General features: G+C 32.9%; 2 protein-coding genes across 2 annotated transcripts; one reads left to right on the top strand and one right to left on the bottom strand.

The window, feature by feature from the left end:
* Nucleotides 1–42207: 42207 nt before the first annotated feature.
* LOC127733764 (protein starmaker-like) lies at nucleotides 42208–55312 on the bottom strand (the record flags this gene model as incomplete). Its single annotated transcript, XM_052243077.1, has 7 exons — nucleotides 42208–42527; nucleotides 43376–43419; nucleotides 44510–46068; nucleotides 49687–49758; nucleotides 50187–50259; nucleotides 50794–50882; nucleotides 55091–55312. Coding segments are annotated over 7 exons (2175 nt in total), but the record flags the coding sequence as incomplete, so codon positions are not given.
* A 93-nt stretch (nucleotides 55313–55405) lies between these two features.
* Nucleotides 55406–68486, top strand: LOC127736182 (RNA-binding protein 8A-like). Its single transcript, XM_052246759.1, has 6 exons — nucleotides 55406–55572; nucleotides 56975–57034; nucleotides 57924–58004; nucleotides 58246–58382; nucleotides 58999–59129; nucleotides 68142–68486. The coding sequence occupies exons 1-6, from the start codon at nucleotides 55506–55508 to the stop codon at nucleotides 68173–68175; spliced, it is 510 nt and encodes a 169-aa protein (XP_052102719.1). The 5' UTR covers nucleotides 55406–55505; the 3' UTR covers nucleotides 68176–68486.
* The last annotated feature ends 3603 nt before the right edge of the window (nucleotides 68487–72089 follow it).

Here is a 72089-nt window from a genome sequence, read left to right as displayed (position 1 = left end):
TCTACATCAGCTGAAGGACTACGAGAAAAGCTGGGAATGCTTGATAAATTTTGCAAATATTGGTGTCTCAATGTTAATACTAATAAGACAAAGGTTCTGATTTTCAAACAAAGCAGGCAGACATGTAAAACAGATATTCACATTTCAGAATATAAATCTGGAATGTGTTTCAAAATACAAATACCTAGGTTTATATTTAAGCTCATCTGTAATCCTGACGTAAAAACAAGTATTCATGTTTTTGACCACACTGTAAAGCCTATTTTATTATATGGTAGCGAAATATAGGGGGTGTTTAATTCTCTTTCCTCTAAATGCAAGAAGGAAGATATATCTTTTGAAAAATTATATTCAGGTTTACCCTGTGAGAAACTTCATATAAAATTTTGTAAATTTATACTTGGGGTACACACGAAAACAACAAATGCTGCAGTGTTATATGAACTTGGAAGATTTCCAATATATTTTAATATAATAAAAGGAATGTTATTGTACTGGTATAGATTAGAGAATTTAGGTAATAATTTTTTTCTATTAAAAGAGGCATATACACAATCAAAGACACTATATCACATGAATATAACATCATGGTATGGTTCAATAAATGTTTTTTTAAAAATACTTGGTATTGACTATACAAATGCCATAAACGCTCCATTTTGTGAGTCCTTATACAAATTTAAGAAGTATATATATACAAACCAAGCTATCAATATTGTTTATTAGCTGTTGGAAAAACAAATAGATAAATTTTCAGACAGTAAACAGAAAAACTACCTTTGATATAAAACAAATTTTGGTTTTGAAAAATATCTAACATTGATCACGAATTTTGAACTTAGAAGAAGTTTTACTCAATTACGTGTATCTTTTCATAGATTACAAATAGAATTAGGTAGATATCAGGGTATTCCCCGAATTAACAGAATATGCAATAAATGTTCTTCCAATACTGTCGAAGATGAGGCTCATTTTCTATTTGATTGTAAAAAATTTGAGGATGATAGAAATTGTATGTTAGCTAGTATTGCAAAATATAATTCTTATTTTAATCATATGGGCAGTCAAAACAAAATTATCTGGTTATTTAGTGTAGAAAATGTTGATTTACTTAAAATAATATGTAATTGTATATACAAACATCTTCCTTTAAAATAGTGAAGATTAGTTAAAGGAAATCTATGTGTGTATATACATTTGATTGGACATAGAAAAATATATTCATCTGAATATCACAAACATACCAGCCGATTAAAAAAAAGAATTAACTGTTAAGATATATTATTTATTCAAATGTTCTCTTATATCCTTGAGGCATCGTCCACTGGTATCAACTGCATTCAAGTTACCTATGATGCTTCCTTGTTTGCTTTTGATACAGGTAGGAAAGAGACATTTACACACATTTTACATGCCTATGGCCCATAACGTATCGCCCCCTGGTGTCAGCTGCCTTTAGGATACCATAATACTTTCCTATTTGCTGCTGACACAGGATGAGTCATGGACATGCTTAATTTCTACGTTCTTTTTGGCTAATTATTATATGTTTAATTGATCCAACTTATTGTGTACTATACATATATGGATATCTATTTTTCTTTTTTTCTTTTTGGGCTGCTTGTTTGTTATTTATATCAACCACACTTGCATTAAAATGCATCAGTATTAAAAAAAACATACTATAATAGATTCTTTATCTACGTATTCTTTAAGAACTTAAATATTTCTCATTTATCTTTTTTTTATCTCATTGTTTGTATTGTATGAAAAATTATTGATGTTGTAATGTTTATGCCCTTTGGGGCCCATAATTGGAAATAAAAATATCTTATCTTATCTTATCTTATAGGGAAGATAACTCGGTTAACATTACTTTTTGTCGTTTTTTAATTTTTTTTAATTTTTTGCCATGTCATTGTCAGTCTGTTTTCGACTTATGAGTTTGAAATCCCTTTGGCATATTTCGTCTCTAATGATGGAGTGTGTATGGACTTTATTTATTTTGTTTTGTAGACAGAAAACGAGTCTCGTGATGCCAATTTTTATTTTTATTTTTTAACATTGAGTTTTCCATGTATAGTTTATACAAAATCTGACAATACTGCATAACCTGTAGCTTGCAAAATGCTCTGCGGCCCAAACTTTTTATTATGTTTTTCAAAAAAGAATAAACTACATTTTGGCAAATAATTAAAAAAAATCTACCGATTTTAATTTAGACCACACTCATGAAAACTATAAGAGAGAGAGAGAGAAAGAGAAACTGTTGACATAAAAAAAACATATCTATAAATTAATCAAAGCAATACCAAAATAATTCATGGACTTTAACAATTTTTACAGATTTTTTCTTTTTTTCTTTTTTCTTTGAAAACACATATAGATAGAGAGAAGCGGCAAAGAACCAAGAAAATCACTATGGACAAGAAAATAAGTGACGGAAATCATTAATTGGCTTCTTGTTATAAGTTATAGGGGTCATTGTCCATTAATGACTTTACCAATTTAAAAGAATAAAATATTCTCCGAGTGGATATATACATAAACCTGGGCATTATCTTACTTGGTGCTGGAAAAATGGTTGGCACTGCTGTAAATTATGTTTTTTTTTTAAAGTTGACGATTTAGACTGAAGGCTCTATGTCAAATTTCATTAGGCTTCACAGACTTCATGTATGAGCGAAAAGTATACAACATAATCTACCATACTTTATGTTTGGGTTGGCCCCATGCAGTAGGATTCTTCCACCTATCAATCTTTTTTTTTTATTTCGTGGAAAAGAAAATTCAAATTTTAAGATACCTCTAACAAGGCCGGGGGAGGGGGTCACATTCTCATATAGCTCTGACCCTCTCAGTCCTACGCTTTAGCGTATTATTTGTCATATCAGTTGATCTTTGTTTTTTAAGATTAAGACTTCAGATTCTTATGTTCTATTTCGTGGAAAACGGGAGTGGTAAATACAAATTCTCTGCTTACTCTTACATAGATGTGATTTTATTTGAGTAAAATTTGACCCTCACAGTCATAAGTCTTATAAGCACAATATTATGTTGTATATATTAACACACAACATAGATAAATATTTTCTTAAATATTGTTCATAAAAAAAGTCTGGTTTTTTATCATAAAAAATAATCCAAACAAAACATGTAAAATATACGGCAATTAAAACTGTATTCAAGTGTAATATATAGCGATGGGTAATTCTTTTGCTTTATGAATTTATGGAAAACTTTCTTTGTATATCATTTTGCCTCCGGAGTTAAATTTCATTAATATTCATCAACTTGCAAATGAAGAAGAAAAATCCTAGGGATTTGTCCCTCATTCTTTTCCGTAGAATTGCCGTTTCAATTCACTTAATTCTGTAATGTTTTACGCATCGTTATTGTCTTTCAATTTAACATAAAACGATCTAATATTTGTACTATATGCGAAGTCAACACCAAAAATCTTCAACTCTGCACAAGTATATGTCATCCTATCATTGTTTTATTTTGACTTTACGTTCTGTTTTTATAACTTAACATTTTACTGTTTCAAGTCAAGACCAAACTACTTCAAATTTACATCGTGTAGTTTCAAGTCAACACATTGTATGATAAGCCTCTCGTGACGTCATAATGATATAACATCGTGCTATCTTAGCTCAACAACACGTACTTTCAACTGTACGTCGTGTAGTTTTGAATGAGCATATTGTATGGCAAGCCTATCGTGATATTATTATGATATAACATCGTGCTATCATAGCTCAACATCACATACTTTCAACTGTACGTTGTGTAGTTTTAAATGAGCATATATTATGGTAAGCCTATCGTGACATTCAAATGATATAACAACATGCTATCTCAGCTTAACATCACCTAGTTTCAACTGAAAGTCATGTTGTTTTAAATGAGCATATCGTGTGGTAAGCCTATCGTGACATTCTAATGATATAACAACGTGCTATCTTAGCTTAACATCACGTACTTTCATCTGTACGTGGTGTAATTTTAAATGAGCAAATTGTATAATAAGCCTATCGTGACATTATAATGATATAACCGTGCTATCTTAGCTGAACAACACGTACTTTCAACTGTACGTCGTGTAGTTTTAAATTTGCATATTGTATGGCAAGCCTATCGTGATATTATTATGATATAAGATATTGCTATCATAGCTCAACATCACGTACTTTCATCTGTACGTCGTGTAGTTTGAAACGAGCATATCGTGTGGTAAGCCTATCGTGACATTCTAATGATAAAACAACGTGCTATCTTAGCTAAACATCACGTACTTTCAACTGTACGTTGTCTAGTTTTAAATGAGTAAATTGTATAATAAGCATATTATGACATTATAATGATATAACATCGTGCTATCGTAGCTTAGCATTACAAAATTTCAACTGTACGTCGTGTAGGTTCAAGTGAGCATCTTAGCTTAACACGTTGCATCGTGTTGTTTTAAGTCAACCAATTATATGGTAAGCCTTTCGTTTCAATATAGTGGTGTAGCATCGTGTTATCTTAACTTAACATCATGTACTTTCAACTGTGCATCATGGTGTTTTAAATCAACAGATTGTATGATAGACCTATCGTTATATCACAATGATATAACATCGTACTATCTCAGCTCAACATTTATTAATAACAAGTCAGCACCATATATTTTAGCTATTCAATTTATTTGTTATCATAGCTATCGAAGTGGATGACTGAGCAGTATCCATCTGCAAGCTAACATCATGCAACGCCAACTTCACATCATGTACTTTAAACCCAACGTTACGTGTGTTTGGCATATCATCACAACATCGTGACTTATCATTATACTATCACGACTAAAGCACTTGTCATTGCAAGTCAACATTGCGCAGATTCAACTTAGCATATTGTAATTTAGAGTTAGCATTTTGATGACTCAATTCAACATCACGCTGTCTTAACTTTACATTTTAAGCTTCAGCATAACGTTTTGAAAATCTCTAATATATGACAGCTGAGGCTTTCCATAATTATTTGCAATACTTATTATGTATGATCAACTATGTAATTAATATACCATGAGCCTTAACCATTTATTGTTGATGAGTTTGTGCTAATAAATATTTGTATTTGTATTTGTATTTGTGAAGTCTTGGGAAGGCTATTTTAATTTTTGATTCCTGTGTCGACTCGTAGCAATACATCAAAAAGTATCCCGTTGCATTATAAGTATTTGGATTATATTGGACAACACCGAAATTGAGGACATTGATCATATTTTATCTTTTAATGACATAATTAAGATCAATTAAGGAATTTCGTCAGTGATTTTCTGATGTTTTAACTGTTTCCAACAATTTGACGTTGATGGTAGATTTTGATGGTATCATCTGTCTTATATTAGATATAATAGCATGGCTAATAATAATAATAAAAAACATTTATTTAACGAAGGTAACTCATTTAACAATGACATGTTAATCTTCCCTGAGGCCTTCAAAAACTATTAATACAAATGGGAAAAAAAACAACAAAACAAAATAAAATACATAATACAGTTATATAAAGCAGCTTAAATATTGAATAAGCACATATGCATTCAATAGAAGAAGAAAAAATGCATTAGATTCAGCAGAGACATATAATACAAACTGTATTATATGTCTCTGGATTCAGGTATCTTCATTCTGTACAGTTAAAAAATAGTTTGAACATTTGATCTTAAATGTATCTATATTATTTATTTATTTAATATTATTTGGCAAATTATTCCAGGTAATAAGACCCTGGGACTATTATACTAACATTATTAACTGTTAGTATAATAGTCCCAGTGAGACCAGAATATTTAAATGTTCTTTTAAAAAATCAGAATTAGGTCTTGGTACATGAAGAAGTCCTGATGTTGTCGACCTGTATAATTATATGGTCTTGTACAAATATATATATATCATCAACTTTTTCAGACTCTGGTAATTGCCATCCGATACCAGTTAATTTCTAAAACATAATTTTTTTTTGAAGACCTGTGCTGTTCATTCTGGGAAGAGTTGTGTTGTTTGATCCTCTATGTTTGTTTTTTTATTTCTCGAATCACATCAATATGTTTTGCGCTCAAGTTTTAAGTCACGGAGGAGTCCAACAGAACTCTATCTGAAAATAATGTTCTCCAGCAAGAAATTAAAATTTTGATGTATGTAAAAATCTTTGCAAAACTAAAAGAGAAAATAATTTGATATAAATAAGGATTTCTTTCTGCGGGTTCTGTATAAGTTAAGTCATATCAACTTAATCAGTCCAGGAAGTGTTGGCAGTGAAAAGTTATTGAGCATCCCCTTTATTTGCGAAAATGTCCTCTCAAGTTGACCTAAAGCAAACGTTGAAGTCACAAAGATTTGTTTTTTTCTCAAAACACCAGCATAATATTTGGGTAGAGTGTCTAGGGTAATAGTTTTATAACAACCTGATTAAAATTCAGATCTATCGCAACTCGCATGCTCATCTATAGAAGAAGAAGAAGAAGAAGAAGAAGATATTTTATTTCCAATTATGGGCCCCAAAGGGCATAAACATTACAACATCAATAATTTTCATAATACAATACAAACAATGACATAAAAAAAAAGATTAATGAGAACTATTTAAGTTCTTAAAGAATATGTAGATAAAGAATCTATAATATTTTTTTAAATACTAATTAAAAAAATGCATTTTAGGGATTAAGAATCAGAGATATATATATTTTAATTAGATTGAGTTTTATCAATCAACAATATAGATAAACTATTTCAAGTTTTATTTTAATAAGCGCTTTAAACTTTTTGATATAGGGATTTTTTTTGCAATTTTCCCATTTTTTGCCGAATTTTTAATTTCAAAGAGTTATGTTCCTTTGATGAAAATAGGATTCAGGATTCAAATTTGCAATATGCAAACACAAATGGCAAGCACGATGGTGCTTTGTGATTCGTGGTTTCTGCTTTGCTTATATTAAGCTATTTTAAAGCAATTTATTATTTTTTTTTGGGGTTTTTTTTTTTTTTTTATAAAGGCCTGATTTTTAAAGATGGAATCTGAACGGCTATGTTAACATTTTTCAATTTATCTGTAATTTTAAAAAACTTATACATGATGCAACTTACTTACCGTTTTGTATGGGTTTTCTTTGAGATCAGCTCATTAGAGTGGAGTCTAAGGCTAGTTGTTGTAAATCAGAGAGTTAGCATCTCTCTTCAAGTCCTGTCACACCGTATTTGTGTTTTATTTATTCAACGTTCACGATATCTCAGCGTATACTTCATAAGATGTCTTCTATTCTTTATAAGACATCTCATATAATTCACAGTTAAATATATGTCTAATACATATTTTAAATATTTTAAATTGTATAAGATATCTTATAAAAAATACCGAACTCCTAGGCAAATTTAAAAAAAGGGAGGTCCATAAAAACTGACAAAATCAATTGCTATCAATCAACGGAACAAATGAAAAACAACTGTCATAAACCAGGCTCACAGTCTGCAAAGCATCTTGCAAACCAATAAACATAATCAGTATGCCAGTATGGAAAGCCTCAGCTGTCATATATTAGAGATTTACAAAACGTTATGCTGAAGCTTAAAATGTAAAGTTAAGACAGCGAGATGTTAAATCGAGTCATCAAAATGCTAACTCTAAATTACAATATGCTAAGTTGAATCTGCGCAATGTTGACTTGCAATGACAAGTGCTTTAGTCGTGATAGTATAATGATAAGTCACGATGTTGTGATGATATGCCAAACACACGTAACGTTGGGTTTAAAGTACATGATGTGAAGTTGACGTTGCATGATGTTAGCTTGCAGATGGATACTGCTCAGTCATCTACATCGACAGCTATGATAACAAATAAAATGAATAGCTAAAATGTATGGTGCTGACTTGTTATTAATTAATGTTGAGCTGAGATAGTACGATGTTATATCATTGTGATATTACGATTGGTCTATCATGCAATCTGTTGATTTAAAACACCATGATGCACAGTTGAAAGTACATGATGTAGAGTTAAGATAACACGATGCTACACCACTATATTAAAACGAAAGGCTTACCATACAATTTGTTGACTTAAAACAACACGATGCAACGTGTTAAGCTAAGATGCTCACTTGAAACTACAGGACGTACAGTTGAAATTTTGTAATGTTAAGCTACGATAGCACGATGTTATATCATTATAATGTCACAGTAGGCTTATTATACAATTTGCTCATTTAAAACTACACACCGTACAGTTGAAAGTACGTGATATTAAGCTAAGATGGCACGTTGTTATATCATTAGAATGTCACGATAGGCTTACCGCACGATATGCTCGTTTAAAACTACACGACGTACAGTTGAAAGTACGTGATGTTGAGCTATGATAGCAATATCTTATATCATAATAATATCACGAGAGGCTTGCCATACAATATGCTCATTTAAAACTACACGACGTACAGTTGAAAGTACGTGTTGTTCAGCTAAGACAGCACGATGTTATATCATTATAATGTCACGATAGGCTTATTACACAATTTTCTCATTTAAAATTACACCACGTACAGCTGAAAGTACGTGATGTTAAGCTAAGATAGCACGTTGTTATATCATTAGAATGTTACGATAGGCTTACCACACGATATGCTCATTTAAAACTACATAATTTTCAGTTGAAACTAGATGATGTTAAGCTAAGATAGCATGTTGTTATATCATTTGAATGTCATGATAGGCTTACCATACAATATGCTCATTTAAAACTACACGACGTACAGTTGAAAGTATGTGATGTTGAGCTATGATAGCACGATGTTATATCATAATAATATCACGATAGGCTTGCCATACAATATGCTCAGTCAAAATTAAACAATGTACAGTTGAAAGTACGTGTTGTTGAGCTCAGATAGCACGATGTTATATCACTATGACGTCACGAGAGGCTTATCATACAATGTGTTGACTTGAAACTACACGATGTAAATTTGAAGAAGTTTGGTCTTGACTTGAAACAGTAAAATGTTAAGTTAAAAAAACAGAACGTAAAGTCAAAATAAAACAATGATAGGATGGCGTGTACTTGTGCAAAATTGAAGATTTTTGGTGTTGACTTCGAATATAGTACAAATATTAAATCGTTTTATGTTAAATTGAAAGACAATAACGATGCGTAAAACATTACAGAATTATGTGAATTGAAACTGCAATTCTATGGAAAAGAATGAGGGACAAATCCCCAGGATTTTTTCTTCTTCATTTGCAAGTTCGGAGGCAAAATGATATACAAAGAAAGTTTTCCATAAATTCATAAAGAAAAAGAATTACCCTTCGCTATATATTTGTACTTGAAAACAGATTTGCCTATATTTCACATGTTTTGTTTGGATTTTTTTTTATGATTAAAAACTAGACTTTTTTTTTATGAACAATATTTAAGAAAATATTTATCTATGTTGTGTGTTAATATATATAACATAATATTGCGCTTATAAGACTTCGGTTATGACTGTGAGGGTCAAATTTTACTCATATAAAATCACATCTATGTAAGAGTTAGCGGAGAATATGTATTTACCACTCCCGTTTTCCACGAAATAAAACATAAGCATCTGGAGTCGTAATCTTAAAAAACAAAGATCAACTGATATGACAAATAATACGGTAAAGCGTTGGACTGAGAGGGTCAAAGCTATATGAGAATGTGACCCCCACCCCCGGCCTTGTTAGAGGTATCTGAAAATTTAACTTTTCTTTTCCACGAAATAAAACAAAAAGAATTGATAGGTGGAAGAATCCTACTGCTAGGGGGGGGGGGGGGGGGGGGGGGGCAACCCAAATATAAAGTATATTAGATTCTGCTGTATACTTTTCGCTTATACATGAAGTCTATATGAAACCTAATGAAATTTGACCTAGAGCCTCCAGTCTAAATCGTCAAATTTCAAAAAAAGAAATACATCATTTACAGCAGTGCCAACCATTTTTTCCAGAACCAAGTAAGATAGTGCACAGGTTTATGTATATATCCACTCGGAGAATATTTTATTTTTTAAATTGGTAAAGTCATTGATGGACAATGACCCCTATAACTTATAATAAGAAGCCAATTAATGAATTCCGTCACTTATTTTCTTGTCCATAGTGATTTTCTTGGTTCTTTGCAGCTTCTCTCTATTTATATGTGTTTTCAAAGAAAAAGAAAAAAAGAAAAAATCTTTAAAAATTGTTAAAGTCCATGAATTATTTTGGTATTGCTTTGATTAATTTGTAGATATGTTTTTTTTATGTCAACAGTTTTTCTCTCTCTCTCTCTCTCTCTCTCTCTCTCTCTCTCATAGTTTTCATGAGTGTGGTCTAAATTAAAATCGATAGATTTTTTTTTAATTATTTGCAAAAATGTAGTTTATTCTTTTTTGAAAAACATAATAAAAAGTTTGGGCCACAGAGCATTTTGCAAGCTACAGGTTATGCAGTATTGTCAGATTTTGTATAAACTATACATGGAAAACTCAATGTTAGAAAATAAAAATAAAAATTGGGATCACGAGACTCGTTTTCTGTCTACAAAACGAAATAGATAAAGTCCCTACACATTCCATCATTAGAGACGAAATATGCCAAAAGGATTTCAAACTCATAAGTCGAAAACAGACTGGGCTAGGACGAAAAATTTTGTCCTGCCTTTTTTTAGTTGTAATCTCTGTCCTGCCCTTTTTAATTTTCACTCTATTGGTCCTGCATTTTTTTTTATTAGTTTATTCTGACTTTTTTTTTACATAAATTGTCATCCTGCCTTTTTTTTTTGCCAAGTTGCTCATCCTGCCTTTTTTTTTAACTCAAAACTCCTGTCCTTCCTTTTTCTCAAATTTCATTATAGCCCCCCAATAAAAATCAAATGGTAGCTCCCTAAGATGGCGGAAGACACCCGATCTACCCTAAGGACAATATATCTAATGAGGAAGAAAATTACAATTTCGGTCAAGTCGAGTTACTTGTAGATCTCCTTTTGTTGAAAAGGGTCATTTATCTATCTATTATACTGTTCAGGGGGAGGGGAGAATCGAAAAAAAAAAATACACAAAAATGGATAAAAGAAGGCGAAAGATACAAAAGGGATAGTAAAAATCTTAACCAAACTGACAATGGCATGACAAAAACTCATCAGCCGAAATAAACGAGAGAAAAAAGATCAAAAGCCAAACAAAACTGAGCAGCACGAAACTCTCAAAAAAAGGGGTGATCTCAGGTGCTCCAGAAGGGTAAGCAGATCCTGTTTCATATGTGGCACCCGTCACTTGGCGATTTTGCAAATAAAGAAGGAATGTGTCATAATTTTCGAGGAACTCCCCCCCCCCCCCCCAAAAAAAAAAACATGAACTACAGGGTGTCAAATCGATGAACATGCTTAAAATAGGCTCCTTTTCATAAAAAAGAATTGATGAAAATGTGTTTGTATTTAGTGTACAGTGGCAAATATTACATGCATATAAGGACGAGAATATGTAAGTGTGATATGAATATGAATAAATCTTTGCTCTGTACAAGACATATTTTGCTTGCTTAGCCGAATTTCTAACAAACTAGTTGACAAACCGTCTCTGACAATCTATGGAAATCCAAATAGCATCGGTTTTGATTAAGTCCAGATTTTTTGGTTTTATTTCGGGGAAAAGGGGTGCGTTTTACGTACAGTGACATATATTACATGCATATCAGGACGAGAACATGTAAGTGTGATATGAATATGAATAAACCCTGCTTTGTTACAAGACATACTTTACTTGCCTAGCCGAATTATCAACGAACTAGTCGACAAACTGTCTCTGACATTCTATGGAAATCGTAATCGCATCGCTTTTGATTAAGTCCAGATTCTTTTGTTTTATTTCGTGGAAAAGAAAATACAAATTTTCAGATACCTCTAACAAAACCGGGGGGAGGGGGTCACATTCTGATATATCTCTCACCATCTCAGTCCAACGCTAATGGTATTATTTGTCATATCAGTTGATCTTTGTTTTTTAAGATTAAGACTCCAGATTCTTATGTTTTATTTCGTGGAAAACGGGAGTGGTAAATACAAATTCTCCGCTAACTCTTACATAGATGTGATTTTATATAAGTAAAATTTGACCCTCACAGTCATAACCGAAGTCTTATAAGCGCAATATTATGTTGTATATATTAACACACCACATAGATAAATATTTTCTTAAATATTGTTCATAAAAAAAGTCTGGTTTTTAATCATAAAAAAAACCCCAAACAAAACATGTAAAATATAGGCAAAACTGTATTCAAGTGTAATATATAGCGAAGGGTAATTCTTTTGCTTTATGAATTTATGGAAAACTTTCTTTGTTTATCATTTTGACTCCGGAGTTAAATTTCATTAATATTCATCAACTTGCAAATAAAGAAGAAAAAATCCTGGGGATTTGTCCCTCATTCTTTTCCATAGAATTGCAGTACTTCTACGCATCGTTATTGTCTTTCAATTTAACATAAAACGATTTAATATTTGTACTATATTCGAAGTCAACACCAAAAATCTTCAATTCTGCACAAGTACATGTCATCCTATCATTGTTTTATTTTGACTTTACGTTCTGTTTTTTTAACTTAACATTTTACTGTTTCAAGTCAAGACCAAACTTCTTCAAATTTACATCGTGTAGTTTCAAGTCAACACATTGTATGATAAGCCTCTCGTGACGTCATAATGATATAACATCGTGCTATCTGAGCTCAACAACACGTACTTTCAACTGTACGTCGTGTAGTTTTGACTGAGCATATTGTATGGCAAGCCTATCGTGACATTCTAATGATATAACAACGTGCTATCTTAGCTTAACATCACGTACTTTCAGCTGTACGTGGTGTAATTTTAAATGAGAAAATTGTGTAATAAGCCTATCGTGACATTATAATGATATAACATCGTGCTGTCTTAGCTGAACAACACGCACTTTCAACTGTACGTCGTATAGTTTTAAATGAGCATATTGTATGGCAAGCCTATCGTGATATCATTATGATATAAGATATTGCTATCATAGCTCAACACCACGTACTTTCAACTGTACGTCGTGTAGTTTTAAACGAGCATTTCGTTTGGTAAGCCTATCGTGACATTCTAATGATATAACAACGTGCCATCTTAACTTAACATCACGTACTTTCAACTGTACGTTGTGTAGTTTTAAATGAGCAAATTGTATAATAAGCCTATTGTGACATTATAATGATACAACATCGTGCTATCGTAGCTTAACATTACAAAATTTCAACTGTACGTCCTGTAGTTTCAGGTGAGCATCTTAGCTTAACACGTTGCATCGTGTTGGTTTAAGTCAACAAATTGTATGGTAAGCCTTTCGTTTCAATATAGTGGTGTAGCATCGTGTAATCTTAACTTAACATCATGTACTTTCAACTGTGCATCATGGTGTTTTAAATCAACAGATTGCACGATAGACCTATCGTAATATCACAATGATATAACATCGTACTATCTCAGCTCAACATTAATTAATATCAAGTCAGCACCATACATTTTAGCTATTCATTTTATTTGTTATCATAGCTGTCGATGTGGATGACTGAGCAGTATCCATCTGCAAGCTAACATCATGCAACGTCAACTTCACATCAAGTACTTTAAACCCAACGTTACGTGTGTTTGGCATATCATCACAACATCGTGGCTTATCATTATACTATCACGACTAAAGCACTTGTCATTGCAAGTCAACATTGCGCAGATTCAACTTAGCATATTGTAATTTAGAGTTAGCATTTTGATGACTCAATTCAACATCACGCTGTCTTAACTTTACATTTTAAGCTTCAGCATAACGTTTTGTAAATCTCTAATATATGACAGCTGAGGCTTTCCATAAAAACCAAACAATTCTACAAAACACATCATAGAAAACTAAACGTCGGGCAACATGATCCACAATAACAGTTTGGGCAATCTCCGGTGCTCTTGGGAAGGGTACGTAGATCGTGCCTTAAATGAAGTTCATGATAGCATAAAATATTCATAGAAGACAGATTAACACAATTAATCAGTAGTCGTTTGTTTCTGAATTCAACGTGTTACCGGGCCAAATTAAAATATGTGTAAAGGAATTCTTGCCAAAGAATTGTAGTAGGTTTATAGTTTATAGTTTTTGGTTTCATTTTGTCATTAAAAATATCATGTCTTCACTGAGTACGATTAGAGTATTATTACCATCGTTTTACTTTAAGTCCTGTAAAAGCCTGGATTCTGCTACAAAAAGGATGCCAACTTACTTGAACAAGTTAACAAAAGATAGCATATAAAACGCAAAACAGACCAGCTGGGTCGGCCAGAATATATTATACTCCCTAATACAGGAAGCTAGCTAAGACAGCAATAGTCTTATTTCAATTCCATCGTTTTATAAAAATGCACTAAACTCTCCATCATAATTAGGGAATGGAATACACACGTACTGGAAGAAATACTGAAAACAATAAAGATAAGAAGATGTGCAATGTTTACCAATGAGAAAACTATCCACCCAAGTTCGAATGACGTGGATGTAAGCAATTTTGATATTAAAGGAGGAGGTATTACTATATAAGGCCAAAATTTGACCCCTTGAATTCCAAACATAAACAAGAGGCCCCAAGGAGCCTGTTTCGCTCACCTTGCATTTTGGCCAAAAATATAAATAGACACAACGTAAAAAGATTATGTCTGTTGAATCTGTCTTGCTGATTATTTTCGCTTAGACAGGTCGTTCACCTGACGTTGACCTCATTTTCATTGTTCATTCGTCAATGTTAAGTTTTTGTGGTTTGGTCTGTGTTTTTCAGATACTATCAATTTGATTGAAACACATATTATGTGTCCACGCTTTGCTAACACGGATCTGACAACACTCCGTTCTACACAGGATTTGTATTTCAGTCAGATTGAGATACTATAATCAATAGGTCAACTACATGTACACCTTATATATTACTCCATACAACTTAAATAGGTCAACTACATGTACACCTTACATTTACTCCATACAACTTAAATAGGTCAACTACATGTACACCTTACATTTACTCCATACAACTTAAATAGGTCAACTACATGTACACCTTACATTTACTCCATACAACTTAAATAGGTCAACTACATGTACACCTTACAATTACTCCATACAACTATATTAGGTGTATGGAATGGCCTCGTTTTCAACGTTCTAACAGGCGCCAACCTTCACCCTAACCTGAAATAATAGTGTAACATCATGTCTGTCTGAAAGGTTCATCTTACCTTGATATAAAATAAGGAGATGTGGTATGACTGCCAATGAGACAACTATTTTAAAAACAGATACCATATGAAGTAGATGTAAGCAGAATACACATCGCGTAGAAAGCTATAAAAGGCCCAGTCGTGACATAATGTAAACAATTCAAATAAAAAATCAACAGTCTGATTTATGTACAAACAACAACAAGAAAACAAATATGATATACTGACCTCATTTTCATGGTATATTGGTCATCATAGAAAACCCAAAGACTAAGCAACACGAACCCCATCAAAAACCGGGGGCGATCTCAGATCGATGCTCCTGAAGGGTTCGCAAATTTTGCACCGCCTGTGACACTCATCGTTACTCCTATAAATTACATTGCTAAGTAATATCAAGTGACAAGGAATCACGCAATAGCGGATTGGTAAATGATTTTTATCTAACCCTAAGACAGCACCAATTTCGGAAACCATCGGTCATGTTCATTTTTTAACCGTGTAATTTGGAATTGAAACATGTTTTTCATAACAAAGGATTCACAAATTAAGTCATAAAACTTGATTCAGTACTCGGAGTACAAAATTTGTGCTCGAAATATTAAATCCAGTATTTAGATTGGTTGAATTCTGAATCTGAGTACAATAATCGTACTCCAAATTTTTAAAAATGAAATTATTGTGGATACTTGATTTCATAGCTTGACAAATTAAATGAATCCACTGTATTACAGGGGATACGTCTCATTCGGTAGGTAACATTCGAGGAAAAGGGGACGGGATTGTGGTAACTGTGAAACAGTTCTGATCAATAGGTCAACTATCTTTGGAGAATGATTTTGAGAGCTATATGTACACGTCTGTCAGGACAGGTTTCATCTGACCTTGACCTTGACCTCATTTTCAAGGTAACTTTGTCCCTGCAAGGTCTGTTTGTTAAATACTATAAACTATAAAACAATATGGTTGTAAGGCGTACCCGGCCTTCTCAAAAGAAATACTCGAAACTATAAAAACTAGAGTTCTCCACTAAGCTGGTATATAATACCCCCTCCCCTCCCCCGCATTGTGCATTGACGATTGAATATTCATGTGACTGAAATACAGCGTATCAACGAAGTTGATAATATAAATTTGGACTTTTTATTTGATGTTGCAATTTCCGGATGGCCTTGGACTATTATACTTATTTATACTTAGTATTATTGTAACAAGGGGTAAAAGAATTTTAACGCACTATTATTGTGATCCTTTGCGCCGCATGGAAATTTCGTTTTTATGGCAATTCTGCATGCATATACATTTGTCTTATTCTCTGGCTTTATAATGGACATTAAGTTTCAGAATATATTTTTTTTCCAACGGTCATACTGCCTCCCCCTTTAGGTTGAGCGGAACATTATGATAACCATCTTGTTGTCCCAGAAAATCACATATCAAATGTGCGTCCTTCAATTTTCAAGGCTGTACACTATTTTAGTTTGAACATTTAAATTTACATAATTAATAAAAAAAAATTTAATTGCGTTTCAAAACCTTCATTTCTTTTTAATTTCTGCGTTAAAGTATTAGTTTTTTTTTTAAAACAAAACAAAATAGAAATTAGCTTTTATCTAATATAGCAGGAATTCAAGTGTTTACGGATTCAAACAGGTTATAAGTTATCCTCTGAAAGAGATTGTTTTCCAACGATCCCTCAAACTCCTGTTGAACGCCAGATTTTAATTTTCGTCATGCGATTATGCATTATTTTCTATGACAAAACCGGGTCTGCTTTGTGAATTTAAGGACAAAACCGGGTCGTACACATTGACAAAACCGGGTGCTTCAATTTTGACATGACCCATTTCTTTCGTTCCATGGACAGACATGCAAATATTGAGATGATCATAGTGACTAGTCTTGATATCTCGGTGTTAATATCTTTCTCTCCGTACCTTTCGTTCCGTACAATGTGCTCGATTTCAAGAGAAATTAAACAAATTTGAGTCAAGGTTAAATCAATTCACCATTTTGCTGTGCCTTTTTACTTATTTCTCCATTAATCTAGAACGGTTGTAGAAAATGGTACATCTCACAATCGAAAATAGTTTCATGTGTATGTATATTCGTCAATATCATTAAACAACAAATAAATAAACAGAAATTCTACCATTTCTCTGTCTATTGATTGCCCGTCACCGTACCGGACATTAGATACTATCGAGTCCAAACATTTTTTGCCGGGGTAGTTTAGACACAGTGTTTGTAAACACTGAGAGGCGAAATATACCAAAGTGACATTCAAACTCATAAGTCAAAAAATACTGACAACGCCATATGGTTAAAAAAGAAAAAGACAAACAGACAAACAATAGCACACAAAACACAACATAGAAAGCTGAGGACTGAGCAACACAAACCCCACCAAAAACTGGGGGTGATCTCAGGTGCTCCAGAAGGGTAAGCAGATCCTGATCCACATGTGGCATCTGTCATGTTGCTCATGTTAGTACAAACCCGGTGATAAGTCTAATTCGGTATATCACATTCGAAGAAAAGGGGACGGGATTGTAGTTTCGACAATTCGAATATATCCGTAAGCGTTGCCATCTGTGAAAAGGATATTCCATAACGGTCAACCAACTCGTGATGGCGTCCGTGAAAATTACGAAAGGACGATTTCAACTTCACCACTTGGAACTCTTGGTTTGATAGCTTCCTTGTGAGCAGCAACCCTCTATCAAGAAAATCATGATAGGAAATACAAGCCCTGGAATATCGTATCAACTGGGAGATATATACTCCGTATGAAGGCGCTGCAGGAATGTTGCTACACAGAAATGGAAAGCTGAAATCATATCTTTTGTCGTAAAAGTTTTGCTTTCGAGCGACCCTCATTGTAAATTTCAAGGTGTACGTCAAGATATGAGGCAGACTTTGTAAGTATTATATAAACCCCAAACAAAATGTAATTTGGCTTTTTTAATTTCAAATATGTTCTACAAGAAAATTATAGGGAAAATTGTATTTCTGTTCTACCAAACACAGTGCACTGGGTATGTCTGCATGATATCCTTAGAAGGTCTGTTACCATAATAAAAGATTTTCTAATAACATTTAGATTTAATGCTATACAGAGGATTCATTTAATTTGTCTCACTATGAAATCAAGTATCCACAATGATTTCATTTTTCCTCAACAAAAATGTGTACCAACAAAATTAATTGAATCCACTGTATAACATTTAAACTGTCATTTGAAAATCTTTTAGTATGGTAACAGACCTTTTAAAGATATGATGCATACATACCCAGTGCACTGTGTTCAATAGAACAGAAATACAATTTTCCCTATAATTTTCTTGTAGAACACATTTGAAACTAAAAAGGCATGACTTTTGTATCAGCAGATAATGTAATCCAGGACTTGTTTTGACACAGTATTATTTGAGAAAATTTGTATTTTTATGTCATCTATAATACAGATAGTACACACTGTAACTTTGGGATGAAGACCGACAATAAAAGCATTGTTCCTTTGCTTTGGACTTGTCAAGTGCGTGTGTTATTTTGTGTCATGAATTAATACATGCATTTCTATTTTCCACTTCATACAGTTCATTGGTTTTTGTAAACTGATTTGTATTCTTATATTTGACTGACTTAGATTAAAAGGGGAAGGTTTGGGTGCTATGAAATTCATATTTAATCCTGTCACATGGATATGTGCCTGTTTTTGAACCGGAATATCACCAGTGGTTGCTTTTGTTTGTAACTTATTGTTTTCACAGTAGGTATAGTGTCCAGCTGGGACGTTGTTTTTTTTTTCGAGTGATTTTATCGGCTTTTTTTTCGAGTGTGACTACGTTTTTTTCGAGTGAATATGATAAAAAATGTAAACAAACAGACATTATTATGGTATGACGTAAAAAAATGTGTTAGAACCTAACATACAAGATCATACAAAGTAAATAAGTATTTGTGATAAAAAGATATGATCAACCCTTCATTATTTTGTTTTAAAACGTTTAATGAGGGTTACAATCCTTTATTCCAAATTATAGACTAATTAGATATAAGAATATGTGGTATAAGTGCCAATGAGACAACTCTCCATCCAAGTCAAAATTTATAAAAGTAAACCATTATGGTCAAAGTACGGTCTTCAACACGGAGCCTTGGCTCTCACCGAACAGCAAGCTATAAAGGGTCCCAAAAATTACTAGTGTAAAACCATTCAAACGGGAAAACAACGGTCTAATCTATATAAAAAACGAGAAACGAGAAACACTTATGAACCACATCAACAAACGACAACTACTGAACATCAGTTTCCTGACTTAGGACAGGTGCAAACAATTGCAGCGGGCCTTTAAACGTTTCAATGGTACCAAACCTTCACCCTTATCTGAAACAATAGTGTAACATCACAACATAGAAAGACACATTATAAAATATCAATTGAAATGGCTTAATTCAATCAAAAGACATATTAACACCAGTGAACATACACTGAACAAATAAATTAGATCTATGATACAATGTAAATACAAAATAAATTAACTAAGGGAAGAATAATTAAAGTAACATGTTATACCACTGTGAAATGTTAAACAAAAATATCAGCCAGTTGCAATTACTTTAAACACAGGTAAATGAAAATAATTTTGTTTTTAGGTATACGTGTACAGTTCAAATGGAGAAAGGAAATATTTTTAAAAAATAAATAATTTTGATGTTCATAGTACGAAGAAGTGGAAATTTATAGTAATACCAAATACTTATCAAAGCTGGTATATAGACCAGATATAACCCTGAATAAGTAAACATTAAATAACAAAAAAGCATTACAATTAGTATCAACAGGTCAAATAAACAAGAAAGTACGATTTGAGAGTACTCGCAGTTACTGACAGCTAGTTAAAAGCCAAAAACAATTAATAATAAAAAATCATGCATCAGAGACTAAAATCAACTAAAAGACATCCCAGGGATTTAGTATTTTAACGTCATGGACAGTCAAAGAAGACATGACTTATGCAATGCCAAAAATAAATGTATCGACAGGAAGTAGGATAGTTAGGAGTTAACCTCTTTATAGATCAAAATGAACGTGGGTGTGTCTTTATACATCCCGTTTGAAAAGAATACAAATTTAGTTATGTTTTAATTTGCTGATGACAAAATCGATATTAGTGCCAATGTAAACTATATTCAAAGATCTAATTACAACATTGATAAGATAACCTTTACTAATAAGTTTGTTTAAAGGTTCGATGAGTTTACACGGATCACATAGTGATTTCCGCGCTTTCAGTACAATATTACCGTAAAATTTAGCCTGTGAAATACCGTTTTTAATCAGTTTTCTACAGGTACAGCCAAATTTACTAATCAAATCTTTGTATCTATGAAAGAACTTAGTAAAAGTTTTACGTAATTTATGGTAACGAAATCCCTGACTTAATAATTTACCAGTGATGCATTGATTACGTTCGTTAAAATATATGACATCACTACACACACGGGCATAACGAACGAGTTCGGATATATAAACACCGTATGATGGAGCCAAAGGAACATCGCCGTCTAAAAAAGGAAAATTAACAATAGGGAATGAAAAGTCGTCTCTTTTGTCGTAAATTTTAGTATGGAGTTTTCCTTTAGAGATTGAAATGTCCAAATCTAGAAAAGGACAACTACTGCTGTTTATGTTAGATTTAGTTAAAGTAAGTTCTTTTGGGTAAATTTCGGTAGTATATTTAGAGAACTCTGGATTATTTAACGAAAAAATATCATCCAGATAACGGAAGGTATTGTTCAATGTATCAACCAAGTGTAACAATGACGTGTCTTTACTGAGTTTGTTCATAAACTGAGATTCATAGCAATACAGGAATAAATCTGCTATTAAAGGGGCGCAGTTAGTGCCCATAGGAATACCTACTACTTGCCGATTCACTTTATCGCCGAAACGTACATATATGTTGTCCAGGAGAAAATTTAAAGCTTCAATCATATCTTCACATAAAGCCATTTTTATTCACTTACCAATGCAAATGTCAAAGGAAATGCATACATGTAACCTATATACACTAAGATATACAGACACGATACAAAAATTCTAGTCATTGCATTCATAAGGACATTTTGGAGAGTAAATTCATTTTTATATGTCCGTGTTTTTTCGAGCGCGTTCGTATTTTATCGAGTGAAAACACAACATTCTAATGGCTTAAAATGTAATATGTAAGTGCGTTTACGTTTAAAAAACAATGAAAAGGTTCAAATAATATGTTTTATCGGTCTAGAAATGGAAAACAACAACAATGTTCAAATGCTCCTACTGTGAAGAGGAGTCTGATCAAACGTATGTTATGCTTGGTCACACAGAAATAACGCACCATTATGGCTTCCTTTCCATCAGATATTAAAAGACAAAAAAATGACAATTTATATTTGTGAGGTGTACGGATATTATATACGCTTTTCGTTTTTTTTTTTTAATTTCAAAAGGATCGTTTGAAAGCTTATATATTATTTATTTCATTGTTTATCAAATACATTGGATTAGTCCCCGAGCTTATTATCAGCTCAGTAGTCAGAACTTTGGTACTGACATAATTTATAACAAACCTTTCTAAAATTGTTAACATGCAAGGGGGCGTGGGATTAGAAATATGGTCACTTAGGTCCTCTTCCGACTGACAATAAAACCCTTGCCAAACAGGGGCATCCGTTTGGCTGTGCGGCACGTACAAGTACACAGCCACGTCCAGCCAGAAGGGGGCGTGTAGAGGAGTGCCACGCTCTTTTCGCGTTAAGAAGCCTTGCAACAACTCTTTCAGGGGTCCGTATGTGGCCTGTTGCAATACGAAATTTGTGTCCCTATTCGATTTATCCTCATTTTCTAGTGGCAGCATAAATTTCCCAACCATCATCCCGATCGGCCTCTATTACAGGACCTACCTATTGTATTTATTGTTCTCGTCGTGAACATGCATGAAATATTTACCACTGAACATTTAACAACCTGCAATTAATCATCTAAAATTTTCCGTTTATGAATTTGAAAATTATAAAAAAGACTATAGTTTAAACTCCCTCAGGCAAAGTTGAAACTGAGATGGATTAGGCTATTTTTTAGGTGACTTTTGGTGATATAGCTCTTCAACTTTTTCTGTTGTTATACATCACTGGCTTTCAGGTATTCGGTTGAAGGAAAATCCCGAAAAGCGTTTCAGACGCAGGAAATTTATAAAGTGTTGTTATCGTTTTTTATTAAATAATCCATTTGATTTAAATGTTATTGTCAATGGAATATAGAACATGGGCGGATTCAGTGTGTGATTTTGTTTTTGTTATTGTATTATTTTTTAAGGGAGGCCTCTTTTAGTAGAATATATGTGTTTATATTGGGTTTTTTTATTCTTTTGCTGCTATTCCTGAGTTTTCTTACCCCTATTGTCAAAACTGCAGGATTTGCAACTGTAATAAATTATCAATCGTAAAATAGTATTGACTGTAAAAACAAAGGTTGCATGACATGAAATTGTAAAGATTACGAGTCCCCTGTACTCCGTTCTAAATGCTGTTTTAAAAAGGACCCAATGATATCTTAAATATATATATATATCTAAATTGAAAACAACGTTCATACCTATGATTGCGTTGGATAAAAACCGCAATTTTTATACGTGTGCATGCAAAACAAATTTCTTGTTAGAGGGGTCTAAATACAGCACAAACAACATTTTCCAAAAGACCAAAAAAGTGAAAAAGTATATTTTAACAAAACGCATTTGACTAACAGGTCGAACATCAAATGTTCTTAAGCCCTGCTGAATGCCATTGGCGATTGCCAAATAAACGGATCACCGATGTAATAAATGGATCTTAATTATACATTTAATACTAAACAGAAAACAATAAACTTGCGGAAAAGATGGTATACCGCAAACAAAAGGTGCAAAGGTTTTTGTACACCATATCCGGATTTCGACAATTAATGTCTCTTCAGTGATGTTAGGAATCGAAACGGTATTTGGAAAGCCATACAATTTACCTCAATTTAGGATAGACTCTTGAATTTTGAGGAGTCAAAATAGGATGAACGGATCATATAAACCCGAAGGCAAATATAATACAAGCCCAAACGAAAAAATATAAACAAATCTAAATTGAAAACAACATTCAAACCTATGATTGCGTTGGATAAAACCCGCAATTTTATACGTGTGCGTGCAAAACAAATTTCTTGTTACAGGGGTCTAAATACAGCACAAACAACATTTTCCAAAAGACCAAAAAAGTGAAAAAGTATATTTTAACAAAACACATTTGACTAACAGGTCGAACAACAAATGTTCTTAAACCCTGCTGACTGCCATTGGCGATTGCCAAATAAACGGATCACCGATTTAATAAATGGATCTTAATTATACATTTAATACTAAATAGAAAACAATAAACTTGCGGAAAAGATGGTATACCGCAAACAAAAGGTGCAAAGGTTTTTGTACACCATATCCGGATTCCGACAATTAATGTCTCTTCAGTGATGTTAGGAATCGAAACGGTACATATATATATAGTAAGACTGCAAGGTTATTGTAAGATGCTTTCAGTACAGAAAATTAGTATTAAATCGAAAATGGTCAATATTGTAATAAGCTTTTGTGATTTATTGGGGAAATATAATATTGTTCTTCGCTAAATTACAGTTATAAACTTTAAAAAAAAGTCAATTCTAAATCCTTTCTTTCTTATTCACATTTTCTTTGAAAACTCCGAACCGTTTGTTAAAAAACCTGGACGTTTTAAATATTGCTCTCGAAAAGAAAACACGGACATTGTGAAACACTGAATTTTAAGTAAAATTCAGGGAAATAATTGTGTGTAGTTTGTGCTCAAAATATGTATTGTATTTAGAACAAGATGAACAGTCATGCATGAAACTAGTACACTAATAGCAGTAAATTGGTCTGATGGCATGTAATATCACTCGTAAACACCTGATCTACACTCGAAAAAAGTGGACCAATTCACTCGAAACAAACACGATGTCAGCCGAACACTATACCTACCGTGCATACCTTATATTGCGTAATGTTTGCGTGCATCTAATTTTCACTATTTTTGTGGTAGACATTTTTCTGCGAAAATTTCCATTTCAGAAATTTCTCTGTTCATTTAAAATCATTGGACAAAGACATGCAACAGGAATAATAATCACAGCGAAGATTTCACGGCTCAATGTAAGGCCCAATTTGCTAACGAAACCAGACGAATAAGACAAGTCATACACGGTCCCTGTTTGGGGGTTAAAGATTGCATTCATGCAATCAAAACCCTTATGTGGCTAGCTTGACAGTTTTCCAGACTTTATGACTACTTTTGAGATAAACAAAACATAGGGCATTGAACACAACATTCTATACATCCAATCCACAAATATTTCATGAAATTTATGAAAGAAATATATACTCAAGTCTCAAGTATTCAAGTTACAAAATGATGTGTATGTGTATAACCATACTTGTCGGGAAAATAACATAAATTCTGCATGATGTTTGAATCTAGTTTTTGTTCTAAAAGTATCAATGATGTCATTGTTAAAGTGATATTTAAAATTGGAGCCATCTTCCTTTGGATTGTAGTTGAACCATTTACCATCAATGGCAAGGGAAGAGTATTGCCTATGGTGATTAATAAAATGCAATGTTTAATTTTTAATTCCCATAGAAAAAAGAAGGCAATAGTTATCCCTCCATTGCACACATGCATTTGATTATTTCAAGGGTTCAAATTAATAGTATGCTTGGAGGGACAAATATAATGTACTATGATTGCTGTTGCTTTACCTGAATACATGTGTTACAATTCATAATGGGATACTGGAGTAATTATCCAAAAACATTGACATAGCAAGGACTATATGATCCAGATACGTATAGAAAGTCGTGCCTCTAGAAACCAACATTAATGATTCCCAATATACATATAAACCCTTTTGGGGCTTACACTCAACGTTTGATATCTCTTAATTCTTAAGCCGTCAGATCTTTGTTTTGCCCAATAAAAATTGCATTATTATTTGTTCTTATACAAGAATAAGGAGATGTGGTATGATTGCCAATGAGACAACTATCCACCAAAGTTCAAATGAAGTGGATGTAAGCTATTTATATACTATAGTCAGCGAGGGTGTCATCAGTGCTATGATACTTATATATTAAAAACAAAGACTTATTTTAAATTCCCCGTTCATAATTCAGAAAAATTACAAAGAAACTAAGGCTCCCACTTCCTTGGGCAATGTTGACCGTAGATGAATTTGTCTATTTTGTTTTGTTTTTTTTTGTTTTTGGTCATATGGCTTTGTGATGTGAAAATTTCATAATGAACGAAAGTTACACAAGAACATTTTGAAGGAAATGAGTACTTACTTTTAAATTCAGTGGGTTTATTCTTTCGTCAGTCTGAGTGGGTTTTTTGTTATCTTTTCATTAATCTAACACTATATTTGGAAACTTGAGTTTTTCTGCCTATATTACAATGATTTCATCTTAAAAGAAGCATTTTCTATGTGAGAGTTGGAAGATCCTGTAGTTTATGTATTAAGATGAAATTTATTAAATGACTGCGGTTGAATAAGAAGGTAAGTAAAGTTAACATGTTCAAATTAAAAACAACAAATGAATTTAGTGCTGCACTGATACTTGAATGTTTTTTTCTTGTATGATACCATAATTTTGATAGTCCTGGGCATTTCAAAACTTCACATTTGTATTTTATTTCCGTATATTGACAAAATCTATAACTGCACATGCTCTGTGACAACTTTAAACAATGAACAATGCAATAAAACAATGCATAGAAAAAAAATGAAAGGCTTGGTCTAAGTCGTAATTTCATGGTTGTAGCATAAATATGCATTATTTAATCATTTATGATATGGAGGCTGGGACAAGCCATGAAGCCAAAAAAAAAATATATGGTGCTCTTGAAAAGATCTTATTGTGGCCTTTGAGAACACATGGTGTTGGGTTGGGATCTGAACAGTTATATATTGAACAATTTTTGATAAGGGATAGGGCAGGACACCCAAAAACAAAACCTATGGTGCACTGCAACGGTCTTGTGGTGACAATTAAGAGTAAAAAATGGTTCAGGGTGAGGATCTGAACATTTTTCAAGATATTTAACAATAATGTTAAAGGGGCGGAGCATGTCCCCTAGGAACAAAACATATGGTTGACTAGAAAGGTCTGATCAAGGTAATCCAGAATATACATGGTTATGAGGTGCTGATTTGAACCATTTAAAGATATTTGGCAATTTATATTTTAGGGAGTGTTTAGCAACACTAGTACTGTAAGCAAAACTATCTAAGGTCCAATCCCCTTGCTTTTCACTACAACAGTGGCAAAAGTTGTAACCCAGTGAACAAGCTATATAATTGTATATTTTGTCGATAAAGTCACATATGTTATGTGATTTTTACAGATTTTAACAAATTGAAATGAGCAGACAGATGGCCAATAAAAGTATTTTAGCAGAAATTTTGCTCAAAGTTACCGAGAATAAAGGTCGTTCATTGTATACATGTTTTAAGAAAGGGTAAACTTTCTAGTATCTCCTGCCGTAAAAAGTCCTGCATACTCTCTGGATTTGCCTCTTCTCTGAATTTACAAATTTTGGTAATTTTTGTTTTTGGAAAAACCTAAGAAAATAAGAAAAAAGTATAACAAAAATACTGAACTCCAAGACAAATTCAATAAGAGGAAGTCCATAAAAACTGACAAAATCAAGCGCTATCAATCAACGGTACAAGCGAAAAACAAGGAGATTTTACCAACTTTGAAATAATAGATTTTTTTAATTAATACTGTGAAGTGAAATATTTAATTTGAAAAGTACATTTAATGCCAGGAATTCTGCAGTGTGTTTGATTGATTGGTTATTGCTTGCTTAATGTCCAGTGGCAATTATTTCATGCATTATTCCGAACGACTAGCATTTTTGAGGTGGAGGGTAAGATATAACGGGGGCTTAAACTTTGGGCCTTATTTTTAAAGCCAATATATGAATATTAATTGAACATCATTATAAATAGAAATTATGAATTAAAAAAATTGGGAAAAAAATATTTTTTTTTACGTTCAGATATTTTTACAAAGTTCAACTAAAACTAGAGAGCCTGTGTTGCTCACTTAGGTCTATGACCATCTTCATCAATGGACACTCTCCAACATTGTAGACTAGAATATTATTAATGACTAAAATTTCGCAATTGTTAAACTTGTATTGCTGATAATTTTTCTGTTTACAGTTTCTCTCTTTCTTTTATAGTTTTTGCCCCCCCCAAAAAAAAAAAAAAAGAGAAAACAAAAATCGTCAATTAAGGGCAATGACTCCTTAAGACAACTGACAAATTCATCCACATGTGTGATGACCTATTTGCATATCATGTCATTTCTGCTTTTTAAAGTTTGTATCTACTATAGTTTCAAGATAACAAGCAAAAACGCAAACAATGGTAAAAATTGTTATTCAAGTGCACTGACTCATATAAAGAGTCGACCAACGATTTCAGGAATATCCGCTTTTTTGTAGATCTTGCAATGTGGATTATTTTTTGCTCTCTTATTTTTATATACATATGCATATTCATGGCTCTACAATCTGTCGATACCTGTATCTTGGCATTGCACAAGGTCGTGTTTTTCTCTGATTGTTTATGACGTCTTTACACTAAAGCCATTCGATGTTGGATGTGTATTGATTGATATTTTAGTCTTAAATGCATGATTTTTTTATTAGTTGTTATTGGCTTTGAACTAGCTGTTGGTAACTGTGAGTACTCTCATGTCTGTACCTAGTGTCTTTTTGTTGTGGGGATGTATAAGTACTCTGCCACGTCCACTCTGTGTTTTGTTACTTGTTTTTGCTTTGTATCTATCTGATGAGTTAAGCCCTTTTCAACTGATTTTTATAGTTTGCTGTACTGTTACACCACTGTTCCAGGCTAGCGGAGGGTTGGGCGCCCGCTAACATATTTAACACCGTCACATTCTGTATGTGCCTGTCCCAAGTCAGGAGCCTGTAATTCAGTGGTTGTCGTTTGTTGCTGTACATCATATTTGTTTTTCGTTCATTATTTTGTACATAAATCAGGCCGTTAGTTTTCCCGTTTGAATAGGTTTACATTTGTCATTTCGGAGCCTTTTATAGCTGATTATGCGGTATGGCATTTGCTCATTGTTGAAGGCCGTACGCGGGTGACCTATATTTGTTAATTTCTGTGTCATTTGGTCACTTGAGGAGAGTTGTCTATTTATCTTATATAGTTTTCAACGTAATAAGCAAAAACTCCAACAACAAAAATGGTTAAAGTGCAATTACTCTAATAAAGAGCCCACCGACGATTTTGATCATGAGACTTATCTGTAGATCTTGTAATGCTGATTTATTTTGCTACATTATTTTTATGTCTATCAAGATAAAAAGCAAAAATGAATGAAAAAAATGGTAAGATTCGTCATTTAAGGGCAATAACTCCTACAAGAATTCGTTTGGCAAATCACGTTTTTCTGAACACTTTTGCCCTGTCAGATTTTCTGTATCTATAGTGCTTTTCAAAACAACTTGCATTTTATCCCTATGTTCTAGTTTTGGCCATGTAGGACATGTTCGTTAGCAGTCGGGGTCATCGGACACATTTTTAAACAATATACCCAAATGAAGATTGTGGCCAAGTTTGGTTAAATTTGGCCAAGTAGTTTCAGAGGAAATAATCTTTGTAAAAGTTAACGGACGACCACAGACGAGGGACGCCAAATGATGGCAAAAAGCTTACACTTGCCCTTACGTCCATATTACACATAATGTTACATAGTATACTGTTTAGCATATATTTATGCGAAGTGATGGCAAAAAGCTCACACTTGCCCTTACGTCCATATTACACATAATATTACATAGTATACTGTCTAGCGTATATTTATGTGAATATTAAATTGTTGACATTAACAAAGTAATTATAAACAATATGAAATTAAATTAACTCTGCCAGTCTGGTGGATATTTTGTCCTATTGGCAAGCTTACCATATTTCCTTATTTCTAAATACTTGTATAAATATTTCATATTTATAATGAACAATTGAATATATTTAAGATGTGTTACTGAAACTATGTTATCTTCCTGTTTCAGTAACGATAAACATTTCCTAGTTCATACTTCTGTAATTGGAAATTTCCTTCCCAAGTTTGAAAAATTCCTGTATTTAAGTAGAACATCCTTCGTCTCACATAAAGTAAAAATTTCTTATAAAAATTAACTCATATCAAATAATTCTAAATATTTTACACTCTGAAAAACAAACCATATACAAAACTTTATCAAATATGTAAAAAAGGGGGGTGTGTATTTTTATAATGTGCCAGGTATATTTGGTATTGGAAGCTACATACAAGGTTCCATTAGATAACTTTATAATGTGCCAGGTATATTAGGTATTGGAAGCTACATACAAGGCTCCATTAGATAACTTTATGATTTACGATTGACAGCTCAAGTTTGGCTACTCCATTACTATTTCTTTTACGTAGACAAATGACTGAATTTCAGACAGCTTTTTGTTTATTTTAAAGGAAAATCAACACTAAACCTTAGAAGGATAAAAGGACATCTATGAGATAATACCGCATTAGCAACCAGAGACTACAAATAGGATAGAAAGAATCTCGACAATTAAACATTACCATTCAGAAACATTTAAAGGATAGAGATTATTTAAACGATTATACAGTATCATCCAGAAACCAGAACAAGGATAGAGAGAACATCTATACAATTAACAGTACCGTCCAGAAACCATAACAAGGCTAGTGAGCATATCTAGACAATTATACAATACCATCCAGAAACCTTTACAAAGATAGAGAGAATATCTAGACAATTAACAGTACCGTCCAGAAAACAGAACAAGGATAGAGAGAATATCTAAACAATTATACAGTACCATCCAGAAATCATTACAAGCATAGAGAGAATATTTAGACAATCATATAGTACCATCCAGAAACCAGAGCAAGGATAGAGAGAATATCTAAACAATTATACAGTATACCGACCTGAAATCATCATAAAGATAAAGATCTCTATAGGTAATAAGCAGTACCACGCTTAGACCATAACAAGGAAAAAAGACTTTTAACAATAACACAAAACCATCCAGAACCACCACACGGAGAAATAAAGAATATCTGTACAGTAAGAAGTAATATTTAGAATCCTTTCTAGGATAGGGAAAGAATATTTGGACAGTAAAAAGCACAATTTTAAATTTCTACAAAACGAAGGACAATGTCTCGCAGTAAAGCAGAATCAATGCATTTTTATAAATATTTGTGTCGGAAGATTGGATCAGGAGAAGTGGTAAAAGCTAGACGACTGAAATTCATAAGTGAAGACTTGAGCTATTCTAACAGCTTAGTTCGTCAAATAAGCAGTGGAAGTAAGGCAGAAGGACTAAATCTTACAGGTAGTGATCTCGATATGATGTTCCTTATTCATTTATATGTAGTATACGAATCAGATAAAGATGCAGTCCGAGGATGGCTGAGGGTAGCGTTAGTCATGGATACTGAGGACACACAGCCATGTTTTACAAATTTACGATTATATACTAATTATGATTATTTACCAAAAGGTATCCAACAATTGCTTCAACTTCACAAAGGAGAGTACCTACTTTCAAATGAGCTTTACAAAACACAGATGTTAAACACGTTCAATCAGCAGATGCGAGTCTATGAAGTTCATGGTCCTTGTTGTTCAGACAAGGAACAAAAGTTGGATCTTGCAGAATGCCTTAAATGTGATCAGTGGGTGTCTCAAGCACAACCATGGATCTCTAGACCACGTTTAGAATGGCCTTCACCTGCACTTATTTCTAAAATAACTTTATGTGGTGTTTTATTTGTTCCTATCGGCTACAAGGGATCTATGAATGAGCATCTTCAGTGGCGAATATCCTTTTCTGTAGCAGAAAAAATACTCATTTATTCTTTCAGTCATACCCAGTTACTATGCTATGCTTTATTGAAAATACTGTTGAAAGAAATAGTAGATAGAAATGAAGATGTAAAAGGTTTGCTGTGTTCATACTTTATGAAGACACTAATGTTTTGGATTTTAGAAGAAACTGAAACATCAGTCTGGAGACCAGACAATATTATACCCTGTTTTATGGCCTGTTTACAAAGGCTTATATACTCTATAGAATATTCAACATTGTTGCATTATTTCATTCCTGATAACAACTTGTTCTATTTAAGGTTTACCAGTAAAAATAGGAACACATTAATTAACACCATTAAGAAATCATATCAAAAAGGAATTCAGATTTTCTCAACATCTCAGACTTTACATGATTACAGAAGATTTCCACTTGTAATTACAAAATCAGTGAATGGAATTTCTACATTAATGAAAACAATAATAGTTCCAAACACTTATCTTTTGCATTATCCTATTATTAATTTCTTATACATACTCAACACTTTGCTACATCATTGTAGAACAGAACTATCTAAATGTATATTAACACAGTCAATCGCATATGCAATTCAAAAAATACCTCTTACACAAACAAATATAAATACCCTAAACAATAAACAACAATACAAAATCTACAAAAAAACTAGAAGTCAGTTGTTGTTTGGTTTAAATTCAGATGCAGTATCAGGGTGGCTGAAATTGGCCTCTTTCTATGTTCACAAAAATCCTTTAACATCAATAGACATTATAAATTACACTTTGTCAAAATATACAGATGAATCGTCATTGCCACATATTACATTGAAACAGACACAGAAACTAAAGCTTTCATCACTGTTAAAGACAATATCATGTCGTGTTACAATACCATTATCATCCATCACAATCGTTCAAAATGTGATTGTCACTAGTTCCGTATCATTTGCACATTTCCTCCGTTTTCTGTGTTGTTACAATCTCCAGGATTTCAAATCATGTGAGTATTGTATAAATCAGCAGTCAAGAACACTTGATAAGCGATATCTATCAGAGAAAAAAGTGTACATGCATGATAGTATGTCACTGGCAATAGCTTGTCAGATGTTAGGTCAGAGAAATAGAGCAAGAAAATATTTTCGTCTTGCTGCACAGAATGATCAGTATAACATAGGCAGTAAAATTGTTCAAGGCCTTCAAAATTACGTTAATTATATTGTAAAATGACCACAGAAAGGTTGTTTGTAATGTCTATATATATATATGATGTCCTAAACATGTCAAAATTGACATAGATGACGGAAAATGGTGATTTTACACACAGTTTTTGGACAAAACTGATGCGAGCCAATGTACTCCTAAGAAACATATTGTACACACATTAACATCTTTGTAGCAAAATCTCATTCTGGTTTACGACTCGACTCAAACGTAAGGGTATGTACTCATTTAAAATGAAAGAAGTTTGGAGCACTAATGTAAATTTGTGAATTAAAATACTGATGTCTGGCATAGACTCGTGTCTTACAAGCGTCTGGTGAATCATTAGGTATGAAGGGGCCAAAAAGTGCCCTTTATATCATACATCCTCCTTTCACAATTTGTTGTTGTATATATATTATTTTGATATAATGAAGTATTCATACAATTTTTGTATACTAAATCATTTCACCTCGTAGCATATAATTATAATTTAATATCCATGTACATAATTTATAAATGTTTTATGCTTTTGAAGTCAATAAATCATTTCACTTCACAGCATTTTCACTTTGCCTATTACTGAAATATTTTAACTATGGAATGAGTAAGTCCTTGTGTGTAAATTTAACAAAAGAGGGGGAAGATACCTGGGACATAATATTGTTAGTATACTATTCCCAAGAAGATACCTGGGACATAATATTGTTAGTATACTATTCCCAAGAAGATACCTGGGACATCATATTGTTAGTATACTATTCACAAGAAGATACCTGGGACATAATATCGGTAGGATACTATTCCCAAGAAGATACCTGGGACATAATATTGTTAGTATACTATTCCCAAGAAGATACCTGGGACATAATATTGTAAGTATACTATTCCCAAGAAGATACCTGGGACATAATATTGTTAGTATACTATTCCCAAGAAGATACCTGGGACATAATATTGTTAGTATACTATTCCCAAGAAGATACCTGGGACATAATATTGTTAGTATACTATTCCCAAGAAGATACCTGGGACATAATATTGTTAGTATACTATTCACAAGAAGATACATGGGACATAATATCGGTAGGATACTATTCCCAAGAAGATACCTGGGGCATAATATTGTTAGTATACTATTCCCAAGAAGATACCTGGGACATAATATTGCTGGTATACTATTCCCAAGAAGATACCTGGGACATAATATTGTAAGTATACTATTCCCAAGAAGATACCTGGGACATAATATTGTTAGTATACTATTCCCAAGAAGATACCTGGGACATAATATTGTTAGTATACTATTCCCAAGAAGATATCTGGGGCATAATATTGTTAGTATACTATTCCGGAAGATACCTGGACATAATATCGTTAGTATACTATTCCCAAGAAGATACCTGGGACATAATATTGTTAGTATACTATTCCCAAGAAGATACCTTGGACATAATATTGTTAGTATACTATTCCCAAGAAGATACCTGGGACATAATATTGTTAGTATACTATTCCCAAGAAGATACGTGGGACATAAGATTGTTAGTATACTATTCCCAAGACGATACCTGGGACATAAGATTGTTAGTATACTATTCCCAAGAAGATACCTGGGACATAAGATTGTTAGTATACTATTCCCAAGAAGATACGTGGGACATAAGATTGTTAGTATACTATTCCCAAGAAGATACCTGGGACATAATATTGTTAGTATACTATTCCCAAGAAGATACCTGGGACATAAGATTGTTAGTATACTATTCCCAAGAAGATACCTGGGACATAATATTGTTAGTATACTATTCCCAAGAAGATACCTGGGACATAATATTGTTAGTATACTATTCCCAAGAAGATACCTGGGACATAATATTGTTAGTATACTATTCCCAAGAAGATACCTGGGACATAATATTGTTAGTATACTATTCCCAAGAAGATACCAAAGTGATATTCAAACTCATACTGTAGAAGACCAACTGCAAAAAACGAAAACCGACTAAAATCAAACAACAGTATACAAAACACACCATAGTCTTTAGAAAACTAAACACTGAGCAACACGATCCCCAATAAAATCTGTGATAATCTCAAGTGCTCCCGGGAAGGGTACGTAGATCTTGCTTTAAGTGAAGTTCATGATAGCATCACATATTCACAGAAGATAGATTAACACAGTCGATCAGTATTCGTTTGTTTCTGAATTCAATGTTTTACCGGGCCAAATCGAAGTATATGTTTAAGGGTTTCTTGCCAAAAACAAAAGAAATACAGTAGGTTTATACTTTATAGTTTTTGGTTTTATTTTGTCATAAGCTAAGCTTAAAAATATTATGTCTTCACGGAGTACGGTAAGAGTATTATTTATATCGTTTTACTTTAAGTCTTGTAAAAACCTGAACTGAAGGATGCCAACTTACTTAAACAAGAAAATAAAGACAGCATATAAAATGGAAAGCAGGTCAGCTGGGCCGGACAGCATATAATAGAAATGAAAGAATATGGGGTATCCATCCATAACACTAAATCAGCACAATATAAAACACAAAAGGCAAAGGAACAGCGCTTTTATTGCTGTTCTCCATCTCAAAGTCACAGTGGTGTCTTCAACACGGACCAAATACTCTCACCTCACTGCAAGTTTAAGACGGCCCCTAGATCTGTTTGAGCGGAATTCTTTGCAAACTGACGATCACGCCACAACTGCATGTGAATTGAAGAACAAAGCCATGGAGTAATATCAATAAAATAAATCTGGCAAAGAAATCAAATATATTCACTACTACAGGAAGCTGGCTAACTTAACAATAGTCTTACTTCAATTCCATCGTTTTTTAAAAATTAACTCACCCTCCATCATGATTAGCAAAAAATACATTGTATATAAAGGAAGAAATACTGGAAGCAATTAAGATAAGAAGGTGTTGAATGTTTACCAATGAGACAACTTTCCAACCAAATTCAAATGACATGGATGTGAGCAACTTTGATATCAAAGGAAGAGGTATTATAAGGCCAAATTTTAACACATTATATAAATAAAGGAATGTGCTATGATTGCCAATGAGACAACTATCCACAAAAAATCAAATGAAATGGATGTAAGCAATTATAGGCAACCGCACGGCTTGCAACATTGAGCAAAACCCATAGCGTATAGTCGGCTATAAAAAGCCCCGACATGAAAAATGTGAAACAACCCATTTAAAAAAAACTAACGGCCTAATTTATAACAAAACAATTTACGAAGATACAAGTTCCTGACTTGGGACACGCACATAAACCATGTCCGTCAGACAGGGTTGACCTGACCGTGACCTCATTTTCATTGTTTAATGTTCAAGGCTTGTTACCGATTCGAGGACACAGGATTTGCATTTTAAATCAGACTGAGATACTATAAGCAATAGGTCAACTATACATCAGGTGTATGGAACGATTGTAAGGTGTAGATGTCTGCCTTATAAAGTTGATCTGACCATGACTTCATGTTCATGATTTATTGTGTTTTATAAAAATAAGATGTGGTATGATTGTCAATGAGACAACTCTCCACAAGAGACCAAATGACATAGTAGTAAGCAACTACAAGTCCGTTTCTCAGATATTATACGCAATAGGTCCAATATATTTGGTGTATCGAATGATTGCAAGATGTACTTGTCTGTTTGAAAGAGTTAAACCGACCTTGACCTCATTTTCATGGTTTGTTGTTCAATGTTAAGTCTTTGTGTTTTAGTCTGTTTCTTAGTGATGTAAGGACTTATTTTTTTCGGGGAAATTTTAATAAATTGTGTTTTAGATATTAGATGACACAACGGTACAACTAAATGGTAGAAAATATTATGTTTAAGTTTCCTAATTTTGAGTATGCATGTAAATCATACAATATTTTTGTGAGGAATTATCTTTTTGTTTATATACAGCTTAATTTAATAAATTCAAAATCTGAGTTTTATTCCAGCTTTTACATCAAATACTACTTAATTAACTGAAATTTTAATGTTCAAATAAAATGCTTTTTATATGGCACTCAAATGTTTTAATTTCCAGTTTAAATTGTATCCGTATATTGTCCAGATATAACTACTAACTGTGGATACAGTAATCTGATTTTTGGTAAGCGTATTCGCTCACGATTTAGTTTATAATTAATTTCAAAAGTTAATTTTTCTTTTTTGTTCTCTTTTGCATTTCTTTGATATTGCTTTTGTTGTTGTTGTAATTTTGAAGTCCTAAATATTAACATAAATATTAAATTATCAATTTTACTGCACTGGTAAACTTGAAACTTTTTTTTAATTTTTTGTTAGTTTTAAAATTCAACTTTCAATCAATAATCCGCACAAGCTGTCTTGATAAATGTGCTTCTGGGCAGTTATAACTCATTTACAGAAATTCTTTGTTTTGAACTGTAAATAGACCTAAACAATAGGATAATCCCTTACAAGGAACATGATTTACATTCATTCTTCACTATTAAGGAACATTAAATCCTATAATTTCATTGGTCGAGAGCACTTTGCTATTTTCTAGATACTATATGAAACAGGTCAACCATATTTTGTGTTTGGAATGATCGTAAGGTGTACATGTCTGTCTGAGAGGTTCATCTGACCTTGACCTCATATTCATGGTTGATTTGTTAATTTCGTGATAAAGTCTGTTTCTCAGATATTGTAATCATTAGGTTAACTTAAGTTTTGTGATAAAGTCTGTTTCTCAGATATTATAATTAATAGGTTAACTATAGAATGAAAGTAATGCGTTCCTGTCATTCTCAAAGGAAATTTTGAAAACTATAAAAATAAGGAGAATGTGATAAAATTGCAAGTGAGACAATTATCCAACCAAGTCCAAATGACGTGGATGGAAGTATCTTTAATATTAAAGGAGGAGGTATTTTAACTTGCGGCCAAATTTCGGCCCCTTGAATTCCAAAAAATAAACAAGAGGCTACAAGGAGCCTGTAACGCTAACCTAGCATTTTGACCAAAAACTAATAGATACAATGCAACAAGATTGTGTGTGTTGATTCTGTCTTGCTGGTCTTTTTGGCTGGACCAAGTTTCTAAGTAGGTATACGTGTCCATCAGACAGGGCTGCCATGACCTTAAGTTGTTGTGGTATGGTCTGTTTTTCAGATACTTGTACTATAAATAAACTCATCATAGATACCAGGATTAAAATTTTGTACGCCAGACGCGCGTTTTGTCTATAAAAGACTCATCAGTGACGCTCGAAACAAAAAAGTAAGCAGTAGGTCAACTATATTCGGCTTAATGAATGGTATACATGTCTGTCTGCCAGGTATGATCTGAACCGGACCTATAGCTTGCTGTTCGGTGTGTGCCAATGCTCCGTGTTGAAGGCCGTACCTTGACCTATAATGGTTTACTTTTATAAGTTGTAACTTGGATGGAGTGTTGTCTCATTGGCACTCATACCACATCTTCCTATATCTACTAATTTGCATGGTTCATTAGTCAATAATAAGACTCTTGTGGTCATTTGACGACTAACACACAAGGATAAACCTGTATAGCATGATTGTACTATATAGGGCAGTTGTTTACAACTAGATCTAGTGCAATAAAGAATTTGTTAATGTTAAAAATAAAAAAAAACATAAAAAAGACTTTCATGGTTTGATCTGGGTTTTTTTTCAGATACTATAGCAATGGGTCAATTATATTTGGTGCAAGCATTGATTGTAAGGTATAAATGTCTTTCAGACCGAGTTCATCTGATATTGACCTCATTTCATCACTTATTGGTCAATGTTAAGTTTTTGTTTTCTTAGTCCGTTTTTCGGATCCTTTATGCAATAAGTCAACTACATTTGGTGTATAGAATGATTGAAAGGTGTTTTTGTCTGTCTGAAAGAGTTCATCTGACCATGACCTCATTTTCATGGTTTGGAAGGATTTTAAGGTGTACATGTATGAGTGACAGGTTTCATCTGACCATGACCTCATTTTCAATGTTCATTTGTTAATCTTTAGTTTTCATGGTAAGGTCTATTTCTCAGATACTATAAGCAACAGGTTTATTATATTTGGTTTATGGAATGGACACAATGCATACCGGTCCTTCTTAATGGAAATTTTTGAAACTATAAAAATAAGGAAATGTGATATGATTGCCAATGAGATAATTATCAACCAAAGTCCAAACTACGTGGACTGTAGCAAAAGAAGGGGTAATATAAGGCCATTTTTTTTTGGTTCCTTGAATTCCAAAAATAAACAAGAGGAGCCTGTATCGCTCATCTGGTATTTTGGCCAAAAATAAAATGATACAATGCTACAAGATTATGGGTGTTGAATTTGTCTTGCTGATCATTTTTGCAGGACCAAGTTTCTGCATAGGTCTACATGTCTATCAGACCAGATTCAACTGACCTTCATCGATCAGTGAGCAAAATTAACTTTTTGCTATGAAGTCCGTATCTCAGATAGGTCAACTGTATTTGGTTTATGGAATGACTAAGGTGGACATGTCTGTCTGGCAGGTTTCATCTGATCTTTATCTCGTTTTCATGGTTTATTGGTCAATGTTAAGTTTTCATGGTGAAGTCCGTTCCTCATTTACTATAAGTAATATGTGTATATAATGGTTGTTGTGCGTACCGGACTGTCCACCTAAAAGGGTTTATCTGACATTGACTTCATTTAAAAAGATCGTTGATATTGTATATTTAATTTAAAGCTTGTAGTATAACCTCTTTCTTTAAGACTTTAAACCCTCTATTCTCTATTATTAATTAGCATCAAATGAGCCTTATCATTCTTCAAATCACATTTGTCAGTTACCATTTGCGTTAGGTGAAGTAAAATGTTATCGTTAATAAGAGCAAATTTTATTGTTAATTTGTAATTGGGTTACCCTGGGAATAGTATGCTGACAATAATAATAGTCAATGTATTATGTCTCTGTTGATATCTTAAAAACTTTAACCACAGACTGTTTCTGAATGTTAACTGTTAAAAAAACTAAGTTCTTTTATCAGTCAAAATTGAGCAAGAAAAGACCTGTCAAATTGACAACAAACTGGGTTTTCTGTATTTTGAAGGCACTGTCAGGCTTGTTTGAACTGCCACATTCTGTGCCTATTTTCAAATTTATCAAGGACCATAACTCCTGAACCGCAAAAGTATCCTCAACTTGAAATTTACCTCCATTTTGTCATCAGTAACAACATATTAAAGTTTGAAAAGCATTTGTTGAACGGTTCATAGATTATTGAAAAGAAACACCATAAAATGCAATTTCATTTCATATCAAAATCTATCAAGGACCATAACTTCTGAACGGTAAAAGTGAAAATGGTCAATATTGAACTTGACCTCCATTGTGCAATTACGAACATATTAAAAATTTGTAATCATTGATAACATGGAAACAACATTAAGTGCTATTTTCCAATCTCTCAAGGACCATAACTCCTGAACAATAAAAGTGAAAATCGTCAATATTGAACTTGACCTCCATTTTGTAATCGCTAACAACATAGTAAACCTTGAAAAGTATTGATTGAACGGTTCATAAGTTATTGCACAGAAATTGTTGGCAGCCGCCCGCCTGCTGTACTTTCAACAAATTAATAACTTCTATGAAAAGCTTCTGTCAAAGTTTCATAAAATTCATTAAAATGGTACGCTTTTCGTACTCGCAACTCCTCCTCAACCTCTTATTACAATCTATTTAAAATTTCTCACATTCTTGTCCATATAATGCTTTTGTGCATCTCTGATTCTATTTATTTTTTACCAGCATCATTTCACAGTTTTCTTCAGCAAAGCATTCAGTGGTTGTAGTTTGTTGCTAAATATCATATTTGATTTTCGTTTATTTTTTCGTACATAAATCAGGCCATTAGTTTTCTCATTTGAATTGATTTACATTTGTCATTTCCAGGCCTTTTAAAGCTTACTACATGTATGCGGTATGTGTTTTGCTCATTGTTGAAGGCCATACGGTGACCTTTAGTTGTTTACTTCCACGCCATTTGGTCTCTGGTTGAAAGTTGACTCATTGGCAATCTTACTACATCTTCTTATTTTTATATAAGCACAGTACACATTTATATCCCCTTCTCCTCCTAAACCTATACAATATATCTTGATCTATTTGTGATTATGTCTTGTTAAAATAATGTCCAGTAGAGGCAGGTATGTTTGATTTTAGACTGGAACCATATGAATCACATAATTATGTTGAGAAGAGTTATCATCTTCTTTGATCTTGGTTTGCTTAAGTCTTTGAAACAGTAAGACAAGAGTGCTGAAATGCCTCACCTGTTTAACTTATCATTGAATTCAAAGTCTGTAATATGAAGGTTTTACTACAAGTATCACATAAACTTAACATTATGAAGGCCATACGGTTGCCTATATTTGCTTACATCCAAGTTTTATTTGAACTTTGGTGGATAGTTGTCTCGTTGGCAATCATACCACATCTCCTTATTTTCATATTATCAATGTTCTATGAAAATGAAGTCACAGTAATATGAACGATACCAGACAGACATGTGGACCTTACAATTATTCCATACACCAAATACAGTGATCTTATCACAAATAGTACCTGAGAAACACAATAAACCACAAAATCTTAACATTGACCAATGAATGAACCATGAAAATGAGATCAAGGTCATATGAACCCTGCCAGACAGACATGTACACCTTACAACCATTCCATACACCAAATATAGTTGACCTACTGCTTATAGTATCTGATAAACTAAAAAAATTATGAAAACTTATCTTTGATGAATGAACCATGAAAATGAGGTCAAGGTCATATGAACCCTGCCCAACAGACATGTAAACCTTACAATCATTCCATACACAAAATATAATTGACCTATTGCTTAAAATATCTGAGAAATGACCAAACCACAAAAACTACAAAAAAAGTTCAATAAACCATGAAAATGAGGTCAAGGTCAGAAGAAACCTGCCAGACAAACATGTACACCTTACAATCATTCCATACACCAAATATAGTGGCCCTATTACTTAGTGTATCTGGGAAATAAACCAAACCACAAAAACAAAACATTGTAAAATGAACCATGAAATTAGGTCAAGGTCAGCTGAAACCTGCCAGTCTGACATGTACACCTTACAATCATTCTTTACACCAAATATAGTTGAACTTATGCTTACAGTATCTGAGATATGGACTAAACCACCAAACTTTGACCTTGATCACTGATCCATGATATGAGATGAAGTCAGGTGAACCCTGTCTGACGGACATGTAGATGCTGCAAGGAACCCATATAACAAATATAGTTATAATATTACTCATAATTAGTGAGAAAATTCAAGCAGTGGCTGAACCATGAAAATGAGGTCAAGGACAATGGACATATGACAGACAGAAACCTAGTCACATAAGGTATCTGCATACAAAGTACAAAGCATCCAGGACTTGTAACCTTCTGAAATATTAAACTTTATACAAATAGTTCATGCCGTCATCGCCGTCAAATTGTAATACTTATGTCTTGCATTCTGCAACTTTCCTCACAGGCGAGACAAAAACTATTTACATGTATTAACACATGGTTTCTAAAGAACTTTGAAAGTAAAAATGCATTATTGGCCCTGGTAGATATAATGAGTCATTGAATTTAAATTCAGAACAAATACTATTAATTTTAGTAATGGCCATCTAAGTAACGATGTTTCTAAGTTTGACTTTTTTCGTTTAGTTGATAAAAAAAATTAAAATGCATTAAAGTTTTTTTTCAATGGAAAACAGGCATACAGGCACAATTTCTCACATTGTCCAAGTGAATCAGATAAGTCAAGAAAGATCACTTAAAAAAAAACTTTAAATTTTTCGAGTTTAATCGTCAAATTTAATTTTCTTTCCTTGGAAAGCTTGGATCGTTGAATGTTCCTTTCTCTTCTTACTAGCCTCCCAGGAAGGATGGATTTTCTCCTCTGTCTTTGTTGATGAACCTTGGAAAAAAAATATTCATTTTCAAGTTTAGCTCTAACATAATATATCGTAAATATTAACTGGTAAATCAATATTACACAATAAAAACAACGGGGATAAGGAAACACTCTAACATAATATAATGTAAATGTTAACTGGTAAATCAATGTTACACAATAAAAACAACAGGGATAAGGAAACCAGTTCATATGACTGATATCTATTTTACCCTGAACTTAAAAGTAGCAACTATTTCTTTTAACTTGTTGGTTCAATATAAATTTTTCCTTTCAAGAGCTATCTAAATAGTTGTAAGATATTGAATTTAAGTATTGTTCTGGTGAAAGCTTGCGTCAGGTGACTTTAGAATTACCTGATTTCCACCTAAGCAACAGAGGCAGATTTAGGTGGGGAGGGGGCAGGATACCCTGCTCCCCTACTCCTTATGGAGCTACATATATGGTTAATGCATAGACTTTTTACATGTCCCACTCCAAAAGTTGCCTAGTTTGGGGGCCCCGGGCCCCCCTTTTTCAAAATCCTTGATCCGCATCGGAGCGATGTTGGACTCAACACTTGACATTTTTAACACAGCATTTAATACAATCAAACAATCAAATAGAATTGTTCAATTGCAATAAATTGGTTAACATTTATATGAATTAAAATCAACTAAAGTATATTAAAGAATGATATCTTATTTATCTTTATTTACGAAATAATAATTTTAACATAATTTGTCAAAAGAACCCTAAAAATTGCAAGGATATGTAATAATTGTAAGCATATGACAACTGACCCAAACCAATACAAAATTACGGTACTTTGATTGTAACGCGAAAATAAAATGACATCATAACATAATTACCTTTATTGTCAGCGTAGGAATTTACATTTCTGTTTATGTTCGACCTGTAAAATATTAATGCAAGATAGATTTTGAAGTTGAAATTAGTTTTCTCTTTTTCTTGATGAACTATATTTGTGTCTTGGGTTTGAGATTGTTTTTGGTGCCAGGCCTATAACCATTGTTACCGTAATTTTCAAACTGTCATTTGTTTAGAAAAAGGAAAAAAAGCTCTTTACAAAAAGTCTCCACATCCAGTTCAGAACTAAAATATACATATTTTCCAATTGTGCATTACAAGTATATTTAATTATATAAACGGTACCAATTTTACTGCACCAGATGCGCATTTCGATACTAAATGTCTCTTCAGTGTTGCTAGAGGCCAAAATATTTAAAAATCCAAAACCAAATACAAACATTGAAGAGCTGATCAACCAAAAGAACCTAAAGTATAGCCAAAATCGGACAAAGAATCAGTGCTTTGCATGAGGGAGATATATTCCTTAATTTGAATTGATTTCTAAAATTTTATAACAGTAAAGTTCAAACAACACAATATCAGTAATTTCATGCCAGTACTGAAGTACTGAATCTACAATGTCATTTTAGTTAAAATTGTTGTAGGAATGTAGGGAAGTAAAACACAAACCACAATAAAATGTTTAAGGCAATTTTTGACTTCCCAAACTGGAGAATTTAATTAAGGGTTGTAAAAAAATATTTCTTGTACACATATTTTTTTGTAGAAGCATGAGGAGAGATTATTCAAACTATGAAAAGAAAATGTAATATATCTGACAATTGTATAAGTATTTACCTTGACCTGGATCTGATGTAAATATACGCTCCCTAACATAGTAATTTTGGTAAAAATGTTTTTAAAAAAATCACTTTTCAACAAGCGTTATGTGTGAAATAAATGATAATTTTACATTGAAATGTTTTATGGCTGCATGACTGTTTGGTTTTAATGTGCGGAAAATAAATAAACCAATTCAAACAATTAAAGTAAATAGATGAGCCTTATATATCAGAGAGACTTTGTTTGCCAATGATGCAGCCTATTTTGTTTTATATAAAGTATAGTTTCAGTGGTTTAACTTACAAAAATTAATTGTAAACATAAAATTGTTATCATGATCATGTACTCACTGGTTTTGTCTGTATGAACTTCCTCTATGGTCTGACCTCTGGAAACCTCTATGGTCTGACCTCTGGAAATCTCTAGGTGCATTCTGATGAACATTACTGAATTTTCCTCGGAAATTACCTCTTCCTTGTCTTTCAAAATGTTCTTGTCCTCCTCTCCCTCTATAATTATCAAATCTATCTGAATTTCCAAATCCTCTGTCCCTACCATATTCTCTGTATTGTCCCCTCCCTCTGCTGTCATCTCGTCTGTCAAAATATCCCCTCCCTCTACTGTTATTTCCTCTGTCAAAACCCCCCCTTCTTCTACTGTCATTTCGTCTGTCAAAACCCCCCCTTCCTCTGCTGTCATTTCGTCTGTCAAAATGTCCCCATCCACCTCCAAATCGTCGTCCATCACTTCCATCAAAAGGTCTATGTTTTAATTTCACTTCATTTAAAGCACCTAAAAAAGAACTACTAATAGCATTTCTACTTGCTTCTCTCTTTTCATCTTCACCCATGTCATTGTCATCTGATTCACTGTCACTATGGGTAGAAGATAGATTACGGTCTGAAACTTCATCATCACTATTATCACTATCTCTTCTTTCAAAGAATGAATCTTTAGATTTTCTCACTTTTGAAATGTTTTCCTCCTTCGAATTGGCTATAAGAAAATCTGGGATATCTTCATCTTTGCTATTAACTAGGTCATCCATGTTCAATTTCTTGACTACCATTTCACCTTTAATTTTAGTGTGGTCTTCATTCTCACTTTCAACCTGTTCATCATCGTCTGAATCTTCCTCACTTATCTCACTTTCAGCATTGTCTGAACCTTCTTCTCTACTTTCATTTTCAGCATTGTCATAATCTTCTTCTCTACTTTCACTTTCAGCATTGTCTTGGCCATCAGAAATTTCATTATTTTCACTTTCTATCAAAGAATCATTATCTCCATTTGAATTACTGTCCTCTTTTTCATTTGTCTGTTTTTCAGTTACCTCACTTGTATCACTTTCTTCATTAACATTTGTTAATTTATGTTTTTCTTCCATTATTTTTGTAAATTTTTTTGGACTTTTATCTCTAACTTTACTTGTCTTTTGTGGGCTAACTTTTTCAATTTCCGTTGATTTTTTGGTTTCTTCATTAACATTTGTTAATATACATGATATTTCTGGCATTACTTTTGTTAATTCTTGTGGACTTTCATCTTTAACTTGAGTTGTCTGTCCTGGACTTACTTTTTCGATTTCCGTTGATTTTTTCACCAGTTTTATGTCTGATGCATTTACCGAAACACCACTATTATCTTCTACAGTTAATTCTGAATCCTTTCCTATTTTACTTTCCAAGTAAGTCTTTACTAAAACATTTCCTGCATTAACATTTGTTACCATTTTAGATTTCGATTCCTTGTATTTATTTTTGTAAAAACGCCTAGGAATGTGGTTAAGAAGAAACTCTGATAAGGACTTCCAGTCATCATGGTCCTTTCTAAATTTGTCAACTTCATCTTTCATTGCAGTATGTTCTGATAGTCTAGCTAGTGCTTTCATTTCTGCAGAGGCATCGGACTGTAAGTATAAGTTCAAGTCTTACCTAATGTTAGTATTTTATGTGAAGCAACCATCATATTGGATTTGTCAAGAAAGTCAAAACGAATAATTGCTACAAATCTAATAAAATGTACATATTTTTTTTTATTATATATACATAATTCTGTATGCATTTAAACTGGTTCTGACCAATTTGATAAATTTAAAGTTTTTTAATTTCTCAAGTGAAATTTCACACCATTTTCATTCAGAACATTGCACTAGACAATAATCATTAGTTCATTACAAAAACAGATGCTACCACTTTACTCTGTTGACAACAATACTTATCCAGTCTCTAAAGTGAAATTTTAATACATTTAAATGCTTGGTAAACTTCCCATTTTAAAGTATAATAAAGAGCTGCGCTATGAGCGCATGGTACGTGGTACGCCCATCGCCCATTTAGCTTGTCTTTATGCTTTAAATGAATTTATTTGATCAACTAGAAATGGTCCGAGTACACAGTTATTTCGTAGTGCATTTCTTTTAGACAATAAATGAAAATTAAAAAAATCCCACCTGCGCTTTCTCAATAATATTTTTACAGTGTGTTGTACTACTTTTGGGACAAATTATATCAAAATTATAGAAAACTTCATCGGCTCTAACTCAAAATATGGACAATTTCATGTTAAGGGGGTCTTCAAATCTTTTGACAGCTTCCGAAGTGCTAATTTTTTACATTTTTCAGCTGGACCAAATCACTACTTTACTTTAAAATTCATGACCCAATTTTTTTTACAGTGCCATTTCACCCCCCTACTTACTATTTGAGTCATAAAACATGGAGAAATAAATTTGGAAGGGGTATAAAAAAAATCGACAAGTAACACACTGTCCACACTAGGGACTATATTCGTGGACAACGAAAATCAAAGGACGATAACTGTGTACCCGGACCTAATACTCTGAGCACTGCTTAATTAGACCCCCCACCTCCCTAAAAAAAAAAATTATTAAGGCTACCTCAAGTTTTACTAAGTTTGTGGCTTGTATTTTAGAACGAATAAAATTCTATAACCATCTAAAGTGTGAAAAATGGACAGTTTTCAACAAATTTCCAACGAATAAAGTTCAATCACTCTGCAATTTAAAATCAGAAGTTTATGAAAAAAAAACAAAAGGGAGCTTATTTCAATAGATATAAACAAGTCACCAAAGTTTCACGAAAAATGCTCAAAGCATTTTTAAGTTATTGTCTGAAAACTGGAAAATCCCTCCTTGTTTATGAATAAAGTCCCAATACTTCAAAACATAATACCAGAAAATTTTAAAAACTCAAAAGGGAACTTATGTCAATAAATATAAAAATATGGGGAATGTGTCCATGGGATACAGAAGATGCCCCCACTTGCATATAACATTATATAGGGACATAACTCAAGAACGTTAAAAGAAACGCTACCCAAATTCATACTTGATCTGAGTTTTGTGGTAATATGCATTGTGTATAAGTTTCATAACATTTGGTAGAGGCAAACTTCAGTTAGAGAACCATTTGTAAAGGGGCATAACTCTAAAACGGTAAAAGTGACACCACCAAAATTCAAACCTGATCTGTGTTTTGTGGTAATAAGCATTGTGTATAAGATTCATAACATTTGGTTGAGGCAAACTTAAGTTAGAGAACGGAAACGAAAAATTCAGCAATTTTTCCATTTGTAAAGAGGCATAACTCTAGAAAGGTAAAAGTGACGCCACCCAAATTCAAACTTGATCTGTGTTTTGTGGTAATAAGCCTTGTGTATAAGTTTCATAACATTTGGTTGAGGCAAACTAGAGTTAGAGAATGGAAACCAATTTCGGGACGTACAGACGTCCAAGAGTTAAACTTAATGCCCCCTCCACTACGGCGGGGGCATTAAAATTTGTAAGGGGTTCCTCTGAACCCTGTGTCTTCTACGATTGCTGGTCAGTGAAAAAGTGTAATGTTGACTTAAAAAGTTAGTACATTTATCAGTAAAATACAGTAGTTAAAAAAAAATCAAACTTTTTCTTTAAATGCTAATTCTTGGTCTTGAAGATTAGCTTCTGTCCAAGTTTCACATATTCCATGAAGGCTTACAAATTTATCAAAAAATGTTTATCCCAGACTGTCTGTAAATGTTAACTGTAAAAAAAACAAAGTTCATATATCAGAAAAATACTAAAAATGAAAAAAATATATTTTCAAAAGTTTGATTCAGACATTATCTCTTAATCATTAAAAAGCTTCTGCCAAAATTTCATAAAAATCTTATGAAGGTTTGACAAAGTAATTGATGTGTAATAAACTTTAACCCCAAACTGTATCTACTTGTTAACTGTAAAAAAACTAAGTCCATTTATCAGTAAAATACGGAAAAATGAAATTAAATACTTTCAAAATTTTGCTCTGGATACTGTATTTTGGTAATAATCAAGCTTCTGTCCAAATTTCATAAAATTCCATGAAGGTTTGACAAAGTTATTGAAGACAGAAAATTTAACCTCAGACTAAATCTGAATGTTAACTGTACAAAAAAACTAAGTCCATTTATTAGTAAAATACGGAAAAATGGAAAATAAATATTTTCAAAATATTGCTCTGGATACTGTATTTTGGTCATAAACAAGCTTCTGTCCAAATTTCATAAAACTCCATGTAGGTTTGACAAAGTTATTGATGTCTTAAAAAACTTTAACCACAGACTGAACCTAAATGTTGACGCCGCCAATGTCTCGCGTTTACAAAAATAATTTCGCAGGCTCAACAACAATTTACCAAAGTTTCATGAAAATTGCTCAAAGCATTTTTAATAGAGTAATAGTCAGAAAACTGGAAAATACCCCATTTTTTTTTATTAATAAAATCCCATAACTTGGAAATGTAAAATCTAAAATTTATAAAAATCAAGGGAGCTTACATCAGTAGATATCAACAATTCCTCACAGTTTCATGAAAATTGTTGAAAGCGTTTTTGATTTATTGTTTGAAGTGTTGACAACAACAACGGTATACCAAAATACATCCTGTAAATGGGCGTATAAAAAATGCCCTATCTCAAGTGGACAAATATTCTAATCAAAGGGAGTTATGTGGTAGAATCTACTGATATATATCTTTATTACTACCAGGCAAATTGGTCTCCAAGTTTAGGTGGTTTTAATTGTTCTGTTTCAATCTTGGGTTTGGGCTATTTTTCTAAAGTTTTTAAATGTTTCATGTGATCTTTAGGTCTCAAAGAGAACCTGATGAAGGATATTCCCATTACATGTGCTTACAATAAAACTGGCATCATACTATATTCATAATCACATTAATTTGTTTGACCTTTTACCCCCAATCAAGTATATTTAATTTTGATTTCCCTTAACAAAGTCAATTTTGTTGATGGATAAATTTCCATATGCAAATCTCAAATAATAATCAAAATTGGAAATATACAAATGTACCACAGCCTTGCAAGAGTATAACATAAGATAATCATTTTTTTTAAAACCAAAACAGAGCACCAATATGTACACAATAAAATATTCAAGCTTTGATGTAGTAACTAAGTTTTGACCTGGGAGAGAAATTAATTCTCTCCTCCAAAAAGCAATAAAATGCCAAGAATTTTTATGTTTACCAACCTTTTCAGTTATTTCTTGAAGGACTGAATCATATCCAATGGCAAATTTGGAAACTTTGTCAAGTTTCAAGTCCTACAAATAAATCAACAAATTTGACTTTTGTATAAACTGGCTAAGTATATACAGAATGCACATACTAATTTCATTTTCTATCAGTCTAAGAAAGCACAATGATTACTTACATTAGTCATATGGAATTTTCACCAAAAATAATATTCAAACATAAACTGAAAAAACACAACAGGCTGAATTACAACAGATAGCAAGATGGCAACAGTTCAAACTGGCATTTAAACCAGTCTGAAGGGTATGGGTTTTTCCCTTGTTGTAGGCTGTATAGAGACCGTAGTTGTTTAAATCCACGTCGTTTGGACCCTTTTGGTTAGTTCTCAAAGGCAATCATACTTTTTATTTAATATATTCAAATATTGAAAATATATACACATAAAAAAATCCTTGATCCAGAAATCTTAGTGACATTAAACATATGTATATTGTACCTTGATGGCATACATAACTTCTAACTGTCTCTCAATCTTTCTTTTGTCCTTATTTTTTTCTTCTTCTGTGCCTCTAAAATTGTTTTAATATATGTAATACATTTATGAAGTAGATAAATATGTCATAAGACATAATTATAAATGGTCAATGATTGTTGGTTGATTCTCTTGTCATTACTTTGATCCTGTTGTTAAAAATTGTTAAAACTTCTGAACAGTCTTTACTAAGAGAGGTTTACTTGTTAATTTTTTAAATAGTCAAAAATTACAATAACTTTATATAATTTACAGTGTACATGAATTACTATTTTTATAGCCTATAGGCATCAAAAGTTTACTTGATTTCACATAGAGCAGGACTCTTGTAAAGCCTTTCAAAAACCTACAAGACAGTGTACATGCTCATTTTGATAATCTATGAAAAATGATAGTAATTCTCATGATTTAAACATGCTGAACAAACTAATGTTATTGCTGTAACAAACATTATCTTTTAAATGAATGATGCATAATTATAATACAATAGAAAAATAATGAATATAATTATTGTATGGCAATCCATTATTGTTCTTGAGTTGGTATAAACTGATTTTGTGTGAAAACTTACTTTTTATTCCTTAAACTTTTTACCCTCCTTATTATCTTTTGTACTGTCTGACCTTTAGCCTTCTTTACAGCTGGTCTCATCATAATAATCTGTCAAATTAAATCAAAAACACAAATAAATTGTTTTGGTTAAAACATACAATATACTAACAGGTATTTTTCCACATTCAGATGTTAAATTGAATTACAAATTCACAGAATAAAATCAAAGTGTCTCCACAAAAAATAAAAAATATTTGATCACATAAAAAAATTGACAGTGTTGTCTAAATTTCCATCAATGTGACTGCCTCATTGAAAAGTGGCTTTGAACAAAATCAAAGTATTTATAAATGAGAACATGAAGGTAAAGGGTCATTTCGTCCATTTACTGTGGTTTCATTATTATTTATTGGATACCATTTTTTGTTGATTTCTACTCGTAGTTGAACTACAAATTTAAATTAAATGTTCAACGAAGAAAAAAATTTCCATAGGTTTATTTGAAGACTTTGGCAAAACCACAAAACCAAAAATAAATTTTATTACTTAGGTTAAAAGTTACGTATTTTTAATATTTTAACGGATTCTAAAAGATGTGTATTATTTGCGGTGTTTTCCTATTTCAATTTGTATGGATGATTTTTGTCCATGTAAAATGCACTTGTTTTTGATGTTGGTAACTTGTTCAAATTTTCCTGACTGCTTTTTGTGGATATGATAAGGAATTTAGTAGGCGGCCTATTTAGAAAATCATGCTGGACACAAAATCCCAAGAGGTATTATAAAAATTGAATAAAATAAATATTTTTTATTCCAATCAAGGTCACAAAGGGGTCATTTACAAGCAACAATTATAATAGTAAATACATACACAATATAAGCAACAAGCACGATACATTACACAGTATAATATAATGAGACCTATATTGTAATAGATATATATAACATATAGAATAAGTACAATTGGAATGGTATGTCCAGTGATGCAGCTGGGGTCACATCATCATCATTATTAAGGAAGATTTATAGGGTTATAAGTAACTTAACTTATTAAGGAAAACAAATTTTCCCTTATGTTAAATATGTGCATGATGCTTTGTTTCAATTTACAGTAAAAAGCTCACCACTGCTTATGTTTATATAATTTATAGGGAAAAAAATGTTATATGTTTAAGGCCGCAATTTAAAATATCTTTGTTTCCCCTTACCCTACCCACCATTTTGGAAGTGGGTAGGTAGGTAGGCTTTTTTTTTTTTTTTAGAGAAAATCCCTGAAATATATCTAACACACAGGAAAACAACAAATTGAACTTTATTGATACTAAAACAACATACTGTATAACGTATTATGCATGACTAGAAGACCTTACAATTTCAGACTAGAAAATGTTTGTAAATATCAATGTCTTTGTGACTTAGAGTAGACCACATATAAATTGAGACACGGTTCTATATTTTTCTTATAGTTTTATTAATTCAATTGAAAATATAAAACCCCAACGAGACTGCTACCTCGTAACATTCGATGCAAAAAATATGTACGCTTGTTTTTCATTTAAGGAAATACTAGAAGCCACAAACTGTGATCCAAGCGAGTATGACTACGCCTATTAAGGCTTATTCTAGAAAACTATGAATTTATTTTTATCAATAAACTTTACCATGAAACCTTGGGCGTGCCTATGTGCGGATCAGCATTCGCTGAGTTAGCAGACCTTACAATGTTTGTTAATTCTTGAACACATTTTACAACGCTTTCAACACAGAGAAACAAAATGATAATGATAGTTGAAGTTCACCTACGAATTTTCCTGTAATGAAACAATATTCTTAGACACTGTCATAATTATACAAAGGAGAAAGATTCTTTAACGAAGGCGTAGTATGATACAAGACATTAAAACCAATATCAAACCAACTGAAACATATCAATATCTGCACAGACACAGCTCACACCCAAAAAGTGTTTTCATTGAAAGGATTTATCAAGGATGAAGTATTGAGGTATCTCAGAAACACAAGCAGCAAAACTGATCTTAAAAAAACAGTAAGAAGCTCAAACGAGGATATCAAATATCTGAAATCAACGATTTTTTTTATCAAACACAAAATACAGAAAGGGAAAACATGCTAACACATCACCCAGCGAAACGGGAGCAACCGCTAGTAATGTTAACAAAATTCAACCCATCTATACAGAAACTAAAAATATAATAATGAAACACTGGCATCTTATTTCACAAAACCCTGAATGTGTGACCATATTTAATCATCAGCCCATTATAGCTTATAACAGACATAAGAACTTACTAGAACTTTTATCAAAGCATTAGCTGGTATGGTCATCTCGACTTTTCACAACACAATATGATACTGAGCTAAAAAAAAATCAACTACTATTTTATCCAAAGACAACTAGTGTATGGTCCAATATCACATACGAAATGAAACAAAATAGCATAAATCAGAGTTCACGAAAATGGTCGGTCCTGTCGGTCAAAATGAGGCTCGGACCAGTATTTTGAAGGCTAGTGCCGGTCCCAATGACCGATGTAAAAACGGCCGTTGTAGTGCATATTTCGGCACTTTTTTACATCGGTTATTAGATGTACCGCAACTGTTTCCAATAAGTGTTTACATCGGTTATCAGATGTATCCGCTGCCAATTTCCGGTACTGGTTTACGGATTTATTATAAACAAACCAAAGCGGCGATCTACACGTGGCCTACTTAATTTGTCCATAGAGCCATCCCTGGCAAACAATCGGCGATTGAACCCTACAATGGAGCAAACAAATACTGTAACAGCGGAGAAAGTGATTCAGATGATGAAATGGATAGTGAAGATGACTTTAAATAAGAACAATCAGAAGACCTGAACTGGTCTTTCATTGTTAATTTGCCTGTGGGTGCGAAGAATAAAACTAATATTAATAAAGTTATTTTTCGATAAAATATGTTATCAATTTTTTTTCAGGATAAAATTGAGAGATTTTGTAGGACTGGCTAAAATTTTGTAGGACTGACAAATAATCATGCTTTGTCGGTCCCATGACCGACGGGTCAAAATAAGTTTTCGCGAACTCTGATAAATAGCACGCCAATATACAACTTATTGAGTAGACCACTGATGAAGGCGAACTCAGGGATTTACCACAAACATGGCAGAAACACCAGGCCTAACATTTAAGCTCAAGGGTGAGCTCGGATGCGCAATCGTAACTACTCGGCCATTCTCGCTACGCATTTTGTTATTGGAGGCGTAGCTAGAATGGAAGAGTAGTTACGACTGCTCGGATGCATTTATTTAAAACATTATTCCATTCCAATTTCAGTATCCTTGCATACGTTGTTTACCCTTTGCTGCAAACACACGGGCGACAATGATTTCGCGGAATGTTGAAAATACGGACCATTCAAGGAAACGAAATTAAAAAACGAACTTTTGAGCGAAACGACAAAAAAAAAATACAACAACGTAATTTTCGAAAAAAATTATTTCAGTCGTCAGATTTTTAGAGGGTCGTTCGGGTAAGGGGAAACAAACTTAATTTTAATTTTGGCCTTATTTATGTAAGCCTGAAATCTGTGTACAGCCTCATATTCGTGCTCTTTTCTCAAATCTATGTCCAATTGCTACATCATTTGCAAATCTATGTCCGTGTAAAAATTTTGGCCTCAAATTTATGTCCTCTAACTTGTTTGGGTGTTCTTCTTTTGCATTTACAATTTGTATAATATGCAGCATATTTGCAGATAGCTTCAGGATTTGGATCCTTGGAAATACCTTTTTTCCTCTTGCTTGATATAATGTACATGTATTCCTCATCTACGATAGTTCCCTGCTCCACAATCAATCCTGATGACGTCTTGCAGGGCTGCCAAGTCTCACGCATTTTCATGCTTATTTGGCGGCATTTTCCTTTGATCAATTGTTTTTTCTCTTTGATCTTTACGATTTTGGCCAAATCTCACGCATATTTGCATTATTAAAAGTTGGCAGAACTGTGTCTTGTCGATTCTGATATCAATATGTTTGATGAAAAGGACACAGATTTGAGGAAAGAATGGATATAAATTTGAAACGTCTATGACACAATATAAAATAGGCCACAGATTTGAGGCTTACAGATATATGTACATAATTTATGCTTTGGTATATTTGTTTCTGTAAAAAGCTCACTTGAAAATAAAGTTTTCTATCAATCGCTTTTTTTTATTGTCAAGATCAATATTGCCAAAAACTTGCTAGAACAATCAAAATGTTGAATGTGGGCAGTATATGAAAGCAGAATATAAGTTTAAAGACAATAAACCTTATTATTTAAAGACAGTATGTCTGTACTAGCTGGTTTAGCAACATCAAGCTTTCTTTGTTCATATGCTTCCATTGTTGCAATGTTGTTAAGTATATAAATAGATGAGTTGATAAATCTTTGCAAACAATATATCAATCGCAACTTAGGAAAAAGCTCATGGTGAGAAATGGAACACAAGGAGAACACATTTTTTTTTGTCAATGTCAAATATGTGCTTACAAACGGGCGTAACAAATATTTTTTTTCAAACGCAAAGCTGATTTTCAAAATTTTGATCAAGTAACCTCCCTTGATTTTTTTTATTTTTGGCGTTAGATTTCCTTGCAATCTCTTCTTCGAAGTGTTTCAGGGTTTTACTTAAAGGGTACAGAAAAAACCAAAGAAACATTTCTTTTCGCGTGTTCTTGTGAAAATGGCGGATGTTTTGGATCTTCAAGAAGGGACCGGCGAAGAGTTCGAAGTTGACGAAGAAGGAGACCGTAAGACACTTGTAGTTTAAGTAGCAGAGTGCTGAAAAATAAATGTATTTTGTTAAATGTTTCAGACATTAATTACTTTAATCCACCTGGTACCAAATCACTTTATTCATGATAAACAGAATGTTAAAAATAAAATTATGTTTTACTGGTTTAGTTATACCTTCAGTCCGTTTTGGTTGTATCAGCTGTTTGAAGTTTGAATAAGATTTGTGTTGTCAAACATTCTAGCCTCAAGCATCTGCAAGGGACATGATTTCAATAATTGTCAAAATGGGCATTTGGTGCAGTGAAATTTGGTGTATATCGAATACTTTTATATTCGTGCACTTTCCCATAAATTTCTTGTGTCACAATGCTTATGTCATTACTTCACACTGACATTAAGAACGATTGTTCGATGACGTTTACACCGATTGACCTCTGGTCAACCGGTGTAACTCATACACAAAAAAAACAACTCAAGATTGGTGTATAAGATCTTAATAAACATGGTAAAGATTTATATTATACATGTATATCATATACCATTGTCTACAATATTTTATTCTTTTTAGTTTACACATTTTTAGGCATGATACATGTTTTTTTCAGTTTACATTTCATTTATTTGATATACCACTTAATGAACTCTTAGAAATCCCTTTTTGGATTCTGTGTCTGGAGCAATTTTCTGGCAGCCAAATCAGAAATTCACCCAGACACAGAAAAACCCAAAAAGGATTATCTGCACATGTGTAATGTAAATCGTTACAATTTTTTTTTACATACGATAAATTCAGATGTTTTAATTAATGTCAAAAATGTGATAGCATCAGGTTTGCAATAATTAAAACTTGAATTCATTATTTCAGTCATGTCAGTTGTGATTTTCATTCATAAACTTTTTGAAATTGCATTAATTAGATTTCGCATTTTGACCAGTGGTTAGTTAAAGATTTGCAATTATAAATGAATGCATTAATTTCTGAATTTACCGTATTCATAGTCACTTTTCCATCACCGAACATTTTTTGTGTGAAAATTTAACTACGTTTCTTTGGACAAATTTCCTATATGTAAACAAAATATGTAGGTGTTTGTTGGAAAGTTTGTCAGCACAAAACTATCATGACAAGAATACTACATTTAAATCTTGCAATATTTATAAATAACATGTTTAGGGTGTGCCTGTAAACACATTTACATTTTTTTTGCCTCAAAATCAGTCAATTGCATAATCAGTGGGTTTATTTCACTCAGTGTGTACTGTTTTACTATGTTATGTTTTGCTAATGTATATTTAAGATCAAGTGAAACACTATTATTGATACATGTTAATAAAAAATTAATTAAACATAACTAATGATAAGCTCATCTCTTTCTTTCCAATTACTTATAATTAATATTGTTATATTTGTTTTAGAGGGCTTGCAGAAACTGAAAGAAAAAGCAAAAAGAAGAAAAGGAAGGGGATTTGGTTCAGGTACTTTATAATATATAACTTAAACAGTACAGATTTGTGAACCATGGTAAATAGATTTCAGTGTAAAGTAGTTTGTGATGTTGATGGAAGAAATCCATTTGGATCTGATGCACATATTTAAGAAAAAAATAATGTTCATCGTTGTTCTAGTGAACAGAAACTCAGAGGTAAACAGTTTTATTCAAGCAGAATTCCACATATAAAACCCCAGACTCTTTCTTTTTGGAATGTTTCACAGACAGGACGGGGATTTTAACTGTATATTTTACCAGTTTTATATAGAGAAGTTCTTTTTCTGAACTTAAATTTATTGTACTTTCTTCTGTTACTATTTTATTTCAAAAGATAAAAATGACAATGATAGATTGTAATTTAAAGGTGTAAATAACAAACATTTAACTTTTGATTTACTAATTCCTTCTCTCTCATAAACATAATGATGCAAAAAAGCCAAGACATTTTGGTAAATACCATATTAATGATATATAACCATGAAACATTGTATGTTGTTAAACTTGAATTCTGTTTTTAGCCATTTTGTTTTACATTTACCTGAAGCTTGTATAAAAAAAATCATATTTTTTAAATTACCTGTGGCAAAATGAAGAAAAATTCTAAATCCTAATATGTTATATTAAACCAAATAAAATAATAATTATGGTTTCTGTTACATTGTTGAAAAAAATTGGCTAGGTAGGTAGAGATTTTTATCCAAACAAATTATATTGAATATACAGAGGACCCGTTATGTCTTTAACAGTGCTTACTTACAAATAGCAAAACAAAGCAAGGGTGGGGTCCCAAAACTGGTGTAGATAGGAAAACACACATTATTTTAATTTGCCTTATCAGTTTTATAAACAATTTATACCTGTTTATTGTTGTTTAGATGGACCTACCAGGAGTGGTGTTGAAGAATATGAGGCAATGGAAGTGGATGATTCTGATGGTGGTCCTGGTCCACAGAGATGTATGTATTGTCTGTTACATAGTCCTTAAAACTAAATTCATACGCACCATCTTTTGAAATACTAATAACCTTAGTAATATAAGGCTAAAGAAAATGTACATTTAAGAATTCTGAAATATATTTTTTATTTGATACAAGTATATTCTTGTTATTATTTTCTTTTTCAGCTGTAGAGGGCTGGATCCTGGAATAGATTTTTTATTTGATACAAGCAATTTCTAGTTGTTATTTTTGCTTTCAGCTGTAGAGGGCTGGATCCTGTTTGTTACCGGTGTTCATGAAGAAGCACAAGAAGATGATATCCATGATAAATTTGCAGATTATGGTGAAATTAAAAATCTACACATTAATTTAGACAGAAGAACAGGTTTCCTTAAGGCAAGCACTACTTATATTGATTTGTTGAATAGAACATGAACATGCACATACATAAATAAAGATATATTAAAATGAAAAAGGAATGTGGAAACCAAAAGAAGAAGTGTCATATTTTAAAGATCTTTTGAAAAGTTTCACTGTGCACCAAATACAAACAAATACAAAACAGTTGTAAGCATCAAAATAGTAATTCTCAATATCTATTTTACACATTCTTTGTAGTTTAAGAATGGCATTAACATGATTTAAGTATATTGAAATCCTTCTATGTGTGCATTACTGGCTTACTCCACTAATAAAAGAACTAGCCACAATGATAAACCCGTGAGTGATCAAAGTGTCGGTCACCAACAATCAAGTAATCAATGACCTACATTTTGTTCCAGCTGAAATTATTGGCCTTATTTGCTAGGGCTGTTCCAGCTAAATTAATTTCACATACGAAAAATTAAAAATATCAGAGATCAAAATGACAAATCTATAATATGACATATTACAAATTAAAATGTATGATAATGTATAAGGTAGATATCTTAAGTAAAGTGTGTCCAGCATAATGGGGGAATTTGTTTATTAAAGTAAATGGTTCACTTTATAATGTAATATATGTTTTCAGGGTTATGCTTTAATTGAATATGAAACCTTTAAAGAAGCACAAGCTGCCATGGATGCATTGAATGGATCAGATTTCTTTGAACAAAAAATTAACGTTGATTGGTGTTTTGTCAGAGGTCCCAGAAAACACAAGTAAGTAAAACATGACACATTTTAATATGACGACCTATATATCGACAACCAGTATAATCACAGTATATCTACTTTTAGCGCAGACGCATAGATACACAAAATTGGCTGTTCTGTGTTACGACCAGGTAAACTCAATTTTTAATACGGTTTACTTAGAATTGCCAAAGTCTGCATACAAACCTATTGAAAATTTGTACTTGGTTGAACATCTAAATTCATTGTTCATCTATACTGATGAAATCCCCCAAAATTGGTATCCCACGAATAATAATGAATCCACAGTAACCCATAAAAAGTTAATAATTAATAAAGGTATGGAACTAAAAACTTACAAAACAATAATGTTATTTTGGATTCATTTTTATACGCCCGTTTACGGGATGTATTATGGTATACCGCTGACCATCTGTCCGTCCGTCCGTCGTCAACATGTCGGACATTTATTCAAAAAGGCTTTAACCAATATGCATGAAACTTTGGTGAATTGTTTATATCTATTGACGTGAGCTCCCTTTTGTTAGCTCACCGAGGCGCATGTGAGCTTATGCCATCACTTGGCGTCCGTCATCGTCGTCGTAAACTATTTCAAAAATCTTCTCCTCTGAAACTACTGGGCCAAATACCTTCAAACTTTAACTAAATGTTCCTTAGGGTATCTAGTTTATAAATTGTATCCAAAGTTTTGATCCATCGTCAAACATGGCCGCCATGGCTAAAAATAGAACATAGGGGTCAAATGCAGTTTTTGGCTTATATCTCAAAAACTAAAGCTTTTAGAGCAAATCTGACTTGGGGTAAAATTGTTCAGTTAGTCAAGATCTATCAGCTCTGAAATTTTCAGACGAATCAAACAACCCATTGTTGGGTTGCTGCCACCGAATTGGTAGTTTTAACAAAATTTTGCAGTTTTTAGCTCACAAGGTGAGCTTTTCTCATCACTTGGCGTCCGTCGTCCGTCGTTGTCGTCATCGTCCGTCGTCGTTAGATTTTTACAAAAATCTTCTCCTCTGAAACCACTGGGCCAAATTTAACGAAACCTGGCCACAATCATCATTAGGGTATCTAGTTTAAAAAATGTGTCCGATGACCCCGCCAACCAACCAAGATGGCCGCCATGGCTAAAAATAGAACATAGGGGTAAAATGTAGATTTTGGCTTATATCTCTGAAACCAAAGCATTTAGAGTAAATCTGACATAGGGTAAAACTGATTATCAGGTCAAGATCTTCAGACAAATCTGACAACCTGTTGTTGGGTTGCTGCCCCTGAATTGGTAATTTTAAGGAAATTTTGCAGTTTTTTGTCGAGCCTGCGACTTTTGTCGCAGAAAGCTTGACATAGGGATAGTGATCCGGCGGCGGCTACGGCGGTGGCGGCGTTAGCTAACTTCTTAAAAGCTTTATATTTTAGAAGGTGGAAGGTCTGGATGCTTCATACTTTGTATATGGATGCCTCATGTTACGAAGTTTCCGTCAGTCACATGTCCAATGTCCTTGACCTCATTTTCATGGTTCAGTGACTACTTGAAAAAAAAGTTAAGATTTTTTGTAATGTTAGATTCTCTCTTATTATAAGTAATAGGATAACTATATTTGGTATGTGCGTACCTTGCAAGGTCCTCATGCCCGTCAGACAGTTTTCACTTGACCTCGACCTCGTTTCATGGATCAGTGAACAAGGTTAAGTTTTGGTGGTAAAGTCCATATCTCAGATACTATAAGCAATAGGTCTAGTATATTCGGTGTATGGAAGGACTGTAAGGTGTACATGTCCATCTGGCAGGTGTCATCTGACCTTGACCTCATTTTCATGGTTCAGTGGTTATAGTTAAGTTTTTGTGTTTTGGTCTGTTTTTCTTATACTGTATGCCATAGGTCTACTATATTTGGTGTATGGAATGATTGTAAGGTGTACATGTCTAGCGGGCAGGTGTCATCTGACCTTGACCTCATTTTCATGGTTCAGTGGTCAAAGTTAAGTTTTTGAGTTTTGGTCTTTTTTTCTAATACTATATGCAATAGTTCAACTATATTTGGTATGTGCGTACCTTGCAAGGTCCTCATGCCTGTCAGACAGTTTTCACTTGACCTCGACCTCATTTCATGGATCAATGAACAAGGTTAAATTTTGGTGGTCAAGTCCATATCTCAGATACTATAAGCAATAGGTCTAGTAAATTTGGTGTATGGAAGGACTGTAAGGTGTACATGTCCAACTGGCAGGTGTCATCTGACCTTGACCTCATTTTCATGGTTCAGTGGTTATAGTTAAGTTTTTGTGTTTTGGTCTGTTTTTCTTATACTGTATGCCATAGGTCTACTATATTTGGTGTATGGAATGATTGTAAGGTGTACATGTCTAGTGGGCAGGTGTCATCTGTCCTTCACCTCATTTTCATGGTTCAGTGGTCAAAGTTGAGTTTTTTGAATTTTGGTCTGTTTTTCTAATACTATATGCAATAGTTCAACTATATTTGGTGTATGGAAATATTTTATGATCTATTTGGCAGTCATGCAGGTTTTATTTGACCTTTACCTCATTTTCAAGGTTCATTGCTCAGTGTTAAGTTTTTGTGTTTTGGTCTGTTTTTCTTAAACTATAAGCAATAGGTCAACTATATTTGTTGTATGGAAGAATTGTTAGCTGTACATGCCTGCCTAGCATGGTTCATCTGACCTTGACCTCATTTTCATGGTTCATTGGTCAATGTTTAGTTTACTTGGTTAATGTTAAGTTTATGTGACAGTTGTAATAAAGCTTTATATATTTAGGACTATCAACATAATATCAATGATTAGTAAAGAAGGCGAGACATTTCAGTGTGTGCACTCTTGTGGTTATTATCTTGAATATTATTATAGATAGAGATAAACTGTAAACAGCAATAATGTTCAGCAAAGTAAGATCTACAAATAAGTTGTCATGACCAAAATTGTCAGTCGACCCCTTTAGGAGTTATTGCCCTTTATAGTCAATTTTTAACAATTGTTTGTAAATTTTTGTAATCTTTTACAAAAATCTTCTTATCTGAAACTACTGAGACAAATTTAAGCATACTTGGCCATAATCATTATTAGGGTATCTAGTTTAAAAAATTTGTCTGATGACCCCGCCTTCCAACCATCATGGCCGACTTGGTTAAAAATAGAACATAGGGGTTAAATGCAGTTTTTGGTTTATATCTCTGAAACTAAAGCATTTAGAGCAAATCTGACAGTTGGCAAAAATGTTCAATAGATTTAGATTTATCTGCCTTGAAATTTTCAGACGAATCCGACAACCCGTTGTTGGGTTGCTGCCCCTGAGTTAGTAATTTTACAAAAATTTTGCAGTTTTTTGTTATTATCTTAGATATCATTATAATATCTAATATCTAATACTATTAATTATGATTTTAACCTTATTTTACATGATTTTCAAAGCATCAGTATATACAGGTGAGCGACACAGGCTATTGAGAGCCTCTAGTTTGTTATTATTTTGAATATTATTATAGATATATATAAACTGTAAGCAGCAATAATGTTCAGCAAAGTAAGATCTACAAAAAAGTTAATATGACCATAATTGTCAATTGACCCCTAAAGGAGTTATTGCCCTTTAAAGACAATTTTACACAATTTGTTCATCAAGTTTGCTAACATTTAAAAATCTTCTCCTCTGAAACTACTGGGCCAATTACCTTCAAACTTTATCTAAATGTTCCTTAGGGTATCTTGTTTATAAATTGTATCGGAAGTTTGTATCAAAAGACAAACATGGCCGCCATGGCTTAAAATAGAACATAAGGGTCAAATGCAGTTTTTGTTGGTCAGTTGGTCAAGATCTATCAGCTCTGAAATTTTCAGACGAATCGAAACCCGTTGTTGGGTTGCTGCCACCGAATTGGTAGTTTTAACAAAATTTTGCAGTTTTTTGTTATTATTAAGTCTCCCAAACGAAGTTTGGGAAGACTTATTGTTTTTGCTCAGTTATTATTATTATTATTCTTCTTCCGCCGCTTTTAAATTTGAACTTGTCCGCACCTGTTCTCCAAAACCGCTTGTCAGATTAACTTAGGGTTTCACAATATGTTAGACTAACATGTCTAGTGGTGCAATCAGGGTTTTGTTTGTGCAATGGGGTTTATAAAGGGGTACTTTGAGGGGCAAAAAGAAAAGAGGGTTTTACTATAGAACCCTATGGGATTTTATTTTTTAAAATTTTCAAATGATTATAAATTGAAAACCGTTTGTGATAGACACAATCTTTTTAATTGAAAATGTTCTAAATGATAAAGCTCATTAAATGAAATACAGGGTTAGTCCACAGGGGTCACCCCCACTCCCTGCCATTTAAGAAAGTTCTAATATCTTCTAAGTGGTCAAGATCCCCACCCCTAAACCATATATATTCTGGTTTGTCATGCTAAGATGGTTTGAATGATATACAGGGTAAGTCCCCAGGGGTCATCTCGACCCCCTGCCATTTGAGAAAGTTCTTATATCTTGTAAATGGTTGAGATCCCCACCCCTAAACCATATATATTCTGGTTTGTCATGATAAAGCACATCAAATGAAATACAGGGTTAGACCCCAGGGGTCACCCCCACCCCCTGCCATTTAAGAAAGTTCTAATATCTTCTAAGTGGTCAAGATCCCCACCCCTAAACCATATATATTCTGGTTTGTCATGCTAGGATGTTTTGAATGATATACAGGGTTACTCCCCAGGGGTCATCCCGACCCCCTGCCATTTGAGAAAGTTCTTATATCTTGTAAATGGTCGAGATCCCCACCCCTAAACCATATATATTCTGGTTTGTCATACTAAGATGGTTTGAATGATATACAGGGTTAGTCCCCAGGGGTCATCCCGACCCCCTGCCTATTGAGAAAGTTCTAATATCTTGTAAGTGGTCAAGATCCCCACCCCTAAACCATATATATTCTGGTTTGTCATACTAAGATGGTTTGAATGATATACAGGGTTAGTCCCCAGGGGTCACCCCACCCTGCCATTTAAGAAAGTTCTAATATCTTGTAAGTGGTCAAGATCCCCACCCCTAAACCATATATATTCTGGTTTGTCATACTAAGATGGTTTGAATGATATACAGGGTTAGTCCCCAGGGGTCATCCCGACCCCCTGCCATTTGAGAAAGTTCTAATATCTTGTAAATGGTCGAGATCCCCACCCCTAAACCATATATATTCTGGTTTGTCATGATAAAGCACATCAAATGAAATACAAGTTTAGTCCCCAGGGGTCACCCCCACCCCCTGCCATTTAAGAAAATTCTAATACCTTGTAAGTGGTCAAGATCCCCACCCCTAAACCATATATATTCTGGTTTGTCATGCGAAGATGGTTTGAATGATAAACAGCGTTAGTCCCCAGGGGTCATCCCGACCCCCTGCCATTTGAGAAAGTTCTAATATCTTGTAAATGGTCGAGATCCCCACCCCTAAACCATATATATTCTGGTTTGTCATAATAAAGCACATCAAATGTTATACAGGGTTAGTCCCCAGGGGTCACCCCCACTCCCTGCCATTTAAGAAAGTTCAAATATTTTCTAAGTGGTCAAGATCCCCACCCCTAAACCATATATATTCTGGTTGGTCATGCTAAGATGGTTTGAATGATATACAGGGTTAGTCCCCAGGGGTCATCCCGACCCCCTGTCATTTGAGAAAGTTCTAATATCTTGTAAATGGTTGAGATCCCCACCCCTAAACCATATATATTCCTGTTCGTCATGTAATGAACATTTGAATGACGTATAGGGCCAGTCCCCAGGGGTTCCTCCCCACCCCCAATGTTCTAGTATCTTGTAAATGGTCGAGATCCCCACCCCTAAACCATATATATTCTGGTTTGTCATGCCAAGATGATTTGAATGATATACAAGGTTAGTCCCCAGGCATCACTAATGCATATAACTTTACTGGACCAAACCAATTTTCACTGGACGTTGCCCAATGTCAGGCGACCCTGGGAATTACGAATTATGGGAGCTTCGTTTGGGAGACTTCGTAACAGCATCCTGTTACAATCATTTCTTGTTTTGAATATTATTATAGATATATATAAACTGTAAGCAGCAATAATGTTCAGCAAAGTAAGATCTACAAAAAAGTTAATTTGACCATAATTGCCAAGTTTGCTAACATTTAAAAATCTTCTCCTCTGAAACTACTGGGCCAATTACCTTCAAACTTTAACTAAATGTTCCTTAGGGTATCTTGTTTATAAAGTGTATCGGAAGTTTGTATCAAACGACAAACATGGCCGCCATGGCTAAAAATAGAACATAAGGGTCAAATGCAGTTTTTGGCTTATATCTCAAAAACTAAATCTTTTAGAGCAAATGTGACATGGGGTAAAATTGTTCAGTTGGTCAAGATCTATCAGCTCTGAAGTTTGCTAACATTTAAAAATCTTCTCCTCTAAAACTGAGGTGAGCGATTCAGGCACTAGAGAGCCTCTTGTTTTTTTTATAAATTTCAGATTTACAATTTCCAAGTTTTGGGTTTTTATTCATTAAAAAAGGGGGATTTTCCAGTTTTCGAACAATAACTCAAAAACAATTTTACCAATTTGCATGAAACTTTGGGGAATTGTTCATATCTATTGAGGTGAGCTCCCTTTCGTTTTTTATAAATTTCGCATTTACCGTTTCAGAGTTTTGGGGTTTTATTCATTAAAAAGGGGGGATTTTCCAGTTTTCGGACAATTACTCAAAAACAATTTCACCAATTTGCATGAAACTTTTGTGAATTGTTCATATCTATTGACGTGAGCTCCCTTTCGTTTTTTATAAATTTTGGATGTACCGTTTCCGAGTTTTGGGGTTTTATTCATTAAAAAAGGGGGGATTTTCCAGTTTTCAGACAATAACTCAAAAACAATTTCACCAATTTGCAAGAAACTTTGGTGAATTGTTTATTTCTATCGACATGAGCTCCCTTTTGATTTTTATAAATTTCAGACTATACGTTTCCTATTTATGGGGTTTTATTCTTTACAAAAAGGGGGGTTTCCAGTTTTCAGACAATAACTCAAAAATGCTTGCAGCATTTTTTATGAAACTTTGGTAAATTGTTTGTATCTATTTTTGTAAGCTCCCTTTTGATTTTTATAAATTTTTCGAATTTACATTTCTGAGTTATAAGATTTTATTTGTTTATAGTCTGACAACCGATTTACTAAGTATTGCGCAAAAGCACAGTCTATTGCACAACAGCAAGAAATCTTTCATATAACCAATTTCAAGTTCTTTGACTACATTTATTCAGAAACCTATAATATATCAAATATTCAGATACAATCCAAATTCAGACCTGTATCAAGCTTGAATATTGTGTCCATTTTTGCCTCAACTGTTCAGGGTTGGACCTCTGCGGGCGTATCCAGCTGCGCTCAGCGAAGCAGTTTTTATTATTTGTGGTATACCAATTTTCGTGGGTTTCGTGGGTCACAGCGAACCACAAATTTAAGAATTCAACGAAGAATAATCCCGAGAAATGTGTATGGAGTCGGATGTTTATTTCTGGTTATGTTATGCAGTTCTAGTATAGTGTTGACTAGTGATAAACATTGTAACATAACACGTGTTTTTATTGAAAGAAGATGCAAGTATTTTGATTAAATCAATAATAAATATATCGAATATCGGTAATAATTTTCTTTTTGAAATTGATTAAAACTGTTCATGGAAAATAACTGAAAGTTGTTAATTACTGTGTCATAGTTTGGTTTACTGGTGATAAAAAATCCTGGGGAGAACACTCGGATTAAGTACGGGGATATTGCCCGTAGGTAATATTGTTTATGACAGGAACATTTATTTTCACACCTTTTACTTATATGACTGTTAATTATATCGTGATTAGGGAAATGAGCTTTCAATCATAGAGTTTTGAATGCCTTTTAAAATTCCGACAAGAATTTATAAATTGTAAAACAAACAAATAATTAGTTGTCTCTGTCCATTATTGTAATAGAAGTTTTCAATGAACACTTTAACCTAGAATGACCAAGCGAGGATTTTGACAATTCAAAACTTTTTTTTTTTTTTTTTTGTAATCAGCGATCCACGAATTTACGTATACCACGAAACGTCTTTTTTTCTCTATCAACGAAAATTGATACCCACGAAAATAAATGAATCCACAGTACCTGGCATTGAAATTGTACTTAAAACTATCAACAGATTTAATATTTGGAGATTAGTGGATACCACTGGAAATTAGAATGCAAATTAGATTAAACAGCACATGTATAGCTTACAGTGATCATGAAACCATTAAAAATTATTGAGTTATTAAATTTTTTAAACTGACTGAATTCCTAGTCCACAATATTAAGGCTAGGTAGTAACTATGACACTTGTCAAACTAAGCACTGTTCCATGAAAACGTGCGTGGTACACAGGGCAAGTATTTTGATAATAAGGTAACCCCCTATAGATGCAATTTTAGAGACTTGCATAAATTTTAAATGTGTTGTCACACCTACCTATAGTGTCAAATTCAAAATGCCATCCCTAGGTTTTGATGTATATTTCTATGAAACAGTTCCAACATATATGAGTCGGAGTAACTATGAACTATCTATCAGTTACATTCAGGAATATTAATGGGGACATAGTGCATATCTTTGAAACATAAAATTGTTATTTATGTTATTTAGGAGTGCATGTACACATCTCAAATGATCTAGAACAATAATAGTTGCCTGTGAAACTGTTTTGATGAACCATAGAATAGAGAATGGAATAGGGGAATGTTTCAACACATATTGTAATAAAAAAGTAAACCAACACACATCTGCCATTTACAACACAAACATTTCATTACTGAGTATCCTTGTTGCAGCTGAAAAAAAAAATATTTAAAAATGTGAGCTATTTTAAATTTATAAAACTATTCAAATATTAAAATCGCTTTTTTTTATTTTTTAGAAATGAGCTTTACAAATCAGAGAATCATATCAAATTAATTAATGAATATTGTTTTCTATTGCAGAGGAAGAAGAGGAGATGATCGGCGGAAAAGATGAAAACTGTACTTCATTGTTTTATTTTATTTTAACAACATCATGATATGATTATATAAAGTCCAGCAAACAACATTATGATATGATTATCTAAAGTCCAGCAAATTTTGTATTTCTCTTACCAAGTAAACCTATAAATACTTGATACTTATGATCAAAAATGAATGTAAAAACTGCAATGGTTATTTTTAGATTTAAAAATCATTAACTTTAAGAACATAAGGACACATCATTCATTATTTTCATTTATTATGCTGTCGCTTTGTGTACATACATGTCAACATTGAAACTGTAAATAAATATTGTTCTAAAAACATCTTTCATTTTTTCTTTTAGAAGATAGGATATGGGGTTAATGCTCATCTGACAGGAATACTAACATTAGGGAAAAAATAAAAATGAATATTTATGAAATTTTTAAAATGCTTCTCATCATAAAATCGTGTTTTGACTAAATTATATTTTGATTGATTTTTCTCGGAAAAAAAGGTTTTAAATGACTCCATTGTTTACACTCAATTGCAGCAATAAAATGAATACTATCAATACAATCAATTGCAGCAATAAAATAAATACTATCAATACAAGAAAACAGTACATTTGGAAACAAATGGCCAAGCATAAAAATGGTGAATTAGCATAGTAAAGCTAGTTATTTATAAAAATAGACTAATGGCAACTAGAGCACATCATGCTGGTCAGTATTGTCTTAAATCTTCTACCTTAATTAAGGTACTCAGGATTCACAAAAAAACCTTAAGTGAAGCCTCAAATTTGGCTAAATTTTCATAATGACGTCAACTTGTGAATAAAAAAGTGATGTTAGGTATATATTAATTGACAGGAACCCAATGACATCTGATGGTCAGCATACAGTCTTCAACAATATACAAGTGTCTATATAATGTATCAAGCTAAATTGCTCAAAGTCTAAAAAAAAAATTGTGAATAAATTTCTCAGAAATATTGAGAACCATGTGATCCCCTGTTTAACAACTTGCATGCTGACGTGCAAGATTTGAACCGATGATTAGGTTGAACTATCTTCTATATGTCAAGAGTGAAACAAATGGTTTGTCTAACCTAGTGATTACATGTTTTTTGAGATAAAATATTGTTACTGGTTCCTAAATGACATAAACAAGAGTAACACTTCCCTCTATTAAGATTATTGAAAGACAGGAAAATTGAAATCCTCTAAATGACATAACTGTCATTATTATTTTAACTGGCCTGTAACATAAGTCATAGAATGCAAGACCTGGAGAATTGTGCAAAGGGGGCAGGGGATGAAACATATTTTATTAAGATTAATAAATATACTGAGTACCAATAGAAAGCCAACACCTTAATTTGAAAAATAAATTAAAAGATTTTCTTTTTGACCAATTGTTGCAAATTTTGAAAAGCGTAAAGATATTCATACAGAACATTTTGGGCAATTTTAGAAGATTTTTGGCGGCATAAACTATTTGTATAAAGCTTTATATTTCAGAAGGTAGTAGACCTGGATGGTTCATATCTTGTATGCAGATACCTTATGTTAAGAAGTTTCCGTCAATCATATGTCCATTGTCCTTGACCTCTTGTTAATGGTTCAGTGACTGCTTTACATGTCTGTCAGACAGAGTTCAACTGACCTCGACCTCATTTCATGGATCAGTGATCAAGGTTAAAGTTACGTGATTAGGTCCGTTTCTCAAATACTATAAGTAGTAGGTCAACTATATTTGGTGTATGGAATGATTGTAATTGGTACATGTCAGTCTGGCAGGTTTCATCCGACGTTGACCTCATTTTCATGGTTCATTGGTAAATGTTAAGTTTTTGTGTTTTGGTCTGTTTTTCAAGTACTATAGCAATAGGTCAACTATATTTGGTGTATGGAAAGATTGTAAGGTGTACATGTCTGTCTGGCAGGTATCATCTGATCTTGACCTCATTTTCATGGTTCATTTGTCAATGTTAAGTTTTTGTGTTTTGGTCTGTTTTTCAAGTACTATAAACAATAGGTCAACTATATTTGGTGTATGGAATGATTGTAAGGTGTACATGTCTGTATGGAAGGTATCATCTGACCTTGACCTCATTTTTATGGTTCAATGGTCAATATTAAGTTTTTGTGTTTTGGTCTGTTTTTCAAATACTAATAGCAATAGGTCAGCTATATTTGGTGTATGAAGTCATTGTAAGGTGCACATGTCTGTCTGGCAGGTATAATCTGACCTTGACCTCATTTTCATGGTTCATTGGTCAATGTTAAGTTTTTGTGTTTTTTTTTATTTTTCAATTAGCATATGCAATAGGTCAACTATATTTGGTGTATATGTCTGTCTGACAATTTATCTGACCCTGACCTCATTATCATAGATTTTTAAAAATGTTTTTGTTGTAAAGTTTCTGTAATGCTTTTAGTAAATCCTTTCTAGCAGTAAAGCATGCGAAACATTTCAGCGTGTACACTCCTGTTAATTTTGAGACTCCAGGGTTCACAAATTCCACGATTTTAACCATGCAATTTATATTTGCATTTTTTAAAAACAGCAAATTTCACAACAATGAACACCCTTTGCATTTTGTCCAGTGTAATCTCATCTGGATGAAAACCTGTTCTTGCTTGTGACTCTATAAGACTTATTGCAAAGTACATAGCTTGAAAAAGTATCTTCATTAACAAAAGGTCTGAGAATTAGATAAGTTGCCTTTCATTGGCATTCATTATATTTCAGAAGGCAGAAATGCTAGATATCTACTTCTTGTTTATAGTTTTATAGGCGAGGTTGAACATTAAGTGTTCCTGATTAAGTCAGATTCTCATAGGTCAACTTTGATTGCTCTATATAATCATTTCAAGGTATGGTAAACATGTCCCTTTGGCAGGATATAGAATGACCCCGACTTTTTTCACAGTACAGGAATCAACACTTATAAGTTTTCTCACTAAGGTTAGTTTCTCAGTTTCAATTTTTTGAGTCCACAATATTTTGTCTACAGCAATCCTGTAAGGCATACATGTGTCTATCAGGAATCACCTTCAATTGACCGGTTTTTCGTTACCCAGTGATAGGCATTCACTTTACAAGCTATGGTCATTTTTGCAGTGTCTGGAGTAATGTGATTAACTAACCATTTTAGCTCACCTGGCCCAAAGGCACAAGTGAGCTTTTCTCATCACTTGCCGTCCGTCGTCCATCGTCGTCGTCAGTCTATCTTTTACAAAAATCTTCTCTGAAACTACTGGACCAAATTTAACCAAACTTGGCCACAATCATCGTTGAGGTATCTAGTTTAAAAATGTGTCCGATGACCCTGCCTGCCAACAGAAAAATGTTGAGCTCTACCAATTGTCCTAATAAGTCAAACTGTCAAACGACTTCTTATAGGAGTTATTGCCCTTAAAAGACTAATTTTACCATATTTTTTTCAATTTTCCCTATTATCTTGAAACTATAATAGATAGGAACTTTAAATTGCAAAAATGATCAGCAAGACAAGTTCTACAAATAAGTCTTACATGGTCGAAATTGTCAGTCGACTCCTTATTAGAGTTATTGCCCTTAATGATGATTTTTACCATTTTTTGCGTTTTGCCTTATATGATAAAAATCATAATAGATTTTAATATACACTTTAATTCACAAAAATTATCAGCAAGGCAAGATCTACTAACAAGTCAAATTTTGCCGATATATTTAGTAGACTGTCACTCTTTATAGGAGTAATTGCCCTTCAATGAGGATTTTTTTTACCCTCTTTTGTGTTTTGGCAAAATTAAAGAAGATCAAGAGAAACTAAACAGACTAAATGATCAGCAATATAAGATAAAAAAAACAGAGATTTTGTCATGAATTCTATTTTCGTCTACAATGTTGGCGAGTGTCCTTTGTTAAATATGCACATAGACCAAGGTGAGCGAC

The sequence above is a fragment of the Mytilus californianus genome, unplaced genomic scaffold (genome assembly GCF_021869535.1).
Source record: "Mytilus californianus isolate M0D057914Y unplaced genomic scaffold, xbMytCali1.0.p SCAF_3, whole genome shotgun sequence".
Classification (NCBI taxonomy): Eukaryota; Metazoa; Mollusca; class Bivalvia; order Mytilida; family Mytilidae; genus Mytilus; species Mytilus californianus.
Note: the sequence above shows the minus strand (reverse complement) of the source record. Positions and strands in the feature narration are given on the sequence as shown.

What these genes read in the sequence shown, in the direction of transcription:
- LOC127736182 (XM_052246759.1), top strand. Translation starts at nt 55,506, where the DNA reads ATGGCGGATGTTTTGGATCTTCAAGAAGGGACCGGCGAAGAGTTCGAA. An exon ending in AGGAAGGGGATTTGGTTCAG is followed by an intron (nt 57,035 to 57,923) that starts GTACTTTATAAT and finishes ATTGTTGTTTAG; the next exon opens with ATGGACCTACCAGGAGTGGT. An exon ending in GAAGAACAGGTTTCCTTAAG is followed by an intron (nt 58,383 to 58,998) that starts GCAAGCACTACT and finishes ATATGTTTTCAG; the next exon opens with GGTTATGCTTTAATTGAATA.